Source organism: Tenrec ecaudatus, chromosome 4 (assembly GCF_050624435.1).
Source record: "Tenrec ecaudatus isolate mTenEca1 chromosome 4, mTenEca1.hap1, whole genome shotgun sequence".
Classification (NCBI taxonomy): domain Eukaryota; kingdom Metazoa; phylum Chordata; class Mammalia; order Afrosoricida; family Tenrecidae; genus Tenrec; species Tenrec ecaudatus.
The window spans coordinates 56055799-56116746 of record NC_134533.1 but is presented as its reverse complement, the minus strand read 5'-3'; the positions used below and the strand labels follow the sequence as shown (position 1 = coordinate 56116746).

Below are 60948 nucleotides of genomic sequence, written 5' to 3'. Positions count from 1 at the left end.
CAGTGGTTTCATACATATTTGTTCTTTGGTGATTGACTGATTTCACTCAGCATCATATTTTCCAGGCCCACCCATGCAATGAGGTGCTTCACGGTTTCATCATTATTCTGTAGCAATGCACAGTGTGTGCATTGTACACAGTGTGCGCAATGCCATTGTGTGCATGTACCCAAATTAATTTTCCATTCTTCCTCTGATGGATATGTAAGTTGTCTCCCTCGTCATACTATTGTGAACAGTCCTGTGACAAACATGGGTGAATGTATGTGCTATGTACTATGACTTTTATTTCTTTAGGGCCTATACCCAGCAAAGGAATTGCTAGATGGTATGGGATTTCTATTCCCAGTAATTTGTCTTACTGTAGTAGCTTGTGTGATGCTGTGATGCTGGAAGCTATGTCATTGGTATTTGAAATGCGAGCAGGGTCCTCCAAAGTGAACAGGTTCCAGTGGAGCTTCCAGACTAAGAACAGATAACTAAGAAGGACTTAGCTTCTCAATTCAGAGGAAGGAACTACTGAAAACCTTATGCATAACTTCGAAACACTGTCAGATCCTGAAGGCCTATTAGACAGAAGCAGAACATATTCAGAGATAGTGCCAGAGGATGGCTCATTTGGCACTCAACATGTGACTGAGGAGAAGCATATGTCTCAGAGTGGTGACATGAGTCAGGGAAAGCCTGTTAGAGCGGATCCTTCTGCATCTTTGCTGATGGGACACGATGCAAGATAAGGAGAAATAGCTGCAAAAATTATTTGCACTTGGAATTTGTGGAATACGAATCTCACAACTTGAAAGTCGTCCAAAATTAAATGGAAGCAGGAGCAGAGCCAACAGGGAGCGACCGAGCGGGCCGCCGCCATGAACCCCGAATATGACTACCTGTTTAAGCAGCTTTTGATCGGCGACTCGGGGCATAGGCAAGTCCTGCCTCCTGCTGCGCTTTGCTGATGACACCTATACGGAAAGCTACATCAGCACATCGGCGTGGACTTCAAGATCCGCACTATGGAGCTGGACGGCAAGACCATCAAACTGCAGATTTAGGACACAGCTGGCCAGGAACGGTTCCGGATGATCACTTCCAGCTACTACCGGGGAGCCCACGGCAGCATCGTGGTATATGACGTCACTGACCAGGAGTCTTATGCCAACGTGAAGCAGTGGCTACAGGAGATCGACCGCTATGCCAGCGAGAACGTCAACAAGCCCCTGGTGGGCAACAAGAGTGACCTCACCACCAAGAAGGTGGTGGACAACACCACAGCCAAGGAGTTCTCAGACTCTCTGGGAATCCCCTTCCTGGAGACCAGCGCCAAGAACGCCGCCAATGTGGAGCAGGCCTTCATGACCATGGCCGTGGAGATCAAAAAGCGGATGGGGCCTGGGGCTGCCTGGGGGTGGGCGGGGGGGGTGGGGGGGGAGGGGGTGGTGGTGAGCGGCCCAACCTCAAGATCGACAGCACCCCTGTGAAGCCTGCAGGCAGCGGCTGTTGTTAGGAAGGGCACGTGTGTGTGTGTGTGTGTGTGTGTGTGTGTGTGGGTGTGGGTGTGGGTGGGTGGTAGGGGCTCCTGGAGATGCCCTAGAGGGAACAGGACACGCAGTCTCCACCCTCCCTCCCTCTGGGGCATTTGAGTCTGTGTCTTTGGGGTATCCTGAGCTCCTCATCCTCCTCTGGCCTGTCTGCCCACTACCCACTTTCTGTCAGGGCCCCCAAGGGAGGGCCCAAAGGCCTGCAGCGGGGCTGAGGGCTTCTCTGCTGCTGCTGCCTCTTGGTCACTTTAAAAGACCCCCACACACACCTTTCTTTGGGATGAAGGCTCCTCTCTGCTCCCTGCCCCACCCCCATCTCTCTTACTCCCACCTGAGGACCTTCCCTGGCCTCTCCAGCTCCCACTCCTGTCATTGCCTGGGTAGGGCCAGGGGTCCTGAGATGCACAACCGGGGGCCAGACCTTAGAACAGGCATGAGGCCTAGGGGCCAGCAGCCCACCCTGTGGCCCCTGCCTCCTCCCCCTGCCCCCTACTTGCCTCTGCCGTCCAGCTGTGCACATAGCCTGGGCAAGTGGGCGGGCAGCCACCTGGGCCTATGTCTCGCTCCCTGAGGGAGCCAGCTCAGGCCGCCCCTGTCCTGCCAGAGCCAGGCCCACGTGCTACCTTCCCACCATGCCCCTTTGTCCCTGAGGCAGGCGGAGGCAGAGGGCCCAGCAGACTAGAGGCAGCACACCTGACTTACCCTCTCTCCCTTCCTGCTTTGGCTTCCTTGAGCTGGAGCTGAAAGGACAGGCCACTGCCCTGCCCTTCTCTAGGATGTGTGGGGGAAAAGGGGCCCAAAGGGACCCCTGACCCCTCTGCACCCTGGGTTCTGCCCCCACGCCTGCCCTCTGGCCCAGCTGCTTGCTGCAGAAAAACCAACCTTGGTCTGGACCTAAGAAGCCATGTCCCTGTGCTGTCTCTTGCCCTGCCACCCAGCTTGTATTTAAGTCCCTTGACTGCCCATGGGGGGTGGGGCATTGCCTCAGGCAGTTCCCCTCTGGTGTCATGCCAGGCATTTTGCAAGGAAAACCCACTTGGGTAACAATGGCACAGGACAAAATAAAATCCATTTCCACCGGCCCTCAGGTGACTGAGGGTTTTTGCAAGGAAAAAAAAATTAAATGGAAACAATAAAGATCAATATTCTAGACATTAGTGTGCTGAAATGGACTGGTATTGGCCTTTTTGAATCAAAATATTATATGATTTACAATGCTGGGAACAACACAATCAAGAGGAATGTCATGGCATTCCTGGGTAAAAAGGGCATTGCAGAATCCATCATGAAGTATAGTATTGTCTGTGATAGGATTACACACCTGCCTTCAAGAAGTCCAGTCAACATGATTATTATGCACCAGCCACAGAAGGTAGTGATGAAGAAAGTGAACAAATCTACCAATGACTTCAGTTGGAATCAATCAACTATATGGTCAAGATGCATTGCTAATTATCAGCTATTGGAATGCAAGTGTTGGAAACAAAGAGGAAGGAACAGTTGATAGAAAATGTGAACTTGGTGATAGAAACAAAATTGGAGATTACATGATAGAATGTCGCAAGACCAACAACTTGTTCACAGCAAATTCTTTTTTTCCCAGCAACACAAAAGGCAATTAAACACATGGGCTTCTCCAGATGGAACACACAGAAAGCAAATTGAATACATCTGTGAGAGGAGACCATGGAGAAAATAGCAGCTAAAACTAAGTTGGGAAAATCTAGGGAACAGGCCATCAATTTAAGTTCAGGTTACAGCTGAAGAGATTGAAAACAAGTCCACTAGACTCAAAATACAATCTTGAGTGTATCCTGCCTGAATTTTGAAAACATCTCAAGAACAGATTTGACACATTGAATGTTGATGACAGAAGCTCTAAGGAGCTATGGGAGGACATAAACAACCCCATTCAAGAGAAAAGCAAAAGTTCCCAGTGGATGCAAGAAGAGACTCTGAAACTTGCTCTTAACTACAGAGTAGCTAAAGTAAATGGAAGAAATAATGAAGTCAAAGTGCTGAATAGAAAATTTTAAAGGGAAGTTTGAGAAGACAAAGCCAAATATGGTAAGAAATACGCAAATACCTAGAATGAGAAAGCCAAAAGGGAAGAACACACTCATATCTTAAACGGGAAGAACTTTAGAAACTACTCAAGCCTCAAGTTCCAATGTTGGAAGATTCCATGGGGAAAATATTGAATGATGCAGGAAGCATCAAAAGAATATGCAGAGTCACTGTACCAAAAAGAATTTTTGATGCACAATTTCATATTGGCTTGATTTAAAATGAAGGGGTGGAGTCTGGCCTGTCAATCAGGTCACAGCCTGATAGTCCCTCCTTGTGGGCGTGGCTTCTCATGAAAAATCTGGGAACTTCCTCTCTCTTAGGTCTGCCATCAGAAGAGATGGGCCCTCTCTCTCTGATTCACATTCCTGTTGACAAGCCACATGGAGTCACGCTGATGGCAGCAGAGGCCTGGAGATGGGTCCACTGTCATTGGACCCACAGGATGTTCCACCCACCGGCCTGTGATCTTCCTCCGTTTGGTGTCAGTGCATGTGTTGCAGGATTCTGAAGAGGATTTCCTGGGCTGATATCAGACTTAGAGGCTAGTATTGAACTTATGGACTGGATCTAGACCAGGCTAGGATGTTTTATTGATACGTAGTTACTTCTTGATGTAAAGTTCTGTCTTACACATATGTGAGTGTCCCTGGATTTGTTTCTCTGCTCAACTGGCCTAACACAAAGAATTAGCCAACCTTTCACTATTTCAAGAGGTAGCAGCATATGAGCAAAGCCCAATGATTTTTGGAAGAATTTCAGACTGCATTGAAAATGTTAGCCAGACACCAGGCTCCAGAAATTGATGGAATACCATTTGAAGGATTTCCAGGAGCTGATGGAGCACTCTAGCACTTACTCGTCTCTGCCAGGAAATTTGGAAGACAGCTAATTGGCCAACTAGTAGAGATCCACATTTGTACCCCTTCCCAAGAAGGGCGACCCAACAGAATACTCAAATTATGGAACAATATTATTGCTATCACATGCAAGTAAGCTTTTGTTGAGGATCATCCAACAACAGTTGCATCGTACATTGATAAGAGCCTGCCAGAGATTCAGGCCACATCCAGAAGAGGACATGGAACAAGGACATCATTGCTGATATCAGAAGGCTCTTGGCTGAGAGCAGAGAACACTAGAAAGATGTTTACTTTTGTTTTACTGAATTTGACTGGGTGGATCATAACAAATTATGAATAATCTTGAGAAGAATGGGAATTCCAGAATACTTCCTTGTGCTCATTAAGGATCCAGAGGCAGCGGTGAGAACAGAAGAAGGGAACACTGCATGGTTTAAAATCAGGAAAGGCTTGCATCAGGGTCACATCTTCCCACAATACTTATTCAATCTGAACGCTGAGCAAATCATCAGAAAAGCTGGCTTATGTGATGAGGAAGATGGCATCAGGACTGGGGGGAGGTTTAGTAACAAACTGCAATATGCAGATAACACACCTACCTTGTTTGCTGAAAGCAAGGAGGACTTGAAGCACTTGCTGATGACGATCATCAATTCAGGATGGATTACAACTCAATGTGAAAAAGTCCAAAATCCTCACAACTGGACCACAGGTAACATCATAATAAATAGAGAAAAGATTGAAGCTGTCCAAAATTTTGTCTTACTTGTATCCACAGGAAATGCCCAGAGAAGCAGAGGTCTAGATAGTAAAAGAAACACCCCATTAGGTAAACCTGCTGCACAAGATCTTAGACTATAAGATACCCTAGGGTCAAGACCCCTTTAGGGGTCAAACAACCCTTCACAGGGGTCACCTGATTCATAACAGTAGCAAAATGACAGTGATGAAGTAGCAATGGAAATAATGTTATGGTTGGGGGTCCCCACAACATGAGGAACTGTATGAAAGGGTCGTGGCATTAGGAAGGTTGAGAATCCCTGTCTTGAAAAACAAGAATGTTAATTTGAGGACTAAGGTGCACCTGATCCAAGACATAATGTTTTCAATGGCCTCAAATGCATGTGAAAGTTGGACATTTTATAAGGAAGACAGAAAACGAGTCTATGCATTTGAATTATGGTGTTGGTGAAAAATATTGAAAGTGCTGTGGACTGCCAAAAAAACACACAGATCTGTCTTGGAAAAACTATATAGTTAGAATGCTCCTTGGAAAGAAAATATGGGGAGACTGCTCACGTATTTTCAACATGTTACCACCCAAGACCAGACCCTGGAGGACATCATGCTTCGTAGAAGGGCAGCCGGAAAGACCCTTGAAAAGATGGATTGACACAGTGGTTGCAACCATGGCGTGACCATAAGAACAATTGGGAGACTGGCACGGACCTGGTGGCGTTTCTCTCTCTTGTGTGCGGGGTCATTAGGAGTTGGAATGGACTTGATAGCACCTACCAAAATCCAAACACTGAAAGGGGTCCCTATTTGTAGTCATTCATACAAGTGATCCAATAGCATGTGGAAATCACTGAACAATGTTGTTTTGCTGAAATTAATGGAACCATAGGCTTGTAAACAGAAGTGTGACTGTGCTTACCCTGTACGTTTCTGAGACTGTAACTTTTACTGTCTTTTTTCAATCATTTTGTTGGGAGCTCTTACAGATGTGACAATCCATAAGTCAATTAGATCAAGCACGGTACAATTGGAGACTGTAACTCTTTAATGGAGTACAAAGCCCTTTCTCCCTTGGAGTGGATGGTGGTTTTTAACAGCTGACCTGCAGATTGCAGCAAATACATCACTATTATAAACTAGGGCTTTTTAAATTTTGAGTAACTTATATAAATAATTTAGTATTTTACAAATTTTAGTTCAAAAAATGTCTGCCCATAAATGTTCCAATCTAGTTTTCACAGTAATTCTCCAAAGTTTTCTTAAATTAGGGCTATGAACAGGAAAGGGAGAGAGGGACCAGACCTCAACCTGGTATGCCGAGCCTTGAGGGCAACAGACCAGCTTGAAGCAGCAAACTATCAGCGAGGTCTGCAGGGCTCCATGAACCCCGCTCCCCAGAAGAATGCATTAGAGGGCATCACGACAGACACAGCCCTGGGAGAGTGGCGGGTCTGCCCAGGCCACACAGGAGCAAACTGAGAGAGAAAGAGCGACAGGACCACATCAAATCCCAAGGATGACACTCCTGCTTGGAGAAGCCAAGGCACAGAGAGGACCCGAAAGCTGGCACAGAGAGGACCCGAAAGCTGGCCCCACCATGGGACATGACATCTCCTCATTGACCAACAGCACTGCAGGGGGCAGCACTGGAGACCCAGTTCTGGAATTGTGCCCCGTCTGTCCCTCACACACCAGCAAAACACAAAAGGAGTGCAACAGAGCAGCAAGGTGAGCAAAGCAACAAAATCCCCAAGGAATCCTGAAAAATGGCCTTCAGACTTGGAAGGCAGGGCTTGGCACCTCCTCAGAGTCAATTGGATGACATACATAAGGGTCAGCAGACAGACCTGGCACTATTTATAGCCCCCCCTTTTCTTTTCTTTTTTCCCCCATGTCTATCTATATGATAGCCAAGATAAAGAATCCCTAGGAGAAGACAACAGAACTGACAGTTCCTTGGGGGACAAAGGGGAGAGGGAAGTATGGAAAGGGAGGGGGAAGGTAACAACCCAGGGACAAGGGAACAAGAGATCTAAAATCAAGGAGGGTGGAGAATGACTCGTGGGGTGTGACCAAGTGCAATGTACTAAGAACTGAATGAAGGTCGAACGTGATAGTGGGACAGAAGGAAACAGAGGAAAGGAAAAGGAAGCAAAAGACATTTATAGAGGTATAAATACAGGCATGTATATATGTAAATATATTAATAGATAATGATAGGGATATAGGTCTATGTATACATATATTTATATGTTAAGCATCAAAATAGCAGATGGAAATTGGGCCTCTACTCAAGTCCTCCCTCAGTGCAAGAACACTTTGTTCTAATAACCTGAGATTCTGTGAAGCTCACCTGCCCAACAAGGTCGCTGAAATCAAAATGGGTGCATAAGCAAATGTGATGAAGAAAGCAGATGGTGCCCGGCTATTACAAGATATAGCATCTGGGGTCTTGTAGGCTTGAAGTTAAACAAGTGGCCAATTTAGCAGGGAAGCAACAAAGCCCACATAGAAGAAGCACACCAGCCTGTGTGATCACGAGGTGTCAACAGGATCAGCTATCAGAAGAACAAATTAGTCATATCAAGGGGAGTCGGAGTAGAGACCCAAAGCTCATCTGTAGACAATTTGACATCCCCTCAGAGAAGGGTCAAAAGGGATGAGCCAGCCACGGTGCAGTATAGCACTGGTGAAACGCACATTCCTCTAGTTCTTTAAGGCTTCCACCCCACACCCCTGCCATCATGACCCCAGTTCTATCTTACACATCGGCTAGATCAGAGCATGTACACTGGTACAGATAACAGTTCTGGGCACACAGAACCCAGCACAGAAAACCCCCTCATGAACAGTAATCAATAATGAGAGTAGTGATACCATGAGTAGGGGTAAGGTGGGGCAGAAAGGAGTAACCAATCATATTACCTTCACCCCATGCCTTTAGGAGGATGAACCATAGAATCATGGGTGAAGGGAGACAGTGGATGGTGTAATTTAGAGGGTGGGGTGGAAAGGGGGAACTGATTACAGGGATCTACATATAACCTCCTCCCTGGGAAATTGACAAAAGTGGGTGAAGGGAAACGCTGGAGAGTGTAAGATATGACAAAATAATAATTTATAAATTATCAAGGGTTCACGAGGGCAAGGGGGAAAGGAGGGGGAAAATGAGGAGCTGATGCCAAGGGCTTAAGTGGAGACCAAATGTTTTGAGAATGAGGGCAATGACTGTACATATGTGCTTTACAAAATTCATGTGTATTGTGATGAGTTTTAAGAGCCCCCAATAAAATGATTTGTATAAAAAAAAACGTAGGGCTCAGAGACTTACCCAAAGACAATAGAAGCTAATTGGCAGTATTAGGACGAAAATCCAGGTTCCTATCTCTAAACAAACTCTTCTTAAAATATATCGAAGAAACTAACTCTTCTGTCTTTTAGTACTGTTTGGATTGATTAAAAAACAATTTTGTCAATTTCATTACATGAACAAAGATACAAGTTATTCTGCAATATCCGAGTACAGAGCTCATCGGGCAAATGTTGAAAGCAGTCTGAATACTATGTGGGGTTGGGACTAGGAGGATAAAATGAGTTTTAGCCTAAAATCTGCCTTTTGTTATTACAGGGTGACTAAAAGACCTGGCGGCACTGTCAGGTAGACAATGAACTCTGTCCTTGAGGTCAGTGGGTTCCCTGGGGAAAATGATGAAGGCATTGGCTTCTGTACATATTTACAACTGGGAACTCTAGGTTGGTTGTTAGGATAGCAGTGGTTTTTTTCGGGGGAGTTGCTAGTATTTTACCACACTTCTCTACAATGATCTGTACTGCTGTCTGCTGACTTAACGATACTTCCAAGTGTTACAAGTTTTAGTCCATTTGTTAGGAAGTGATAGTTCCTTAGGTTTTTTATCAAGAATTTGTCTTCCCCCACATAAACGCTGAAGACGAATGTGTGTATAAATAAGTGTGGTGAAGAAGGCTGATGGTGCCCAGCTATCGAGAGATACAGCATCTTGGGACTTAAAGGCTTGAAAGTAAACAAGCGGCCATCTAGCCCAGAAGCTACAAAGCCCACATGGAAGCAGCACACCAGCCTGTGTGATCATGAAGGGCCGAGGGGACCAGGTTTCATGCAACAAAGGTGGGGGGAAAAAATCTTATCATTGTGAATGAGGGGAGCGCATAATGGGGACCCAATGCCCATCTGTGGACAACTGGACATCCCTTGCAGGGGGGTAGTGGGGAGATGAGTCACTCAGGATTCAGTGTAGCAATAATGAAACTCACAACCTTCCTCTAGTTCTTAAAACACTTCCTCCCCCAACTATCACAATCCTAATTCTACCTTGCAAACCTGGTTAGAGGATGCACAGTAACACAGATCGGATCTGTAAACAGGGAATCTAGGACAGATGAACCCCTCAGGACCAACAGTGAGTGGCGATACTGGGAGGGTAGGGGGGATAGAAACGGGGACCCGATCTCAGGGATCTACATATAACCTCCTGTCTGGGGGATGGGCAACAGAAATGGGTGAAGGGAGACGCCGGGCAGTGTAAGACAAGATAAAATAATTTATAAATTATTAAGGGTTCATGAGGGAGGGGAGACTGGGGAGGGGAAAAAGGAAAATGAGGAGCTGATTCCAGCAACCCAAGCGTAAGGTGAACTTTGAGGATGAGGACAACAAATGTCTAAGTGTGCTTTACACAATTGATGTATGTAGGGATTGTGATAAGAGTTGTATGGGCCCCAATAAAATGATTTAAAAATTAAAAGTTTTACAGTAGAAAAAAAAGAATTTGTCTTATGAACTATTCTCTCCAGAGAGTCTGATGCAGCCATACACTGGGAATTGTTAGAAGCCTCTGATGGATACGAAGTATAATTTTTACCCATCACTAAACAAGCCAACAATCAAACACTCAGTACACCAGATGGTGAAACAATTTTATTTCAGTTGTCTTTAAAAGCACAAAGACACTTGTTCTTTATATAAAAACAGTAGTATAGACACCCTATACTTCCTAGAAAATAATTATATAGACCTTTTCAAGAAAAAAACAAAAACCCATTATATGGTATCAATTAGGTTGGTTTGGGAAAAAAAAAAATCACATCTGGACTGATTCCTAAAACAAGTATTCTACCACTCGGCATCTTTTGGTTCTTAGAGTACAGGTTACTGTCGTTCAGCTCCTTGCTCCTGCATGCTTGCATATCTGACTCCGTGTACACAGATTCATGGATCACTAGTGCTCCATTGGCTCATCAGCCTTTTCTGCAGGCTCATCTGAAGGCTGAGCAGGCTTAAGTGGGAAGAAAAAGAAAATAAAGTTAAAAAACAGACAAAAACACTTATACAATCAAGAGATACTTTTAATCTAGCGGATCTCAACCTGTGGGTCATGACCCCGCCTTTGTGGGACAAATGACCCTTTCACAGGGATCCCTAAGACCATCGGAAAACACACAGTTCCAATGGTTTTAGGAATGAGACACCGCTCCTCCTCTATCCACCTCCAGGTGGGTCTCCCACATGCAGATACGCCCACAGACGAGTACCTGGAGGGAAGACTGTTACCCATGCTACACCATGCTTCAAGACAAATTTTATTGATTTGTCATTAGAGTAAGGCAGGGGGAAAAAAATCATATCACCATGAATGAGGGGGGTACATGATTGGGACCCAATGCCCATCTGTAGACAGCTGGACATCCCTTCCAGAGGGGTAGTGGGGAGGTGATGAGAGTCACTCAGGGTTCAGTGTAGCAACAATGAAACTCAAAACCTTCCGCTAGTTCTTGAACGCTTCCCCCCCACCCCCCCAATTATCATGATCCCTAATTCTGCCTTGCGGACCTGGTTAGACCAGAGGATGTACAGCAGTGCAGTAGGGATCTGGAAACACAGGGAATCTAAGATGGATGAACCCCTCAGGACCAGCGGTGAGAGTGGCGACACCAGGAGGGAAGAGGGTGTAGAAAGGGAGAACCAATCTCGGGGATCTACGTGTAACCTCCTCTCTGGGGGGTGGGCAACCGGAAGGTGGGTGAGGGGAGACACCGGGCAGTGTAATATAAGATAAAATAATAATTTATAAACTATTAAGGGTTCATGGGGGAGGGGAAGCAAGGAGGGAGAGGGAGGGGAAAAAAAGAAAATGAGCTGATTCCAGGAACCCAAGTGGAAGGCGAATTTTGAGAATGACGAGGGCAACGAATGTATAAGGGTGCTTTACTCAATTGATGTATGTATGGATTGTGATAAGAGTTGTATGAGCCCCAATAAAATAATTTATTAAATAAAAAAGAAATATTTCACAATATATAATTACATATCATTTTTGTGATAAATCCCTATGCTTTAATGATGCTCAATTTGTAACAATGAAAATATATCCTGCATATCAGATATTTATATTAAGATTCATAACAGAAGCAAAATTAGTTATGAAGTAGCAACAAAAATAATTTTAAGGTTGGGAGTCACCACAACAAGAGGAACTGTATTAGAACCACTGTTCTAATCCCAAAGAGTACATTATAAAAGTTATCTACTTTTAATTGGGGGTTGGGCCATATTTTAGATATTTGATTTTAATTCATTATCCTATAAAATTTCTGAACAAAAGTTTTAAAAAATAGATATAATTAGCTTTAGAAATGTAATTACAGCTCTGGAAATGTAAACATCAGTGAGCGATTCTGGCATATTCTCATATTCTTTTTTCTCGCTACCTCTGTTATGTTACTATTAGCCCCCAAACACAGCGCACACATCTAAGACGTCCAAGAAACATCACAAACACAAACAAACAAATCTACTCACAAAGCACTCAACTTTCTCCTAAATAGTGCTAGTTTGAGGAATCAACAGCTGTTTAAATAATTCTACAAATACCAAATGTGTATTCTAAATATCCAAGAGAAGACTTCTGTTTGAGTTGAGATTCACAAAAACTTCTTGAACATTTTCTGATTATTATGAAAAGCCAATTTAGTCTTCAAAGCTGGCTCCCAACTAACCACGCGAAGTCTCCAGACACACAGTGGGGACTAGCCCCGTGACTTGCTTTAACCGAGAGAATGCGCACCAAGAAGTGGTGCTGTGCTAGCCCTGAGCCTTACCTGAGGATGCCTGGCAGTGTCTTACTGTTCAAAGTCCTGACCTGTCAGATACAACTCGATCCCCTGGTGAAGGAGAGGCCCCGAGATGAGGCCCAGCCATCGCAGTAGAGGGCTGCCCTCCAAGGCACCTGTCATGTGAATAAAGCTATGCCGGACAGTCTAGTCCCACACCCCAACTTGACTGCCACGTTTAAGACTCAAGCAAGACCAGCCAAAAGTCCACTCATCTGAGCCCGGTCACGGCTACTGTACTGCAACAGATAATCCATCCACCAACTCCTTCTTTCACTTTGTATTTAGTGGATCACGGCACCCTCAATATTTCACTTCACTTAGCTCTTAATTTCCCTACTGCCTCCTGAATGATAAAATTATCTCAATCAATGAAGACAAAGATGGTAGATTTACACAGTTGCTACACAGTAGCTTTAGCTAGGAGGAAGGTCTCTTGTGCTTATGATCAGTTATTTTTTTATACCTGGGCCTTTCTCTGTGGTCTTTCTTCAAGACCTTCCAGGAATGGAGAAACATCATCATCATCATAGATTGTGAACTCCAAGTCTTTGCCAACAATTCCGATGGAAACATTCTGAGAGGATGGAATGGGGAGAAAAGGAAACAGACAAAAGAAATCAGGTTAACGTGGAAAAAACACTTGATAAAATTTTAAGAAAAAAAAAAAACCAATAAAAATTTACATAGCATTTGAATGAGACAAAAATATTTAAATGTAGGGGCTTTAAAAGCTAGAAGGAAAATTATAAACCCTTGCCATCTGCAGACTGAATACCCAATTGTGATGATCACGAATAACCTCTAGAAATTAGTAACATGGCTCACATGGAATTAGAGATCTGAGCGAGATAGCAAGTCATGTAGCTGGGAAGTAAGCCTTACTCATTAGAAATCATCAAATGTATTTCTTGTTTAAACTAAGAAATGAGTAATTCTTTTTAAAAAGAAACATCATTTCATTAGGGGCTCATACAACTCATATCACAATCCATACATATATCAGTTGTGTAAAGCACACTTGTACATTTATTGCCCTCATCATTCTCAAAACATTTGCTCTCCACTTAAGCCCCTGGCATCAGCTCCTCATTTTCCCTCCTCTCTTCCCCCCTCCCTCATGAACCCTTGATAATTTATGGCAATGACTGATTCTTAGCTAGGAGATAAGTTTTGAGTACTTATGGATTGTTGAATTTGGAACCACATTCCACAGTGAAACACTGAAGAACAATTTTTTAAATGGGCAGGGGATGCGAACCAGCACAGAAACAACTCCTGTGAGATGAACATTTTAGTGAAAACTCGAGGTACAAATATATTGGTCATTCACACTGACTCAGAAAAGACATGGAATGAGGAATATTAGAGCGAACATTTCCCAGCTGTGAATGTCAACAGTCACATGCATATCCCAATTTAAAACTGAGCTGCCCTGGGACATGGCATTATAGGTATTTTGAACAAAGAGAAACAATTCAATTTCCCCTTTTCTCAAAAGGCTAGTTTTCTCTCACATTCTCCACTGTTTTCCAGCTCAGAACCTTACTCATCTCACCGAGCACCGAGGAGCAAGTGGAAGAGAACGTCACCAGACTCCTAGTGTAGACCGTCTTTCCTCCATCTATGGCCCTAAACAACCTTCCTTTCTGTTACTGCGAATGAAAAGTCAAAGTAGCTTTTCTCATAGTTTCACTACATAAATACTTCCCTTTGCACTGGAGCATTCTCATAACCAGGCAGCAAATACAACGTGAGTCCTCCTTACAAAGAATATGCTCCATTCGCTCCTGATTCCATTTCTATTAGGCCTTGGCTTCATCATACCATTAAAACTGTCTTGTGAAATTCCCCAAATGACTACATCATTGTTAATCCAATGGCTAATTCTTAACCTGCAGTTTCCTTTTTTAAATCATTTTATTGGGGGCTCGTATAATTCTTATCACCATCCATCCATCCACCGTGTCAAGCACATCTGTACATTTGTTGACTAGCAGTGTTCTTACATAGTTTATCATTCTTTTCTCCCTGAAAATTTCTTACAAAGTCTAACTTTTCAGATTTTCCCCTAGTCTCTGGCCAACAGTCTCATTAACAGACACCTATCCACAGCCCAGTCTCAAACCCTGTCTTATCCTGTCAGGTCTCATGGCTCCAAAAGCCACTTGTACACAGGACTCCAAAATGCTTACCTTCAGGCTAGACTCCACTCTCCCCTGAACTCTACAGGGAACACATCCAACTGCCTGCCCTACAGTCTAACTAGACAAACACACTTTAATGCTGCATGCCCTAACTAAAGTGCTCAAAAATCCTCCATGAAACCCTAGTCCAAGATTTGTTCTACTCTCCTGTCCCTCTCAGTAAATCACAAATTTTCCCTCAGCTAATCAGTTAAAAACCTGGGCGCCCTCCAACAATTCCGATCACTCAGTAAGACCCAGTGGTCTACAGCTCTAGGTCACCTGGTTTCTGTGAGCTCTGACTCCTTCTCTCTTCCTTCCTTTGGCGCACTGCCCCCACGCTATTGCCCCTTAACTTGGAACGGGGGTCACTGCACTCACAGTTGACTGCCTCGCCCCCTTACTTTACCTTCCCCACTCGGCTCTCCCTGACCACCCTATTTAAATGACACCCTGCACACCACCTACCCACACGTCATACATCGTTTTTCCCTCTTCAACCCTGTCCCCTAAAGGGCATCTAGGGAAAATCTACAATGAAGGTTAGACTGAACCGTGCCACCTCCCATTTAGTATTTATTAAGTTTTAGTCTATCGCCCTTCTGCATGTAACAAAGACACATGTATACAACGCTCACTCAGTAAACTAACACCTTCGACTGGGAAATGTATTGTTTACCTTTGTTGTTAGGTCCTGCTCGGCAGGAAGTGTCTCTCTTAAGGCACGCAGACCATGCTTAACCAGTTCATTCAAATTGCCTACATGTAATAAATGAATAATTATTTATTAGTTTTATCTCCCATCAGAAATCTTGGTGTTTTCCCCATGCAATAAATCTAGCACAAAAAATAGCCACAAGTTTAATTTCCAATCATAAGATCTAAAAACCACTAGTAACATTGCTGTTATTTAATGTGAAGATACTTAACTTTTATTATTAAATCCGACCTTTTCTAGGTTAAATTAAAGTACTAATTTACAAATTATGCAGTTCAAATCAAACCCAGGAACGTGTGCAAAGGATTTTATGTTACCCCTCAGTGAGATAACTCTAGGAATGCAAGGCTGGTTTAATGCCTGAAAAATACATACATGAATAAAGGAAAACCCTAGGGCTGTTCTCAATAGACACACACACAATACATTATCTGATAATATCCAACGTGCTCACATAATAAAAATGTTCAACAAGTAATGGAAGGGGACTTTCTGAACCTAGGAAAAATTCACAACTAAGGTTAGATTTAACAGTGAATGACTGAATGCTTCCTTAAAAGATCACGATGAAGACAACTTCTATTCAACAATACAGTGGAGGTTCTAGTAACATTAGTGAAAATAATAAAAAGGCATCTAGATTAGAAAGAAGTAAAACTATCGTTTATAGATGATATGATCCTGGATCTAACTAATCGACAAAAACCTACCAGAACTAATAAATGAAATCAACGAGGTTGCAAAATACAAAATCAACACACAAAAATCACTTAAGTGGATACCTACACTTTATCCTGTATTATGGGCTAGAGTATAAAAGCTTTTAGTTGCCAGGGGGATGCTGAATAACTTTTCCCCGAAGAGCGGGCAGTAGGCCAGCTAAGCCTGGGAACTTATGGTGTAGATTCTGTCCTTTTCCTACGACCCAGGAGGATATCGGGATTGCACAGCTGTAACAAACCTTAATCACAAGCACAGCTCCATGCCAAGAAAACCTCCAAAGGTGGCACCATCTCAGGGGAGCCGGAACCCATTGCCATCATTAAAGACGTTTAGCTTTTGCCCAGCATCTCTCTCAAGCTTATCAGGGATTGACCATTTCCTTCAAAGTTAAATCTATTACTGTCCCACAGTAACAGTATTAAGATGATTATTTCCTTTAAATATACTAAAGAGCTGTGTCTATCACATTACGGTGCCTCCATGCTACCAGAAAACAGGTAGAAAGACAAAGAGAAGTTAAATGTGAAGCAAAAACTTGAAAACCTGTCTTATCAATGCATCTTACATCTTTTACCCACACTTACTCTGCCTTTCTAGGCTTATCTACTACAGAAACGTCTGTGAGGTCAGACTAACAGCAGAATGACAGTGCACCGTAAAGAGAACTTACAACGGTAACTTTTACTGTGGGTCTCAGCTCTGGTGGGGTAGTTACACTTCAAACTAACCTAGTCAACAATTTCCTTGGGTGAGGGATTTTGAAAGAGTTCAACTAGTGACAGAAACCACTGTGTCAGCTACAAGGGGAGAAAACTACTGTACAATAGAAACAATTAGCACTTTAGAAGCTCACCCCGCCCCGCCCCCCAAGATCTCTTTCTATTTAGTTAGGATTATACTGTTTCTTCACTACAAACATACCAGAGGGCAAAAACCAAAACAAGACACAAAAGATATTCACTTACATTCCATAAACTCAGACATATGTCTCTCCAGGTAAGTCCGCGCTGACTGAGAGCGAGCACCAATGGACATAGCTCTACAGTCAAAATAGTTGGCAGATGGACAAGTTTGGAAAATGTGAGGGCCCATATCCTACAAACAGGAGATACTTAATTCATAACTTTGGTTTGGATAAAAATTACAAAAATATAACATCATTTTAAAAATTGTAAAACATAATTAATTGCAAAGAACTTACATCATAACCAGCAATGAGCAGTCCCACACCATAAGGCCTCCGACCATATCGTTGAGTTGGTATCTGGGTTTCTTAACTAGTTAAAGAGCAATTCTAACATGGATAAAATTCTTTTTATTTACAATATAGTTCAAACTAATTAGTGAAGGCCTGTAACTTCTCTAATTGTTGCATATGCCACATGTTAAACAGGAAGACAATGATACAACACAGCAGTAATTTGTTGGGCTAATTTAAAAATACACCCAACCATTTACCAAAGCCAAGAATGAATGCTTGCAAAATGATATATTCCCATGTAACATCACAGCTGATTTGACCTAACATCACAGCTCAGGTCCAAGACACAGAGCCACCAATAAAAAACCTTAAATCTGATATAATTTTTTTAAAGTTTTCTTGAAACACGCCTACATATCTTTGGTAATTACCAATTGGTGATAAAGACTGGACCCAATCGCTTATTTCATACCCATTCTTCCAAGGGAAAACCTACTGAACCCTACACACATACATACCGCCCCCCTACAGCTAGTTTCTGCAATTCAGCTGGAAATTCATTTCTAAATTTAAATGAAAAATAACTAACTTTAACACTTTTATAAGCATAACTGTGTTATTTTCAATATAATTCAAACGGATTAAATATTACTAATGAAGGTCTCTTGCACAATCCACCGCATATTAGACAGAGGTCTTTCTCTGCAACGCAGTTCAAACTGATGACGCATCATTCATTGAGGCCCATAGCTTCACATCCTAATAACATAAGGGTGAAGCCCTGAAGTCCTGTCAGTTCCCATTCACAGCTGTTAGCATCAACAAGGATACTGCTTCCAATTAGAGACACAAGTCGAGACACAGGAAGAGGTCTGTCAAATACAAATCTCGAATCCAAACACTCCTGGCGCATGAAATTACTAAAAGAAAACAAATATTAGTCATTTCAAATCACATAGAGGCCATCCAGTCTAAATTAAAGTTTGATTTTATTTTGCTTCCAGTTATTACAAAGAATCTATCCACATAAGGAAACCAGAGAGGTAAGAAAGATCTGGTTTACTTACTCACTGCCATCAACTTCAAATCCTAGTGACCCTGTAGGACAGAACAGGGCTGCCCCTGCAGGCTTCTGAAGCTGTGAATCTTCACTGGAGCAGAGAGCCTCCGCTTTCTCCTGCCCAACACATAACCCGCTATACCAGCAGACTAAAGACTGAGATGTTTCTAAGATAAAGATATTCTTCAGCCTTGTAAAACCTTTGTTCCAGGGCACTTTACAGAAAGAGAAGGCTGAGCAAGGGAAGAGGAGCATCTCTCTTCTCCTCTCCACTGTCAGGAACAGTTTGCCTTAATTCCAGGTCTCGCACCACCAAGAGCACCCACTCTGCTTACAGCTGATTCCGACTCACAGCAGTGCTAAGCAGGGTTTCTAAGGCCGTGAATCCTTCCAGGAGCCGACAGCCGTATCTTTTTTCCAAGTAGTGGTTGGCGGTTTCGATCTACTGACTCTGTAATTCACAGCTCAGTGAGTAACCCACCATGCCACCAGAGCTCCTTGCTTGCACTTCACTAAAATCAAAACCCAAAACTCACTGTCTCAAGTGACAGCAGCCCTACACGACGGGATGGAACTGCCCCTATGAGTTTATGAGGCTGTAACTCTTAAAGGAGCGAAAGCTTTCTCCCCAGTCAGCTGGTGGCTTCCCACGACTGCCCTGGTGGACTGCAGCCCAGCACACAACCACTCTGTCACCTCGGCTTCCGTTTCGTACGACAGCAGGCTAAGGAAGAACCATGTGCCGCTCTTCGCGTATCTACAAACTCAATTTACAGAAAATCAGGAATAATTCTCACTCATTGCACTTAGAAGAAGTATGTTTTATTTCAAAAACTAACAATGCTGTCACTACAAAGTTGGCCTAAGAGAAAAAGGGTCAGGGGGGATAACTGGAAAAGTTCAACGGCAACATTAGTATGTGCTTATATTCTTTCCTTTTTAAGACAAGTACTGCCCAATCTTCCCCTTCCCCAGACAATGCACATTCGACCAGCGGGCACTATGTTTAGTGCTCTACGTGCCAAGATGATTTAACAACTTCAAGAGAAAGGGTCCACAGCAAGGAAGACTGCAATAACTACCTGTGCCTCAGATAAGAAGTAGTGAAGGTAAGAAATGAAGTCAACGATGTGGCTGTAGTACCCCAGCTTCTCATTTACATCCTGCCTCTCAACAAGAAATGATTTCCTCTAGACTGTCAAAGAAATCTCTGTGTTACTTTAAAAAACTCTCTGCTTTCTACCCTTATTACAGAAACTGGACTCATTAATACTTATACAACTAGATTTTTAAATTCCTTGAACGCATGATTCACTCTTGTGTAACTCACAGTATGAGGTTGAACTTTGCAAAAATATTAATGCCTAATACATGCTCATGAAAGAAAGGGTGGCTCAGCTCATTGTTAAAAACCAGATAGCAGTGTCACCTTCTTCTGAGACACAACATAGTTGCACGCAATAGACATTGAGTTAACAAGTATCAAGGAGCACTGGTGGTAGAGTGGTTAAGTTTGGGCTGCTAATGGCAAAGTCAGCAGTTCAAAACCATCAGACAGACACTCTGTGGGAGACAGGAGGCTTTCTACTCCCGCCAAAAGTCATGGTCTCGGAAACTCAGTTCTACCTTGTCCTACAGGGCCACTATCGGTCAGAACAGACTTGATGGCAGTGAGTTGCGAGATGCCATCCAGTGTTTTCTCAACTGTGTTAATATTAACGTAGGTAAGGAATATTAATGTGGACAGGAAATGTCATACTTAGGGAGCCCAAGCCCACTAAGTACACAATTTTAACTTAATAAACATTCTGGCAAGCAGCTTCCTAAAACATTTTGTCTGGATCTTTCCTAGCAAGGAGTTAAAAGGTCTTCATAAGCATACTCACCACAACAGTCTAGCATCAGCAGTCAGCCCCGCAATTGAAATACCAATATGGTTGTCAACATGGAGAATTTTTTTCTGGTGAGCTGCAAGCTCGGACTGTGCCCTCTAAGTGAAGACATTGTAAGACAGAAAAAACAAGTTTGTGATGAAATAATATACAGAAACAAAAGACTATTAATGGTTACCACGGTGGATGGGAGTGGGGAATGGGGTGCTTTCATTTGGAAGGCAATGAGTTGTCATTAACAACGATGGAACACTGCAGAAAAGCACAGTGATAATGGTGACACAAGTTGAGAAATGCCATTGAATTCTAAGTGCGTTAGTTCTATGGGCTAATGTCCTGGTGTGCATTTTTCACCGTAATAAAAGTAGAAGATTTCGACTTTAGCGTCTACACAGTGAAATTTATATTTGCCGATTCTGTTTCTGAAAGAGTGACAGACATATTGTTTTACTTACCTTCAATGCAACTAGCACTGCATGAGTTTTTGATTTCAGACCAACGGTGGCTGAACCTTGTTTAACAGCTTCCATTGCATATTCGATTTGATGAATCCTGCCCTAGAGAGAAAAGAGCAAACACATCTAGAGCCACAGACTATCAAGACATGATTACAAAGCACAGGTGTATTAAAGATCTCAAACTTGCTGGAGGCAAACTTGCTGGAGGATGATACCTTCAGGACCAGGGGTGTGAGGGGCGATACTGGGAGAGTGGAGGGTGAGTGGGTTGGAAAGGGGGAACTGATTACAAGGATCCACATGTGACCTCCTCCCTGGGAGACGGACGGCAGAGAAGGGGGGGGAAGGGAAACATCAGACAAAATAATAATTTATAAATTATCAAGGGCTCATGAGGAAGGAGGGAGCGGGGAGGGAGGGGGGGGGAAAGGGCCTGATGCAAAGGGTTTAAGTGGAGAGCAAATGCTTTGAAAATGATTAGGGCAAAGAATGTATGGATGTGCTTTATACAATTGATGTATGTATATGTATGGATTGTGAAAAGAGTTGTATGAGCCCGTAATAAAATGTAAAAAAAAAAATCTCAAACTTTTTTTTTTTAAATCAGAAAATACCTTGATGAGATTTTAAGTTCTGGGACCGCCTGAAATGATTATATTTCATTTTATCGGAGCAAACAATTTCATGCCTTCCTAAACATAATGTAACCACTTCCTAGAAATGGCCTAAGACGGATTTTACCTGAGGGCTCCAAACAGTGACATCATTGTCATACTGGTTTCGAAACTGAAAGTGAAAGAAAAAGAACATTACAAATCCCACTTTTTAGCTTGTTGTATTAAGAAATGTTCTAAGATGTGTTTCAATTCAACACAAACACAATTTTGTTCATGTACACGTACTGTAGAACGACTACTTTACTCAGTTGCAAGCCGATTCTACAAACATTTGCTAAGGCAAGTGTGCAAATCTGGATGGGTCCTACCTTGCCAATGTCTCTTCCACCTACCACTCTCCGTGGCACTGTCTTTCCCAACCCAACCCTTTACCATCAAGTCCCTTCCAATCCATGCCAACCCCGTAGGGTCACTCCATTCCCAAAAGTTCACACAGCTCTTTGAGGAGTCTCCAAGTCTGATCTAGATTTCCTCCTCCTCCTCCCCTACGTATCTTTGCTTGTGCTGATCCCTTATTTGGGGGCACTAAAAAACAGATAGATGGCTGAAACCCAGCTCAACTGTTTCCGTTTTCAAGTAGTCTCCATGTTTTTCTCCCCAAAGCAGCCCATCACTTCCTCCACAGTCCACAGTTCTGGATCTCCATTTCCCATTCTGCTTTCTCTGACGACTAGGGGCACGTCTGATATATATATATGTATATATATGTATATATATTTCCTCATGAGTAAACACAAAAATGTCCTCTTGAAGTTGCGGGCGGGCAAAAATAACTGCACCAGAATAATTACTGCTGTCACGACGATATGAAGACCGTCTAGTCACACGGTGCTCGAGGGAATAATTAAGGAGTGAACCGCGCATACAAGCCAGGAAGCCCTCTACTGCAGTAGCCTTGGTAACAGCACTCGCCCTCTGCCCTGCTGAACTAGGTGACTAGACGAAATGACTGAACGGAGCGTTTCCTGTTCGAATCCTCCGGCCTAGTACTATCCGACGGGCCCTCCAGGAAAACAGGCGCCGTCCTAGAGCCCAAACCTTGGGGGGCAGTCCTCACTTGGCGGTTCTGGGGCGTCTCATAGTCAAATATCTATTCTCTACTCCCTCTTCCCCAAACAGCACTCCAGTGCACTCTGAACTACTCGGAATCTACGTCACCGAAAGACCCCGAGGGCAGACTGGACTGATGGGCCAAGGAGAAAGGGTCCACGGGCCCGCGGGCAGCGAAGTAAGCCCCGGAGCCAAGGCCGCGACGACTGCCGATTCTCCCTCTCCCGGCCTGGTAGGAGGTGCTGAATCACTGCCTAGCTTCGCGTCGGCTCTTAGCCCATGCCTCGTGTGCCCCGGCCGCTTGAAACACAACAGAAACGGCGGCTCGCCATCCCCTAAGGTACCAGACCTCTGCCTAGACCCTGCCCGGGCTCGGCACCTAACGCACCATCGTTCCCGCTCAGGCTTCGCTGCGGCCTCCGGCAAAGGTGCGGACTGAGTAGCGAGGCCAACACTGCTGCTCGGCGATCGGCAGAGAAGCCTACGGGACCCTGACGGCAGCGACGCACGCTAGGGCAGAGCAGTCTACCCCAGAGATATCGATAGGCCTCCTACCCATGCCCGCCCCCAAAGGGTCAGCCTCTCCAGAATGGGCGGGAACGGAAGCCCTAACCCGGAAGGGTCCCTGGTGTTTAAAGGCCGCCCAGCGAAAACCCCTGAATTGCACACTCTCGCCAGGGAAATCTCTGTCAACGGCTTGTGCGGGGGCCTCTCACTGAGCATCCGTAATGATTTGGGCGTTGTGTGCGTGAGGAGGAGGCTACGATAAAAGCTGTATACTCGTGGTGTGTGTGTGTGTTCGTTCCACAGCCTCGTTCTTGTGATGTGTGTGTGTGTGTGTGTGTGTGTGTGTGTGTGTGTGTTTGGGGGGGAGGGGGAGGGCTCCACCGCCACCTCCTCGTGCCCTAGGTGCGTAAGCGCTTTTCTTCCCAATGCTCCGCACCGCTCCGTGGAGAACGCCTCTTTCCAGGCTCTCTGTTGCCATTTCCCACTTTTTATTAGAACGATTGGTTTTCCCACCAGACTGAGCCCGGAGGGCACTAAAGTCTCTGTCTCCCCAAACCCGGGCACCAGGCCTCTGAGGAAGCACGGATGGTTGTCTTCTGTTTTGAGAACATTTTTGATTCATCTCCAAATGAGATGGGTTAGAAGACCTCTGAAAATACCGAACATGTGCCCACTGCTAATGGAGACTCAGGAAAGGGGAGTTGAAAGGGGACAACATGGAGCAAAAAGGCCCCTCTGAAGTTTGCAGATGAAGAGCTGCACAGGTTCAGATCATTGGAGTGATTTGCTCAAGTTCACAGCCATGTTGGTGTCACAATCGAAGTCCCCTGTCCTTTCCTCTAGAAGGGTAATGCAGTTTTTCAAACCTTGGCCAGCAAGTTTGTCTTCATTTTATTTAGGTATTTTCAAGCGTCCCTTCGTTCTTGAAATCGTCTATGCGTTTTCTTACTTAAAAAGAAAAAAAAATCATTGTAGAAGATTGAACGAAAGTAAAACTGTAGGATTCTATTTCTTAAAGATACCCTCTGGTCAATCTCTGCGGTTTCTACTTTGTAGTCACTAAGCAGCCTCCCACATTGGACTACAATGTCTTTCTCATGTGCGAACAGTTGATTCCAAGCTGGGAGCTTTTGTCCAGCAGCTGAGTTATTTACCCACTGCTCCTGAAGGGCATCATAAGCAACGAAACCTCAAACTATTTTAGGATTTGTTTTTAGTTATTTTGTATATACATGTTTTACATTTCCCAGCATGTGATAATAATGAACACATTTTAAAAAATTGTTGGGGGCTCGTGCATCTCTTACCATAAGCCACACATACTGGACACATTCTTAAAACATTTTCCACTTAGACACTGAACATTTTTCGGTGCTAAACGTCACTCCCTAGTATTCTGCCTTGTTGACTAATTTTTCTCCTCACCCATTAACAACTGATCTACGAGTCACTTTATGCATACATAAACAAGAGTAAGTACAAAAAATATATTGCTACTTGGATTCCTGTTCATGCATGACCTTGTTTATTCCAAATACAACATGTTTAAACATCTGCACCCAGTGGGTATTTGCAGACAAGTTCTCTCAGTAGCCCACTTGTCTTAGTCTCATTTCGAATGCCTTCACAAAAAAAGGTCTACTCAGAAAAGTGATTTCCTAAGGGATCAGATGGGCCAGTTAAATTCAAGACAGAGGTCAGCTCAGAAGATAAGGGGTGATCCCAAAGGGATCATATGGATACATTTCCCTCCGTGGACACAAAATAACTATTGGGGCAAATTATGAAGAAGTTTGAAGGAAATTGAGCAAGAGCAGTGCTCTGGGGAGAAAAGGGCCAGGAAAGTTGTGCAGAGGAATTGGTTTCCACCACGATAATCTACCTGCTCATTCTTGAGCGGTGGCAAGAGTTGTCCTACAGAAAGTTTCATTGGGGATACCTGTCGCCGTTTACTCTACAGTCCTGATCTTGCCCCCAAATCAAAGAATGTTTCAAAAGAAACACCATCTGAGTCCCTCAGGAAAGCCAGAACTAGAGTGTTTCCATGATTTAAAATGGAAGAGCTCCGAGTTTTGGGGGGAAGGGTAGAAAGATGGAAGCACCCCCTGAAGGGAGGCCATGTTTGGAAATAATGACCACATTTTTATATTTTTGTTTAGATGTTTTATACTTTTATGCTCATACTTTTTGACTTAACCCTTGCATGTAGTGTGTGTACATCCGTATATCCATCTGTGTGTGTGTGTGTGTATGTGTGTGTGTGAAGGAGCCTTGGGGTGTAATGGTATATATGTTGGGCTTCTAACCATGAGGTCAGCAGTTTGAGCCCTCCAGCCACTTCTCAGAAGAAAGATGAGGATTTCTGCTCCAGGAAGATTTGCAACCTTGGACACCCACAGGGGCCGCTCTCCTCTGTCCTCTGATGTCACTAGGACTTGGTAGCAGTGGAAGGTGTGTGTGTGTGTGTGTGTGTGTGTGTGTGTGTGTGTGTGTACAGATATGTATATATCCATATTTCCATGCTTTTTTCGTTAGAATAAGTTACTACAAATGGAACCAAAGGATTACTTATCATGGATATTTTAAATAAACTTGTAATAAAATGTTCTAACTTGACCTGCAAAAATGCTTTACTAGTGAAGACTATCAACACAATGTGTAAGATTGCTTTCCTCTGGATAATTTTTAGTTGTTGTCATTTTTTAAAGTTACTGTAAATTCAGTTTAAAAAAGGACTTTAATAATTATTTGATTTGTAGTGAGATTAACCCTTTATTTCCTGCTCATTTGTAATTTGTGTGGGTGACGTTCTCATCATTGTTGCCTACTTTTTAGCTGATGGTCGTTTTCTTTTGATTAGATGACTGCTACATCTTCCTTCTAGGGAGCAACCAGTGGGTTTGAACCACCAGCCTTTTAGTTAGTAGCTGAGTGCTTAAGTAATGCACCACCAGGGTTCCTTGCTGAGCACATAGAAAGTGCTTAAAAATATTCGCTGAGTGAATGGATAATGCTGAATGCATGAATAACTAAAAGCAAATTTAAAAATACAGTTCAAAACATTTTGAAAATCACGTTGCACATCTCTGTCTATGAATCTGTGCATACCCATGCCTCTCACTGCCATTGAGGGGATTCTGACTCATACTGACCCTCACAGACAGAGTAACATTGTCCCTGTGGGTTTCTAAGACTTAACTCTTTACGGGTCCAAGCCACTGACCTTGTGTTTAGATGGTCAATGTATACCCTACTACACCACACATGTGGATGATAAATATATATATTTTTCACACTGAGAACATATTACACTCTTATACACTTAAAAAGTAATGGCCACTTCTTTATGTCTATAAGCAAGGATCTGTTTATTTTCAACAGTTACATAGAATTCCATTGTTTAAAAATGGAATAATTTACCTAATAGTGATGTCTAAATTTTTGTTATAAAAATGCTATGATTGACATTCCTGTACATTCATACATTCTGAGTACTTGCCTGAGTATTCTATGAACAGGTAGTACTACATATATATGTGTATACAAATTTATATTCTCTGTGTGAGTCTACTCACCAACGGTGAACACTTTATTTTTTAATTTATTATATCAATAGTGGGAAAGAAAATCCACTTAATTTCTATTTTTTTAACCAGTAAAATATCTTTTGAGGTATATTTTAACCATTTGTATTACTTCAATGAGTTTCCACTTTATTCCTTTTAGCAATTAAAAAAAGTCCCCTCACACTTATGGGGTTTGCTAGAGAAGTTAGTCACTGCCGGTCGAGTCAATTCTGACTCCATTATACCACTAGGGAAGCTGACAGGTTACAATTCAGGATCAGAAATGCTCAGAATATAGTCCTTTTGTCAGGACAGCTTCGTCTCAGCCTTACCTGCAAGCACACCTGTCTCTCATCTTTGGCCTCCCCTGGCCTTGCACAAATATTACCAAGCTCTTTTAGCGTCCACTTCCCAGCCTCATCGTCCCTTGGCGTCTGCTCTGCTTGAACAAGCATCACTGCTGATAACCCCACTCCACCAGTACATCTCAGCTCTAGCTCCAGGGCTGGCAAACCTAGCTTCCCCTGCCAATGCCTAGCAGGCACCCCACTGGTAAGCAAGGCTCTTGCCTGAAGGCCCTCACTTGGTGAGCCAGGAGACATACATTTCTGTCTATTGGTTCTGTAGCCTCTGCAGCTTCCAATTCTCTGCTGCTAATTGTCCGCTCTGATGTCATAGCTCTCTGACTCCTAGAGTAAGGGCTTTCAGCGTGCAGGCACCTCAGAGTCAAAGGCTGTACTCCACGCCCGACTTCTTTCTTGATAGTAGTTGAGATCTCCTCAATTTTTAAGTTTTGTGTCAATAATTTTCTCTTTGCTTTGTAAGCGCTTCCTGCCATTAGAGATACCAAACCCAAACCAAACTCACTGCCATCGAGTCAATGTTGACTCATAGTAACCATGCAGGACAGGGTATAACTGCCCCTGTGAGTTTTTCTGAGAATACAATCCCTGAGTAGAAACCCCTGCATAGTAACCCTGCAGGACCAGATAGAACTGCCCCTGTGAGTTTCTGAGGATTCAATCCCTGAGTAGAAATCCCTGTCTTTCTCCTACAGAGAAAGTGCCCACAGAGCACCTGGTGGGTTTGAACTGCTTTCCTGTGGATTGAAGCCCAACATGTAACCACCATGCCACCAGGGCTCCTTTATTCCACCAGAAGAGATTTTGGGAGGCTTAAAACTAACCCACCCAAGGGGAAGGTATTGCTTAGATCTCCACAAGGAAAGAGGGACCAGACTTGAATCCAGTGCTCCAAGATGTGAATACAACATGCCAGCATGTTGGGAACAAATGGAGAAGTCTGAGGGGCCGGCCCCAGTCCCAACTACATAGACGCCTGCCCCTCCCCCTACAAGAATTTATTTCAGATGACAGCACTGAATCTGCATCTCCGGGAAAGGGCCATGTCTGATCAGAGCACACGGGAGCAAATGAAGGGGAGGAAGAGAGTGGAGCATATCCTGGCCCACCAAGCTTTGACAACGATATTCCTGCTCAGAGCAGCCAATCCACAGAGAAGACCATATGGCCGGCCCTACTATGAGACACGACATCCCTCACTGACCCATCGCTCTACAGGGGATAACACTGGAGACACAGTGTTGGAATTGCACCTGATCTGATCCCACCACACCGAGGCAAAACACTAAGGGCGTGCAACAGAACAGCAAGGGGAGCAGAGCAATGAAGTGCCCAGAGAATACCAAAAATAGACTTTGGGACCAGGTCCTGGCACCCCATCAGACTCAACCAGAAAATACCCCTAAAGGCCAACAAACAGTCCTTTTCTTTTTTGTTGTGTTTTTTGTTTTGTTTTGTCATTGACTTTTTGTTGTTGTTTTGTTTTCTTTTGTTGCTTGTTTTTGTTCTGTCTTGTTTTTGTGTATGTTATTATCTCCGCAGGTCTGTCTAAATAAGATAGGTTGGATGAACAATCTGGAGGAGAAAACAATAGAACCAACAGTTCTGGGGGGACATGGGAGAGGGGGAGGTGGGGGAAAGGAAGTGGTGTTAACAAACCCAGGGACAAGGGAGCAAAAAGTGATCCAAATCGGTGGTGAGGAGGGTGTAGGAGGCCTGGTAGGTAGGGTGTGACCAAGGGTAATGCAAGTAAGAGAAATTACTGTAACCCAAATGAAGGCTGAGCATGATAGCAGGACAAGGGGAAAATAAAAGAAAATAGAGGAGGCAAAGGGCATTTATAGAGGTCTGAATAAAGGCATGTACATATGTAAATATATTTTTATATGAGGATGGGGAAATAGATTTATGTGCATATACTTATAGGTTTAGTATTAAGGTCACAGATGAACATTGGGCCTCCACTCAGGTACTCTTTCAATACAAGAATACTTTGTTCTATTAAACTGGCATTCCATGATACTCACCTTCCTGATACGATCGCTGAAGGCAAAGCGGGTGCATAAACAAATGTGGTGAAGAAAGCTGATGGTGCCAGGCTATCAAAAGATATAGTGTCTGGGGTCTTAAAGTCTTGAAGGTAAACAAGTGGCCATCTAGCTCAGAAGCAACAAAGCTCACATGGGAGAAGCACACCAGCCTGTGTGATCACGAGGTGTCAAAGAGATGAGGTATCCAGCATCAAAGAACAAAAAATCATATCATTGTGAATGAGGGGGAGTGTGGAGTGGGGACTCAAAGCCCATCTGTAGGCAACTGGACATCCCCTTACAGAAGGGTCGCAGGGAGGAGACGAGCCAGTCAGGGTGCAGTGTAACAATAATGAAACATACAACTTTCCTCTAGTTCCTAAATGCTTCCTCCTACCCCATACTATCAAGATCTCAATTCTACCTTATAAATCTGGCTAGACCAGAGGATGTACACTGGTAAAGAAAGGAACTGGAAACACAGGGAATCCAGGGTGGATGATCCCTCCAGGATCAGTGATAAGAGTGGCGATACCGGGAGGGTAGAGGGAGGGTAGGGTGGAAAGGGGGAACCGATTACAAGGATCTACATATAATCTCTTCCCTGGGGGACGGACAACAGAAAAGTGGGTGAAGAGAGATGTTGGACAGTGTAATATATGACAAAATAACAATTTATAAATTATTAGGGGCTCATGAGGGAGGGGGGAGCGGGAAGGAAGGGGGGAAATGAGGACTTGATGCCAGGGGCTTAAGTGGAGAGCAAATATTTTGAGACTGATGAGGGCAATGAATGTACAAATGTGCTTTATACAATTGGAGTATGTATGGATTGTGATAAGAGTTGTATGAGCCCCTAATAAAATGATTTTTTAATTAAAAAAAGAATTGTATGAGCCCCTAATGATTAAAAAACAAACAATCCTGAAGGTGTTAGGCACTTGCTCATGTTTAATCTGACTTTTAGCTGCTCTGCCAAATTGGGAGGTTTGGCTATGGGTACGTCTTGATACTTAACCCGGAGCTGAAAACATGGCCAGCAAAGATATTTTGTAGGAAGACTAGGTCAGTAAAAGTAGCACTACTTCTGTAATTTAAATGCCATTGCTAAGTTTTAGAATCAAATGAAACAGTTTTTCAAATACAAGCCAAGTTGAAACTTTCCCCTTTGGCTCTGTAAAGGTCACGGTGTCATTTTGTTTAGCAACTATAACCAAAAGACTGAATAATGAGATGTACAGAGCAACTTATTCCCCTCCACAAATCCAAACATTCCTTCTTCCTTCTTCTTGAATGAAATATAGCACCGGTCTCCTGATTCTTCTGGTCACTCGTGAAAAAAACAGCTCACTAGGTAAGCAGGCAGCCTCAAATCAGTATGAATATGTTCGGTGGAATAGTAAAAAGTTTAAAGATGAAGCTATTTCCCTAGCCCAGTTTCAGCTTACCGAGGCCAAGTGGCACAGGGTTGACTTCCGCTCTTAGTTGCCAGGGAGTCGATTTCAACTCCTGGTGGCACCTTGTGCAGAGTAGAATTGTTCCATTGGGATTCAAGGCTGTGACCCTTCAGAGGCAGCTGACAAGGCCTGTCTTTGGAGGTGCCACTGGGTGGCTTTGAACTTTGCCTGAGTCAAGTGCTTAACAGTCTCCACCTGGAGACTCCTTCCTCTAGAGAGCCCTTCCTAAAATTTCTCTTTTAGAGTTCACGACCATCCCATAAGCAGGGTGTCTTACTTTTCCAAGTGGAAACAAAGGAAGGGGAAGAAAGGTTTGAACTTGGATACTATAGATCTGGGATTAAGCGTGTACTCTCTGAGCATGGCAGGTGCTTCACGCTGACACCTGTTATTTCATGGGTTCTTTGGAAATACTTACGATAGCTCCTTATCTCAGTGGACAAATCCTGGCAATCTCTGTACTTGGGTAAATACATCTTATCTGACTACCAGCTTATGTTAGGCAGGGTTCTCTAGAGAAACAAAACCAACACTAATAATTTTATATATATTTATATATAGATAGATAACATAATAAATAATTAAGCTATAAAGCAGTAAAAACGGCTCAGTGCAACTCATTCCCCGTGAGACAGCTAGTACACTGGCAGTCCTTCAAGTCTTGAGGGCCACAGGTAGTCCTCCATGGAGCAATTCAGGCTATCCAGGCACAGGCAGCAAACAGCAAGGCAGGTCACCAACAGTCAGCAAGATGACAGGGTCTGACAGTCCCCAGCTCAAGAGATGTAAATTCCAATAGTGTGGCGAAGCTGGTCTTGAAGGAACCTCAAATTACAGCGACACAGTCCACGGGTTAGGTGTCCCACAGGTAGTGTCGCTTGCAAATGGAGGCACAGAACAAGCAAGGCAGCTGCACACTGGTCCGCTGATCAAAGAGCAAAAGACAAGAAAGGAGAGGCTCACTGAGCCATTTATCTCTCCGCCCTTCAACTAATCCCACATGTGTTCATTGGCCATGTTGGCACAATAAACATGAACTATCTCACAGCTCAATGTTTTCTCTGTTAGTTATCACCATCTGTGGGGACACCTTTAACTTCTTTCTCTGGTGGTCTTCTTGCCCTCGTAGGGAGTCCGTGTTTGAACCATAGAAAATCCCACAGACTGGCTTTGCCTCGCCAACCAAAACCCAGTTCTGCAGCTAGCCAGGCACATTTTCTTGCTCTCAAGATGCCACAAGGCTACTACCTGCAAGAAGGTAGGGGGTTTTGACCCATTTGGTTCACTGTATTCATCTCGGCCTCAGACAGCAACTGTGAAACTTCTCTCCGAAGGCATGGCACGAAGGAAAATAAGGTCCACTCCTCACACACCACCAAACCCCAAACCCAACTCACCCCCATTGACTCCTTGCTGACTCAGGGCAACCCCACAGGACAGGGTAGAACTGCCCCTGTGGGTTTCTGAGACTGCAACTCTCTATGGGAGTAGAAAGCCCGTCTTTCTCCCACCAACCCCGTCAGTATTTTCCAAACTCCTTTTTCTTTTTCCTGAATTATAAGTGGGTAGCCAGTTAAGGGTTGCAGAATCTCTCTCTCTCTCTCTCTCTCTCTCTCTCTCTCTCTCTCTCTCTCTCTCTTTACGCTGGTAGTCTTTCATCATACTGTGGAATGTGGGGCAGTTGACACTTGACTTTTTTGTAGCCTCAGCCAAAATAGAGACAGAAAGAGCGCCATTTTACGATCCCGCTGCACATGTATAACGTTTAGTTGCACTTATTTCTTTGTTTGCTGTCTCTATTTATTAAATCATAAGCATCTGTCATATTTACCTTTGTATAAACCTAATGTGCCGTGCAATCTAGACACTCAATACCATGTATTTAAAAGGGTTATGAATGAATAAAAGTACTTCATTGTAGTGAAAATTTCAGATACATTATCTAGTACCAAAGATTGATTTCAGCAGAAACAGCCCAACACTCATCCGAGTGTCCATCTAAAGATGAATGAATGAAATGTAGTATATAGGCACAATGGAACAGCAAAGCCCTGCTACATGCCACATGAACAAACCTTGAACACAGTATGTTAAGTGAAATAAGTCAGCTATAAAAGGACAGTTATTACATGATCTTGCTTCTTTGACGACATCTAGAATAGGCAGGAAGCCCTGGCGGTGCAGTGGTTTCGCACTGGGCTGTGAGCCCCATGGTCAGCAGTTGGAAACCCCCAGCAGCTCAGAGGAGAAAGCGTGGGCTTTCGACTCCGAAACCAGCGAGAGTCCCGAATCCCACAGGGGTCGCTGTGAGTCCGCCACACTGACTTGATGGCAGTGAGTTTGTTTTGAGAGCAGGCAGATGCAAAGAGAAAAATGCTTATTAGAGTTACCAGGAGCTGGGGGAAGGGAGGCACGGGAGCGATTGCTTAAGTTACTGAGCTGCTGTTGAGGATGATGAAAAGCTTTTGGAAATGGACAGAGGTGACGGTGGCACAACCCGGTGCATGTCATTCATGTCACTGCTTTGGGCGCTTTTGGTTATTCTCAAATACGCTTTTCCACAAGGAAGCCTACGTTTCTAGGACCGTTCTAGTAGAACCTTTACAGGTGAAAGCAATTACAGCAAAATTGTGGAAGTGCTTGCTCTGGACGTTCACTGTGCTAGATGCTCTACGCTGCCCCTCCTGGTCGGCTTCACCTTTACAAACTGCAGGAGGAGAGAGTGCGGAGTGTTTATTAGGCTGCGCCCCTTTCTCCCTAAGGAACCCTGGTGGTGCAATGGAGTAGGTGTTGGGCTGCAAACCACAAGGTCAGTAGTTCCAAACCACCAGCTGCTTTCTACTCCCTCAAAAAGTTAAGGAACCTCACAGGGGCAGCTCTACATCATCCCAAGGTGTCACTTATGAGTTGGAACCAGCTGGACGGCATCAGTTGTAGAGTTTCTCCTTCCTCCATGCTTGCCTCCCTTTGGCGGTGGTACTGAATTGTCCTGGGCAATTGTCCTGGACGATATCTTGAATAAACTCTCTTCCATTGCCATCTGTGCCTGTCTGGTACTCAGATGGACACATCATACTTATAATTTTTACTGGCTGGAGAAGGTATAAGAGCCGTAGCAGTGCAGTGGTTGAAGTCCTCACTTGCGAAATGAAAGGTTGTTGGTTCAAATCCACCAGCTACACTGTGAAAGAAAGGTGACAGTCGGTTTCCCTAGAGATGGACAGCCTGGGAAACCTGATGGAGTCCCTGCACTGTGTACTGTGAGGTCACTGGAAATCAGAGTCAGCAGCAGTGATTTGGTTTGAGTGGGTAAGATATATAATATCTTTTCTTTTAATGTGAGAAAAACGTATCTTTTTTATAGTCTAGCTTTTATGATGTGTACTTCCAGGGATGTTACTACAGTTTAGAAATTGCTGGAAGACTGGAACCCAGGGTTATGACCTTCCGGCTTTGTTTTATTATTATTTTCTCAAATATACCAGAAAAACCAACTTATGGTTAGATTTAGAATACTTTTTTTCCAATTATCAAAGGAATATGGTTAGTTTAATTTTTCCCCCAATTCCAAAATTATGAAAAATAATCCATTATAATCCCTTACACAGAAAAAGTCACTATTAAAATTTTGATGTTCTTCCCCGGCCCCTAATAGCATCTGTCTAGAGAAGGGAGAGACATGACCCGGGAATATGCTTTCTGATGTTATACTACATTTGTGCCGAGATAATAGGAAAGTTGGTAAGGAAGACTGAAGCAGAATCGATGCATTTGAATGAAGGTGCAGGCGAAGAATATTGAAAGTACCAAAGTACATGGGCTGCCAGGATGCTCTTAGAAGAGGATGGCGAGACTTCATCTCACGGACTTTGCACATGCCATCAGGATACGGACAGTATGCTTGCTAAGGTAGAAGGCCAGTGAAAAAGAGGACGACTCTCACTGAGATGGCCCGCCACAGTGGCGGCCACAATGGGCTCACCATAACAGCGATTGTGAGGACGATGCGGGGCCGGTTGTGCTTTGTTCGGTTGTACTGAGTTGGTGGCACCCAGCAACTATGGCATGACTCACTGATCTGGGTCCGATAGTTACCCGAAAGCTAGCTTTGTCTACACCCACCCCCACTTCATTCATTTCTTCAGAAGCTAAGATTTTCTTTTGGTAATAGCTAGGAAATTGGAATCGATTGACAAAGAATTGGTTTACAAAATTGATTCCAAAGAGTAGCAATTATTTGTTTTGTTTAGTTGTGTCTAAAGAGTGTCATATTCATTTCCTCCCTGGTGCATGTGTGACCAAATGTGAGGCATGTACAAAAGCCATTGGCTTACTCAGGAATAGTTTAGAAATTTTCTTCCCAGAAATTAAGCAAGTATTACAGAATGTCACCTAGTTAGTTGAGTAACACAATGAATATTACATGTCCATGGGAACATTTTAACTTGGCTCTCACTAGAATTTCTTTTTACTCAACTCTAAATATTCCCGAACTAACTAATACTAGCCTTTAAATTAGGCAAGCAACGCTGCTTTTCTGGCCTATTCTTAATTTAGAATACTCTTCAGTGTTCAATTTTTCAACTCCTGGTTAAGAATCAGTGTGTATCCTGAGCCAAATCCCCAAATCATTCTGAGAGGAGCTGAAAGCTATGAAAACATCACGAGACCAATGTCTCTAGGAGGCTCTACAATGGGGCTTTGATATCAGCCACTCCAGAGTCTAGTTAGTCAGCCACCTTCTACTCATTGTTGGTGGTGGTGGTGCTGTCAAGTCATAAATAAAAGCACAAAAGGTAGTAGGCACATGGGTAGATTTGGGATTAATTTGACAAATATTTATTGATAAACTTAATATATTTCAGGCGTTGTTACTAAGATTTTGGGAATACCTCATTGAACAAAACAGACCAAAATGTCTGAGAGAAAGCATGACATGACGCGGGCGGAACCAGAAAAGTGGGAAGGAGTTCAGAGAGCATCAGAGAGGGTCTTTGACTCTGAAAAAAGTAGAAAGTTACGAGAGGATTTCGATCGGAGGATTATCACGCCTCGTATTTTTAAAGGATAAGCCTGACTCTTGTATTACGAGTGCATCATAAGGGAGCAAGAGTAGAAGAATGACCAAGAGATCAACTTTATTACAACAGCACAAGTGGCCATGATGATGGCGTGGACAACAGTTGTAGTGCAGAGTTGGCGATGGTTGGTTTGGCATTTATTTTGCGGGCAGAGCCAACAGGACTTGCTTATACATTGGAAATGGGGTATAATAGAAAGAGAGGATTCAAGCTGATTCTAACCCTATGGGCCTGAAGAACTGGAAGGACGGAATTGAAATGAATGGAAATGACTGGAAGAGATTGGAGATGTGAGTCTTGTTGGGTAAGCAGATCTTGGGGAAAAGATCAGGAATTGGTTTTGTACATTTCAAGGTAGAGATGGTGATTAGAAGTCAAGTGGCGAGATGAAGAGTAATTGGTTGGCACGTGAATTTGGAATTCAATGGAGAGGTCCAGGCCCCCTCACTCAACGCACAGTGACCCTGAGAGCAGAGTGGAACTACCCCTGTGGGTTTCCAAGACTAACTCTCTGGGAGTAGAAAGCCTTGCTTTCTTCTGAGGCATGGCTAGTGGTTTCAAACGGCTGACCTTGTAGCACGGAGCCAATTGCAACACCACTACGCCGCTTGGGAAATGGGAATGAGTGCAGGGGGGCGGAGGGGCTGGGGGATAGAAAAGTGTTACAAGGATTGACCAGTAGGGCCCTTGTTAAGCTTCAATGTTAAGGCGTTGGAACTTACTTACTTATAGTTTCTGGGATGAATTATCACCTAGTCAGGCCTTTGTACTTTTCATCTTGCCTCTTGGTTTAATATTGGTTAGTACTTTCTGAGATTATCGTGAGGGTTAAGCGAGTTGCTTTATTAAAAGTGCTTAGCACACGGTAAGTGTTCGATAAGTATTAGCTATTATTATTACGCTTAGAACCAGCCTCGATCTTCTAAAATATTTGCTTTCTGCTTTAATCTCCTTTTGGTAAATTTTAATGTTTCTTTCCTTTTTTTTAAAGCTTCCAAGATCCATAAAACATCGTTAAAGGACTCATGCTTTAAGCTTTGACATTCAGAATGGAAGAGACTGCTGTGAAATTTTAAAATGGTTGATGAAGTTTGAAATAAGGATATACTTCTTTCACATATTGGAATAATTTGCCATGAAAATTATCTCACCCTGGAGGCCTGGTGGGTTATGCATTGAGCTGCATAACCACTAAATCATCAGTTCGCAGCCCCAGGTCACTGCGATGGAGAAAGAGGAGGCTTTCTGCTCCTGTACAAATGTACAGCCTGGAAAACCCACAGGAGCAGTTCTACCCTGTCCTAGAAGGTTGCTGCGAGCCAGAACCAGCCTGATGGCTGTGTATTTGCAGTTTATAAAGAGGTCTCTAATGGTGAAAATAAACTTTCTCTTTCTGTTTTAGCATAATCACGTCTATTCTGATCGTGTTTGTATAGCAATTTATCCTGAGATTTTCGGAAAGCCCCTTTCAGTATTAAATCAGACATTTCTTCCTGTAATGGGGGCAATGGCAGCGTTTTTAAGCATAGTGTCAGAATGACCTCAGAATTTCTTCTCTTTTGGCCGATTGTTGAGATGTTATTAAGAGGGACCATTGAGAAACAGAAGACCAGAATCATTTTGATGGAAGAGAGTATTCTTATAAATAAACCAAGATTAGCTAATGGTTCACTTATTTTTCTTTCCTTCATGTCAAAACAAAAAAAAATCAGTCCATCTACACATGGGCTAAAAATTCCTCAGGTGTTGGTTACAATTAAAGTAATGGTGCTCATTAAAACCAATGCTTTCTAGAATGAATTCGAGTTTAGTGTGCAATCCCCTTCTCTGCAGCTAGGTGGCAAGTAATGACTTGGAAAAAAGAAAAAGGAAAAATACATCCTCCCTTACCCTCATCCACCCCTCCTGTCCAAGTGGAAAGATACGTGCATTTTCTCTTCCTTAAGGTAAGAATTCTTTTAAGCATAATACTTTACCCTCCCCTGCTTTGTTTTGTCCCAGTGAATTTACATTCACCTTTTCCTTTAATTGTTAAGACTAACCCATACAAATCTAACATAGATTGCTATAACTAAAGAAAAATAGATCATATCTTTTTAAAGAGGGTGGTTTCCAAACAGAGTATATGTCATGGGTGATATAGATGGGGAAGTTGCTATAATTTTCCTGTACATTAAAAAAAATTACTACAGAGAAATTTCTTGTAAAAGGCATTAAAAGTGCCCTACATTAACACATTAATTACAATATAACTTCAGATATAACAAAATAGCAACAGATAACAAATGATGCATATAATACAATGATACTGCAAAATAAGCGAAGAAAAATAATTTGAAAGACCGAAAAGCAAACTGAATGTAATAGAAGGGCATTTTCAAGTGAACTAGGAGAACAGCAAAATAATTCTTCGTAAGAGTGACAGAAGCCCACAATACAAACAATAAATGAAAGTTTTAACTTTCTGGTTTTCACAGATAGCCTATCTGGATTGATCTATTCCTAGTTGAATTGAGGACTGCACATATTTCTGTGTATTCCTGAGTCTGGCGAAGCCAGGCCACCTTTTTTCTGAGATGAATAATGTATACATTCCTCTTGGTCATCTTCTTTAGCAAAATAATTTCGTTCGTGGGCACTTTTGTTTTATTGAACATCCAAAATATCAAATTCCCATTCAAGGGAGACTCGGGTTGGGTCTTATACCCGCGCTTTCCCCAGGCTGAACTTCCTGAGGCTCAACACCAACACGAATAGCTGCTTCTGGCCTTCCAGGGCTCCCTGCATCCCGATGGCCGGCTGGCCGGTGGCCTCGCCAGAACCAAGCCCTTTCCTGCTCGCTGCCGGTTCAAGCTGCCCTTGGATGACAGCCTCAGGGTACACCAGTCTCACCCCCACTTAACTCTTCCAAGCTCAAGAGTCTCAAGAAGAGAGAGGAACTCTAGTGTGAATGAGCTTGGAAGGGTAAACCAATTTTGGAGTTATAGCTTATAAAATATTTATCCACCTCACCACGCCCCTCCCATCGGCTTCTTCCCAAAGTAGCTCAGTCAGCCAATTGGCAACAGAGGAGCGCTTTTTGGACAGGAGTGTGTGTGGGCAGCTTGCAGGTGAGGATGGAGCTGCCAAGGCAGACCATGCGGTTTGTCCTGTGCCGACACCCAAGACCTGACGAGCATTTTCAGAACTTTTGGATACACACAGCAGTTCTGCTGTTTGGGGTGTGGGTAATTTCCAAAATTAAAAAAAAGTATTTTTTAAATAACGTGTCGTCAGAATGTACGTCCAACCAACAAGAGCGTGTATGTAACAGGAGAGATAAAAACGACCGTGCATGGATTTTACCTTCTAGGATTAGTCGAGCCAGAAAAACTAGCCGTTGGAAGTCTTCTTGTGGCAGCCATTGTTTCCCTGTTGAGTTTTAAAGGTTGGTGTGCCTGTGGGAATTTCACCAGCAGGCTCGCCACCTGAGAGTGAAATGTCCCTCAGGTGTGGCTTTTCCTCCTGCAGAGAAATATTATTCACTGATTTGTAAGGGTGCGTCTCAGTTGGCCAAAATGGATATTTTCGGATGAGAGCCTGTGAGTCCATGTCCCTTTCCACCTTACTTCTGAATCCTGCTTCTCAGTTCTGCGTTCACGGGTATTCTTCATTACTATTATGCTTGTGCCAGTTGCCAAGCCAGTCCATTTTCCACAGAGCTGATTCGAGTCCTGGCAAATTAAGGCCAGCATCGAGTCCTGGTTTCCCGATCAGGCGGCATGAACAAAGACAAGGAAAACTTGTAAAAGTGCTAGTTTTTATGGGGCTCTTAAAGAAGAAGAAAAAAAACCACAACAAAATCCATAAAGGAGCCCAGTGTGGTAGAGGAGAGTTGAGAAACAGGATCCAGGGGAGGGACGCAGAGCCCCAGAGGACAGCGGCGCGAGGAGACAGGGTCTATAGAGAAGAAGAGTTGGGAGGACACAGGTACAGAGACACAGAGTCCGGTGCATGCACAGGAGCCCCTGTCAGCAGCAGAAGCACCTCAGCAGCCAACTTAAAAGGGTCACGCTGGCAAGAGCTTCCTGTTTGTGGCTTCAGTACTGGACGCTTCCCTTGACCCTCTTTCCACAGGCCTAGCTCGGCTCAGCTCTTCATGCCACGCATGCTTCTCTGCTTTTGCCTGGCCCACAGATGTACAAAGTTGCCTTCCGTGTCTTGACCTTGTCCCCGTACCACTAAGATGATGAAAATTGGAACTCTTCATCCAGTTATGTTGCCTCTGTCCACCCTGGGTAACACTTCTCCCACTTGGCCTCGGTCCCTGGGACTCGGCCCCTCCTCAGCCCTCCACCCCAAGAAACGCAGGAAACTAGACTCGGGCCTACAGGGAATGCTGTGTCTTCAGAAGAGGGATGATGTCCATGTATGAGTTCAATGGACACTTCCAGATGGTCAGCTGGGGTCGCCCGGATGCAGAAAGAACAAAAAGACCCATTCTTTCGAGACAGCAATGTCTGCGTTTCCATTTTATAACCGATGGGTTAGAGTTGATTCAACACCAAAAGGGAACCATTAACCTTGCTAACTGACACCAAACAGACTGCAGTTAGGTTTTCAATAAAGTGTTGTACCCACCAAAACATAAAAGGAAAAAGTTTATGAAAGCAAAAAAGAACTAAGGTGGAGGTAGAGGCCAACTTTTTCTCTTAGAAAATCTGAAGAAAACCCCAATAAATGAGGTAAGTAGTTTTGTAATAAGTTATTTAATGTAATTTAGTCATCTAATGTGTGTTGTAATAAGTCATCTAATGTAAATTAATGTAATTTAATTTTATAATAAGTCAGTTAGTGCTCTTAAAATTCTTTTTTCAATTTTGTGAAGTTAATTTTACTTCCCCTTTCATTTCTGGGGGGAAAATGTCAGAGTGCCATTCCTATGTTCTATTGAAAAGAAAAAAATTTACTGGATGAGAAATATTAGGACTTAATGGAAAACAGTAGTCTCTTCCCTAATTAAAATAAAATTCCCTCTACATGTTCCCATCACCACGAGTATACATATATATATATATCTGCATATACGTACATTCATATATATAGTATAGGCATAACTGTACCTTACAATCACCCTTTAACCAGATTTCACCAATACAGCTCTATGATAGAACGAAATCCTTGTTTAGTTTCACTCCTTCCACATGAGCCTGTAAGTTTCTGATACAGCAAACACCACTTTGGTCTCCTCTGCCTTCTGCCTCTTGACCCCTGCGGAAACCTGGCTCTGTCTGTCTGCTCATCTCCAGGGGCGAAACTGGACTTCATTTCCACAGAGCTTTTTTGTTTGTATGGCGGGGGCCACAGAACTGTGGGCAGCTCAGCGCTAGCCCAGGCAGGAGATAGAGACTGGCTGCTCTCCAGGTCAGTTGGCTCCAGAAAAGTACAGCTTCCTTGTCCTCTCCCCGGCAGGCCCTGCCGTGCTGACCTTTAGTTCAAGTTAGCTGGCAGGGTCCTCGACTTTAGACCCTCCTTCTTCATGCTCGGACTTCCTTGTTTCCTGCATTTCCAGTACTTCTCAGGAGAGGAGCAAAGACTGGAAAGAGGAGAAGACTGAAGCCCTGACTTTAGACTCTGTACGGATCTCCCCCTCTTCCTGAATGAGGGGGTTCTTGTGCGCCACCAAGGCCAAGTCCGACTTATCGCAACCGTATAGCATGGCCACTGACCCAGAGCGTTGGCTGGGCTGACATTTTTACGGGAGCACGTCTCCTGCAGAGCCCCTGGGTTAGTCGATTTAGCTTAGCAGCTGAGCTCCATCACCGCCGCACTGCCGGGATCTGGATAAGAGAGTGGTGCTGCTCATTCAAAAGGCTGGCCGCACTCCGCAGGGAGCGGCTGCCAAACCACGGCGAATTTAGAATTGTCTGTGCATCTGAGCCGAGAGCTTACTGCTCTAGCACAGGGAGAGGATGGCTCCCCTTTGGCAAATGACCTATGTCCTTTGTAGCTACCACAGCTAATGAACCTTATGTACACTCCTCTCTGAGGACCCACACGCTGGTATTTTAAGTCTCACGTGCACGCGAGAGCTGGACAGTGAACAAGGAAGATGGCCGGATCGATGCCTTCGGAGGATGGTGCTGGTGAGGAACATCGGAAGTGCCTTGGACTGCCAGAAGGACAAACAAACCTGACTTGAAATAAGTGCAACCGAGTGCTCCTTAGGAGTGAGGACGGCAAGACTGCATCTCACGTGCTTTGGACATGTTCTCAGGGCAGACCCGTCCCTGGAGAAGGACATCATGCTTGGTTAAATAGAGGGGCAGAGGAGGACTCTCAGTGAGATGGACTGACACAGTGGCCGTCGGAATGGGCTCACGCTTAACAACCATTTTGAAGATGGTGCAGGACCAGGCAGTGCGTCGTCGGGTGATATATAGGTGCTCCATGAGTTGGAACCGATTGGACAGCTTCTAACATGGACACACTTTGCTTTCTTTCCATGATAATTCTCATCAGCATTTACACTCCACACAAGTAAGCAGACTTCAGGAGAAATTATGACGCATACAGATAGTGAGCAAATGGCCCCGAAACCATTCGCGGCGCATGGTGACTCCGGGCACCACAGAAGAGAACACTCCTCGTCCCTCTGTCCTTCTCCAAACGGTTGGCATGTGTGAGCCTACTGTTCCCCACCACGGTGTCAATCATGCTCCTCAAGGAGCGCCTTCTTTTTTGTTCCCCTTCTACATCCACGAGAGCATCAGGGCCTCTCTGGGGACCGAGCCCCCAGGATAGCATGAGTAGGTGGAAGCGTCGGGCCCTTCCCGCGTACTTCTTCCCCAACACAGCTGCTGGGGCTTCTGTCTCCCAGCGCACAGTCAGCATCCCTCATCACCCCCAATTCAAAGGCAGAGGTCCTTTCGGGCCCTCTTTACTCATCGTCCAGGTTTCAAACGCATTTGAGGTGTTTCAAACGCCGCAGCTGGGTCAGGTGCTCCTTAGTGCTCACAGGAACCTGTCTGCTTTTCAGTGCAGGGAAAAGGTCTTCTGCAGCAGAGCTGCCAATGCGATATGTCACCTGGTTTCGCGACGGCTGCTTTCGTGGGCACTAATTATAGATCCAAGTAAAGTGCACTCCTTGACAATGCTAATGTTTTCTCCATTTATCACAGTGTTGCTTTCGGACCGCTTGATAGGATGTTTGTTTTCTGTATGTGGAGATGTAATCCAAAATGAAGACTTAGTAGTTGATCGTAATCAGCAAGAGCTTCAAGTCTTCTTTGATTTCAGCATGCAAGGTTGTGTCGTTGCTGCATCGCAGGTTGTCAATGAGGTTTCCTCCAATCCCGATGCCACGCTCTTCTTCATATGGTCCTGCTTCTTGGATGATTTTCTGAGTACCTCGATTGAAGAAGCATGGCGAGGATACATCCCTGATGCACCCCACCTTTGCCGATTTAAACCACGCAGTGTCCCCTTGTTCTGTTTGAATGACTGCCTCTTGGTCTGTGTTCCTCATGAGCACAGGTATGTGTTCTGTATGACCGTTCTTCCCAACGCTATGATCCACACAGCAGAACGCCTTTGTATAGTCAATAAAACACAGGTAAACATCTTTCTGGTATTCTCTGCTTTTAGCCAAGATCCATATGACATCAGCAATGATAGTCTGCATTGTCCATCCTTTTCCGAATCCCGCCTGAAGTTCTGGCACCTCGCCATCAGTGTACTGATGCAACCATGTTTAATAAATTTCTTTCAGCGTGTCCACATAAAACAAATATACTCCAAAAGTATCATGCATACAGTGATCAAATAGGCTATAAAATTTGATGCAAAAGCTTTATAGAAATTGAAAATATTCATCTTATAGTTATTCGATTAATTTTAAAGAGACCTAACCACTTTCTACTTAACACCTGTATACCATGCTTACACATTAAATATATACATTTAACTTATAGGGTAAAATTGCAAAAGCAATTTTGAAATTGTTAAAGTGAAGATTTGGTTAGCTTTCTCTGCTTCGTGCTTGCCTTCGGTTACTTTAGGGATGTGGCTCAGCTGCCTGCTGTCTGCCTCTCCTTTGTGGTAACTGCCCACACAGCCTTTTCCGCAGGTGGGGTGTCTGGGACTCATCATTTATCTAGTTCAGCCAGTTGACACTTTGAAAGTTGACACAGAGCTGAAACCAGCGGTGGGAGTGGGGGTGGGGATCCAGGTTGTTGGCAACTTGTGGAAGGCAATTGACTGCTTTTCAATAAGGAACTTTTCCTTCCGCTACTGTGTCTCCTCTACCCACTTGAACATTTGACCAAGCCCTGGCTGAGTCTTCCAGTGATTTCCAGACCCTGGTTTCCTTTGGAAAACGAACTTAGAGGCAGCTGATGTCATAGACCTGAGCTGGTTTCTTCAAATTCATAGCTCTCCACCCACAATGTCCGCAGAGTCACAGAGCAGGAGGGGGCTTGGAAGTCATTGAACCTTTATGGGGAGAACTGAGGCCCCAAGAAGTAAGTTCTGCAGCAGTTCTTTTACTTGTCGGGGCCAGGGACCACCTTGGCAAACTGCTGAGGCTTATGGGTTCCTTTTAAAGAGTGTAAAACAAATTACACAAAGAGGGACTTGGCCTTTACGCTTGCTCTTTCTACAAACAAATCCAAACTAGATCATAGGCCTAAATGGAAGAGCTAAATCTGTAAAACTCTTAGAAGCCAACAGAAGTCAATCTCTATGACTATAGCTTAGACAAGGGTTTCCTTTTAAAAAACAGCATGATTGAGATCTAATTAATATATACCAATTCAAAAATCACACTGCCACTGAGCTGACTTTGACTTACAGTGACCCTGCAGAAAGGTAGAATTGCCTCTGTGGGTTTCTGAGACTGGACATCTTTATGGGTGGGAGGAGCACGTCTCATCTTTCTCCATAGGAACAGCAGGTAGTTTTGAACGGCAGGCCTTGTGGTTAGCAGCCCACCCTGTAACCCGTATACTACAAAACCCATTCATTTGAAGTGCGTACAATCTAATAGTTACTGATGCAAATCACCAAGATCTAATTTTAGGACCTGATTTTTTTGTGTTTTGCTTTGTGATTTTCAGCAATAGGGAGAATTTAAAGGCCCGTGTACTGAGAGTACACGAGTATACTCGTTACTGCTATCCTAGTTCTGACTTTTTCTGAGTCTGATGTTCCTCTGTGCTGTTGAATGTCTGCTTGTAAAAGCTTAGTTGAGACATAATCCACGTGCCATACCAATGCCCCACTTTACGGACACACAGTTCAAGAGTCTTTATACAACCATCGCTTCAGCAATGAGCTCTTAGGTATGACATCCAACGTTGAGGTGACAAAAAGAAAAACATAGATAACGTAGACTCTACCCACATGAAACCTTCTGCCCTGCAAATGACACCACGGAGAGAGTGAAACAGCCCGCCGAGTGGGAGAAGACCTTGCAAGCCAGGAACTAGAATCCAAAGTTTCCTCGAAGAACTCTTACACTTCAACAATAAAAAGACAGACAGCCCAATTAAAAAGACTCCAAAGGAACTTCCCCCCAGGGGGTCCCAGGCTGCAGAGCTTTATCGAGGTGGACTGGCCCAGCTTTCTCTCACGCAGTCCAATAGCCCTGCAGTGAACAGCGCAGCCGTGCCTACTGTGCCAGCAGGGCCCCTGACTAGCCTTTCGGGCAATGCCAGTCAAACGCGTACTAAGCCATCACTCTACGCCCACTAGGATGGCTGTCATGAAAAAAAGAAGTGGTATCAAATCCTAGCAAAAATATTGAGAAAGAGCTCAAAAACACTGCTCGGGGCATGTAAGATGGTGCAGCTGCTTTGTAAAAGAGGCTGGTAGTTTCTCACAAGGCTAATCATAGAGTTACCGTGTGACGCAGCAATTCCACTCCTAGGTATGTATCCAAAGAGGTGAAGAACACACGCACATAAAAATGTATCCATGTATATTCAAAGCTAGATCATTCATAACCATCCCAGTGTGAAACCCCAAACACCCATCAACGCATGAGTCCCTCACTCACTCTCGCTGCCAATTTCGACTTTTAGCAACCCTGCAGGATGGGGAAGAAGAGTTTCCAAGACTGTCACTCTCTATGGGGACAGCAAGTCCCCTCTTTCTCCTGAGGAGTGGCTGCTGGTTTCGAACAGCTGGCCTGTGGTTAGCAGCCCAATGTGTAAAGAAAGAAAGAATGAAATACCGATCCATGCCCCAACAAGGATGGATCTTGAAAGCATTATGTTAAGTGAAAGACGTCTGAAAAGATCACGAAATGTTTGATTCCATTTTTATGACATGTCCAGAATAAGGAACACATGGGGACAGATTAGAGGTTGTCTAGAGCCCGTGGCGTCGTGGTTAAGGGTTGGGCTGCTGCTTACAAGGTCAGCCTTGAAACAGATGAGGCAGTTCTCCCCTGTCCTAGAGGGTCTCTTATGAGTCCAGTTGACTTCAATGCAGTAGGAGGGCTGGGTGGGGAAGGCCAATGTGGAGTGACTGCAACGGACGCGAGACTTCTTTGGGGCGATGGGAATGTTATAACCTGAGACCGGAGAGACGGTTGCACCGTTCTATGACTATATGAAAATCGTTGAATTGTACATTTTAAATGGGTGAACTTTGTGTTATAAACGAAATCTCAATAAAAGCAAACCTGTAGCCATGGAGTTGATTCAGACTCATAGCAATCCTGTAAAGCAGAGTAGAACTTCCCTGTAAAGTTTCCAAGGTAGTAAATCTTTCCAGGAGCAGACTGACATCCTCCCCGCCCCATGGAACAGCACGTAGGTTCAAATCACTGAGCTTTGGTTAGCAGCCAAGCATCAACTAGTCAACTATCAGAGTTCCTTAGAAGCTCAATAAAGCTGCATATAAAAATAAAGGTAATAATTGCCTAAAGGGAAAAATTCTATTGAAATCCATTGATCAAAATATGTATTAAAATTTTGTGATAGAGTAATAGATGAGCTTCGTTATTAACACATTAAGCCATGAGATGTAGCAGCGGGTCCATTAACTACAATAATTTAAAAGCAGTGATGAGTGTTTATGATCTTTTCAAGTATCTTCAGCAAACACAAAAGCAAGAAGAAAGTATCTGTGAAGAAAAAGGGGAAAAAAAAGAAAATATCTGTTATATCGATTGGTAACAAAGCACTGCTGGCAAATACGCCGTGGTTTCTCGTTTACACATGGCCCATGGAAGCCTGGGAGCACAGTGAAGGTGAATGATAGACAGAGGTGGAGGTGCTCGCAGATGAAATGTAAATTTGGATTCGGGGTCAGTGAAAATAATGATGTCATTTTTTTCCCTTCCAAGTTCATGAGCACCCAAAATTCTGTCTATTTACACTCTTTAAACCCTCTCTAGAGAGGGAGGTGGCTCTGTAAGACATGTACTGATGGGAGGGGCAGCACGGAAGTGGGGAGCGGGATTGGTCAAGTATGGAGGGAACATAGGTGTGTGTCTGTAGAGGGGACAGGAGAGAGGGCTGGCCACCAGGAGTGGGGAGAAGAGACTGAGGATGCTCTTGGGAACATAAGGCGGAGAGGGTCTTTAGTGGCGTGCAGTGGGTGGGCAGATCTGACCTAGGCCCTCCGGAGGTATCCCGGGAACCCAGACGGGGTGCCGTACCATAGAGCACTGGGACACTGAACTCTGCATTTTCGGGGCTCACAGCCTGCTTCAGAGGCTGTATCCGTGAGACCCCATACGGGAACACCACTGGGTGAACTGGACGCTACCTCAGATGACTTTGTAACCTTAGGACTTAAGCTGGAAAACACACCATCTGAGAAAACGGAGAAGCTCTACAAGAGTGATGCTCTGCTGGGTGGTGACAGGCAAGATCTTGCTACATCAATGCCCTGTAGGCTCTACTGAGAGATGCATTCTTCCAGCAGTCCTGTGGCAGCCGTTCTGTTATATTTTGCTTGTGTACATTAGGGTATATCTTAGAAGTGCCCTGCCATTGGGGGTCACCCTCTCCTAGCTTTGTTTTTCGGTATATGAACCTAGGGACATTGAGCCAATAGGGAAAGAAAACATAACAAGGGTTTGAGGGGAGGGATGATATAGACGGGTGGGAGAGAGAAGAGAGAGATGACTTCAAGAAGCCCAGGAAGGAAAAGTATGTTTGGAGACTCATTCAGGAAGCAATTATACAAATAAGTTTGACATGATTAAACTACAGGATGATATGGCATATGTATTAATTCCCAAGTTCCAGCACATAAAAAAATCATAGATCCAGGAATGAGTTCTGGGCTCACACTGAATCCTAGCTCCAACTTAAGAACAATTAGCTCTTACATCATGGCTCTGCTCACTACTCACCTTCACGAAAAGATGACTGAAGTTAATTAAGAGTGCTACAGCAAAGTGTGGTGAAGAAAGCAGATGGTGCCCAGCTATCAGTGGGAATAGTGTCTGGATCTTAAAGGTTTGTATTCAAACAAGCTGCCCTCAAAGCAAAGAGTCGACTAAATTCACGTGGAAGAAGCACACCAGCTTGTGTGATCCAACGATAACAATTACTTAATCCAGATATGGTGAAAGAGAAAAGTATCAGAGCCAAAATTATAAACACCCAATTTGTAGAAGGCTATGGAGGACAGTGGGAGCCCCCAAACTCACCTGCAGAGTATTCTAGTCAGACACAGGAGTTGGCAGTTCCACTCTAGCCAAGGGCGAGAGTCACAAACAGCCTTACTGTCAGGCAGAGACCATGGTCATCTGATTAAGCTGCATCGAACTTGATACTTGGCCAGTCGGCCTCCCTGCAGATACTGACTGAATCCGTTCTGGGGGCAAGCATCTCTTAGTTGTCCCATGACAGCAATTTTTTCTCTGGCTTCTTGAATGTTGATGGGGGTCTTCTCCCTCTCACACATGATTTGTACCTTTGTCTCTCTACGAATAGGCGCTCATCCTTACCACCTTAGTATGACTTGTTTTTCACGGTCTTCGGTTGGGTTTCCCAGCTGTGACGCACAGGAGCCATGGATGCAAAATGATACCTGATGCAAGGTGTGATCGGGAATGCAGGGCGGGGGCGGGGCCGTGGGGGAGGGAAGGGGGATTTCAGCAGTAAAGAAGGAAGGCAGGAGGGGGAGGGGGCACGAGAATGATCAACGTAATCACACAGTTCATTTTAAAGGCAATTTAACCATGTGGTGTGTGGGAGGGATGCTCTAGGATGGACGTGGGGCTAATTGTCCATTTCCCCTTGATATGACTGAAGGGTTGAAATATTTAATTGTATCATATATAAATTGTGTTCCCATAAAAATATTGGGAAAAAAAGAAAATATATGCAAATTTAACAAATTGTTTCCATTGTTGGGCATAATATAAGGTTGTCATGAGTCAACTGACTCAATTGCAGTATATGCTTGTTTTCTTTACTATTATCTTTAAATGTAATTTCATTGTAAAAAAAAAAACCCAAACCAAAAAGGGCAACTCTAGCGACTTGCTTTTGTTGTTAAGTAATATAAAGTCAATGGAGCACTAGTCGTGTGATAGGTTACTCTTTGGGCTGATAACCACAAGGTCAGCGGTTTGAAACCCCCATCTGCTCCACAAGGGAAAGTGAGGCTTTCTACCCCTACAAAGAATTCCAGTCCCTGCACTGGTACAGATAAGAGCTCTCAACACACGGAATTCAGGGCAGGTAAACCTCACAAGAACAATAATGGGAGTAGATATATCATGAGGGTAGAGGGAAAGTCGGGAGAGAAGAGGGAGAAAAGGGGAACTGATCACAATAATTAACGTATAACCCCACCCCACCCCATCCCTCCGAGGGGGACTAACAATAGTAACGTGGGTGAAGGGAGACAGTGGACAGTGTAAGATATGGAAATACTACTAATTTATGATTTATCAAGGGGTGTGGAGGGAGGGGAAAAAAGAGGAGCTGATACCAAGGGCTCAAGTAGAAAGAAAATGCTTTGAAAAAGATGATGGTTGCCAACATATGTACAAACGTGCTTGATGCATTGGTATATGGATTGTTATAAGAGCTGTAAGAGCACCTAATAAGATAAGTCATAAAAATAATTACAGTCCCAGAAACCCAGATTTGAGGGAGAATCCTGTGATGGCAGGGAGTTCTGACTGGAGAATGAGGAGTGGTTCAATTTGTAGCAGTCCTTTGCCCAATGCAGCGGACCGCTGCCAGGCCTGCGCCAGCGTCACCACTGCTGTGTTTGAGTCCATGGCTGCAGCCACTGGGTTAAATCACTTTGTTGAGAGCCTTGTTGTGGTTGATCTTTTGTTTTTACCAAGCATGCTGTCCTTTTCCAGGGACTGGCCTCTCCTGACCATGTGTCCAGAGTGTGTGAGAAGACATCTCGAGAGTCTCACTTTTAGAGAGCAGTCTGTCGGTAATTCTTCAAAGACAGATTTGTTTGTTCTTCCGGCAGTTCACAGAATTTTCGATATTCCAGTTAAAATCAATATTCCAGTTAAAAGAACCCAGTTAAAATCAGTCTCCTGACTTTGGCTCCTGGGAACTTTCTGCCCTATTTTACCTTTTCCTCCTTCCTTCCTTTTCTTTCACAAAGAAGACTTGATGGAGGAGAACACGTTTTATTTAAATGACAAGATTGATTGACTTCTTTACAAAGAGGGGCAAGAGGATCCCTTGGGTGAGAGTTTGAAAACACAGGGGATGTCGGTTGTGATGCACCCCTTCCTCCTCCACCGCATCCCTACCACTGACTGATGAGCTCATGCTCATCCCTGCTTTCGCAGAAAATGTCAATTTACTGAAACAGCTGTTACCTAGCACTCTCGTGGAAATGTGGGTTTTGAAGATTGCAGAGGGGCCGATTCCCAGAGCTTGCCCTTTGATGTCCCGCTGAGGCACGGAAACTGGCCAGAGAGGTCAAGTCCATTGGAAACAGGGCAGGGTAGCAAAGCTCAAACCATTGACTTAGGAATTGGTAGATATTTAGTCACTTGCTAATTTAGAGAGGACTTTACCGGGGCATGCTGTCTGATAGATTTAAAACAGACAACTGCTAGTCTCCACAGTAGGAGGTGAGACAAAGGAGACCGAGGCAGTCCGATTATTTGACTCCATTATTTTCAAATGGTAACACACAGAAGATGATTAAAATAGGCAAAGAAATAGAGAAAATATTTTTTAAAAATTTTAATCATTTTATTGGGACTCATACTCTTATCACAATCCATACAGACATCAATTGTATAAAGCACATTTGTTATCTCATCATTCTCAAAACATCTGCTCTCCACGTCATCCCCTGGCATCAGCTCATTTCTGCCCTTCTCTCAGTTTTAGGAAATGAGAATGGAGCAAGTGTCGTTACTGCCATCGTTTGAAAGCTGAGGCAAAAGGGTTCAGATCCTTCCTCTGAATGACGCCTTCTTTCCACTCAATTCCACCATGTGCTACGTACAGTAGTGCTTGTTAGCCCTCCAACTTGAACTGCAGTTTGGAATTGGGATTGGGCATTAGGTAGGATCTGTGGGCACTTCAGTACAGGAATTTAAATGTTAATTGTTAGAAAACCATGGTCTTATTCTCTGAATAATAATAATAATGGGCATATTTGACAATTGGATATCACAGTTCTTTAAACATTGTCAGATATTTTGTATGCCAAAACATCAGAGTCAAAAGACAACCCACTTAGAATGAGCACTTATCTGGAAAGCTCAGATTAAATGGTCATCAAAATGATACATCTCAGGGTGGGTATCTCAGATCAGGAGAATTCGGGAGTAGTCAGCTTGGTTAATGGCTGAGATGGGTGGAAAACAAGGTTATCAGTTAGGATTCCAAGCAGATGGGTTGGAGCAAAAAATATATCAGATATTGCATGTGTATAGACAAATATGCTTATCCCTAATGGTTCCAGTCCCTCCAAGTTCTAGATAAAAACAAAAACCAGCTGCCACTTAGTTTATCCAAACTTGTGTGTGGTGGGGTGACATTTCCTAATATGGCTCTTCTACCCAAGTCTGTGACTCCTACCAAATTTTTGGGCAGGACTCAGCAAGCAGGCCATGTGGGTGGCACTGATGGCGGGGATTGGTCACTTTTGTGACACCTCCCTGGCTATTAGGATGGATCATCTTTGAAGCAAGAAGAGAGTGAAATCCCAGGACCATTGGATGAGCCTGTTCTAGATCTCTGTCTGAAGTGGTGGAGGCTGAGACTGGAGGCACCAGAGACTGGCATGCAGACTGCGGGGCAGAGCAAGAGGAACAGTGCTAAGACTTTGAGACTCTGGGAGACGGAAAGACAGGTGGGCTTCTTGGTCCACAGAGGCAGAGGCTAAGGGACCACGTGGCTGAGAGGCTGAGGACCAGAGAGAGATTTGGTTGCTGACTGAGGAGAGGCGTTGCTTTGGACCAATGATTTTATCCTCACTGTTTACTGATCCTGATTTGTAGAAACTTATTAACTTCCTTAATAAACCCCCATAATGGTGAGTATTACTAGGACTTATGTGTGGCAATTGCAATGAATTATTGAAGCCAGCATGTAAGTAAAATGCCTTGGGGGGAATGACTGGTGTCAGAGTAGGTAAAGACGAATGGAACATGGCTTTGTGTCTGATCCTTGCCTCTTGGCAATAGGGCTGACAGAGAAGGCAAGAGATGGCCGCCACTCCGTTCACTCGTGAGGCGATCCCATATGTGTCAGAGTTGACCTGCACTCCCAACATTTTTCACTGGTTGATTGTTTTGGAAGGAGCTCTCGCGGGCTTTCTCCTAAGGCACCTTTTAGGAGGGCCCTGAGGACCTTTACAATTAGCCTACTAAATGGTACTGTTTTTATTCCTGCTATGCAGCTGAGGAAACCAATGCACAGAAAAGTCAGGTGATTTGCCCAAGGTCATTTAACTGAGTGAGTGGTACACTTGAAATGTGAAGGTAGGCCCTGCCTTCACTGTTCCTTATTAACAGAACTCTTGGTGTACTTGTCACATGTATACATGTGTGTGTTTTCCCATGTGTGTGTATAACCTTTTATATACATATTTATAGATATGTATAGATATGTAGACGCAACGGTGGGCTGGAGCCTGTTCATACTGGTTCACAAAAGCCAGAGGTGTACCTCTACTGTGCAGTGAATGATGTAATATGGCTCTTCTAGCCAAAGTCTTTGAACCCCCCACCAAACAACTTTTCCTGATGGGTCTGGGTAAGAGAAGGTGGGGGAAGATGCTGACGGTGGTAGATGGTTTCTTTGTGAGTGATTGCTAACAGAGTCAGGAATGGAGCACATGCTTTGAATACTTACCTCTTCAACCGAGAGACAGAGAACCCGTGACACCACAGAAATGTCACACACACACACACACACACACACACACACACACACACACTGTACACAAGCAGAACCAAGAGCCAGAGCACAAGTCACAGTGCTGGACTTCCTGGCCCACAGAGCAAGTACAGCCGAATGCGCTCTTGGAGGAGATTTTCAACATAGGGTGCCTCCAGGCACTTAATTGGGACGTGGCTTGTGGGTCCATTCATCCTTGGGTTGAAGTTATGGAGGGATGGGGTGCTCTCTGGGAATTTACTGGCAGCACTAGAAGGTCTTGTAGCCTTGCCTGAGCAGGACAGAGGCCAGGCTAAAGGGCCAGAGAGAGCCCTGCCTCGGAGAATAAGTTGCCTTGATCAAAGAATTATATCCTGAGCATTTCTGATATTAGATTGCAATCTGCTAATTTCCCTAAAAAATCTCATAATTGTGAGTCTTATCTATGAGTCTGGTGTGGCCATTGTAAAGGATAATTGGACCAAGCAGAGGTGTAGAGAATGCCACAGGAGGGATAGCGGTGAGAATTGGTAAGACGTTTGGAGAGTGGAGGCGTGTTTGACTCTGGTCTTATAGGAATCACCTTTGGGCTAACTGAGTTTGATTCTCCTAATTTCCAGTGAAGACAAACGTGGTCTGATGCTATCTCTATACCCTCTTACAACTCCTCCCAGATTCACATCCAGTTGTGTCATATTGGTAACTTGAAATCTGTCATGATGGGACTATGTACACTATGGAAATAAGCCAAGGCAATGAAGTAGGGCTGTACTAAAAGCTGACTTACTAGCATGCCGCTGGATCTAGGTATCACAGAGATACACATGATATGTGTTCATATATGTATATATATAGAAATGAAAATGTAATAAGGCAGATTCATGCTGTAAGCTACAAGTAAAATCTTAACCCCCAATTCACATCTGAGTTGAAAAGAGTAAGTAGAAGAAATATATTGGAGGTTGTGTTCTTTTTTTTTTAAAAATCATTTTATTAAGGGCTCATATAACTCTCATCACAATCCATACATATATCAATTGCATAAAGCACATTTGTGCATTCATTGCCCTCATCATTCTCAAAACATTTGCTCTCCACTTAAGCCCCTGGCATCAGTTCCTCATTTTTCCCCCTCCCTCCCTACTGCTCCTTCCCCATGAATCCCTGATAATTTATAAATTATTACCTTGACATATCTTACAGTATCCGACATCTCCCTTCACCCACTTTCTGTTGTCCATTCCCCAGGGAGGTTATATGTAGATTCCTATAATCTGTTCCCGCTTTACATCCCACCCTCCCGCCACCCTCCCGGTATCGCCAATCTCAGCACAGGACCTGAAGGGATCATCCGCCCTGGATTCCCTGTGTTTCCAGTTCCTATCTGTACCAGTGCACATCCTCTGGTCTCACCAGATTTGTGAGGTAGAATTGGGATCATGCTAGTGGTTTTTTTCCCCCTGTCTGTGAAATAACTTTACAACCTTGTCACTTATCAACATAGGTAGGTCCCAAAGTCCAGGCCATTATGTAAAAATTGGATTTATGTGAAAATGGAGAATGACCACATCCGATTACAAAAATGGAGGGTGACTACATTATCACATAATTGCCAAATCCCACTGCATAGCTGCCATTCACACCATTGCACAACTGCCAGATGACAGTATTACATAAGTGTCTACCCACTCAGAATCATGGCCAGGTCACGTTGACACATAACCTTAACCTTTACAGACAGCATTGGTCTTGACTTGCACCTTGGCATCTGTTACTGCCAGACAAATGTCTTTATTATGCAAAATAGTAGATATTTGAAATTATTGCTGTAATGTGAAATGTTGGATAACAACTTGTTAGGTTGAAAAGTGAGGAGTAGTTGTGTTTTGATCTACTTCCTCACACTCAACCAGTTTAAAGATCAAATTAAGAGATTTGTTTAAAAGATACTTGGTATGAAGTGATAAATTAAACATCATTATAGGCAAACAAAATATGCCTTAATACTGCTCTATGGACAACAGTATGTCCTAGGTCCCTGCAAATCCTAGACTTCTATGTTGCTAGAAGAAAAATACTGATGAATACATGGTGGTTATGACGGTTTTATCTTTAGTTAGACTCATGATAGAACCAGTAATGGAAAAGATACATTACAATATCCCTTTTTGGCTTTTGATAAAATATGCCTATAGTTTGCTATGAATTTTAATATGAAACTGATTGCCTAGGATCTGCATAACTTTTACTGTTTAGCTTAATAAAATCCTCCGGATATGGATTTACTTCCTTTGCTCGATATTTGTTATTGTTTAATCTGTAGTGAAATGGGAGCTGTAAGCATTCTGACAAGTGAGCTGAAAGGCGTCTACATCTCCCTCTGGCCTCTCAGAGTGAGCACTGTGCAGCAATCTGATTTAGTAATTTCCTGCAGTGAAAAACAAACCAAAGGAGACACTCTCGCCACCTCGTATAGCCTGGCACCAGTTGGCAGCTCCTTCACGCACCCTGTCCTGCCCTTGGATCTCCCTGGCAATAGGAATGTCACAAAGTGCACAAGGCCAGCGCTCTGGCCTGAACAGTGAGAAAGTGAACAGAGTCTGTCCTGATACTCCAACCGCAAGAGGATGAAGTCAATAGTTAACAATATGCAAAGGTGGCTCTGTCTTATTAACCCTTCTCTGTCCCATCTTCTCCAAAGTCCAGTGCTCTGCACTTAACAACACTGCCTCTTGGGTGAAATGGTCAAGCACCTTGATTCTCAGCACAGCCTTTACTTGTACTCACGCTGCGAGGCAATGGAGACTGTGGGACTGCCCTCTGGGGCTATGACTGCGTCCGTTCATCTCAAAGGACAGAGCTGAACACAACTAGCTTATTATTATTATTATTTCAAGTTTACATAAATAAAAAAGGGGTCATTATGCATGAGGTGGAGGAAAGCAACACTCAGAGTAAATATATTCATGTATTTCATAAACATGCATGTGTTTCATTAATAGTCAAAGAATCAAATCAAAATAAAACAGCACAACTTGATAGAAACATTATGCTAACTTTTACCCCCAAACCAGTAGAAATAAGCACAACAACAACAAATCCTTCATTTTCTTAGATATTTCATTCAGGATCCGAAAATTGTACTGACATTACCTCAGAAGTTCTAAGATATGATAGCAAATCCATTTATCATGGCAGATAAAGCTGTGTTACAAAATCATATGTGAAACAATTGCTCAGTGGTTTTTTTTTCTGGCTATATGGATATAATGAATTGATTAAGATTGGCAAGATCTCATTTATAATGAGTATCCTGATCGTGCCACTTTATAAAACTAGAGAAGGAGAAAAACTTAAAGAGAAATAAAGCAAAATGCTACTAGTATATATGTAGGAACTAAACAGAGTTTGAAGGAGGGTGCGTCTGAATTTAATTTTTTTCTCCATAGTTTAACATTTTTATGGGAAAATATTTTATAGTAGTTATCTTATTTAGTCTCCATCTATAAAATAGAATGTAGGATAATTGATATCCACAGAGATATATGCACCTGCAAATGTACTTTCATAATTACTGTCAAAATTATTTTTAAACACTGAAAATTTGAACTATGTGAAGGTTAGGGTTGTGTGAAACTCGACTAGGCCATGATTATTGGCAATCATCCTCCATTTTGTGATCTGATGCAATCAGTTAAAGGGGGGATTTGCTTGGGGGTGTGGCCTACATCTAATATTTCAGCAAAGTTTACTTTTTTCTTTCTTTTTTTTAATCAACTGTATAAAGCACATTTGTACATTCATTATCCTCCTCATTCTCAAGACATCTGCTCTCCACATAAGCCCCTGACATTAGCTTCTCATTTTTCCCCCTCCCTCCCCATTCTCCCTCCCTCAGGAACCCTTGATAATTTATAAATAATTATTTTTTCATATCTTGTCCTGTACGACGTCTCCCTTCACCCACTTTTCTGTTGTCCGTCCCCCAGGGACATGTAGATCCTTATCATTGGTTCCACTTTTCCAGCCCACTCACCCTCTACCCTCCCAGTATCGCCACTCACACCCCGATCCTGAAGGGATCATCTGCCCTGGATTCCCTGTGTTTCCAGTTCCTATTTGTACCAGTGTACATCCTCTGGTCTAGCCAGAGTTGTAAGGTAGAATTGGGATCATGATAGTTGGGGGGAGGGGGAACAGGAAGCATTTAGGAACTAGAGGAAAGTTGTATGTTTCATCATTGCTACACTGCACCCTGACTGGCTTGTCTCCTCCCCACGACCCCTCTGAAAGGGGATGTCCAGTTGCCCACAGATGGGCTTTGAGTCCCCACTCCACACTCGGCCTCCCCACTTCACAATGATATGATTTTTTGTTCTTTGATGGCTGATAACTGATCCCTTCGACACCTCATGATCACACAGGCTGGTGTGCTTCTTCCATGTGGGCTTTGTTTCTTCTCAGCTAGATGGCTGCTTGTTTACCTTCAAGCCTTTAAGACCCTAGACACTATATCTTTTGATAGCTGGGCACCATCAGCTTTCTTTACCACATTTGCTTATGCACCCACTTTGTCTTCAGTGACCGTGTCTGCAGGTGAGCATCATGGAATGCCAGTTCAATAGAACAAAGTATTCTAGCATTGAGGGAGTACTTGAATGGAGACTCAATGTCCACCTGCTACCTTAATACTAAACTTATAAATACATGCACATAAATCTATTTCCCCATCCTCATATATAAATATACTTACATATGTACATGCCTGTAATTAGACCTCTATAAATGCCCTTTGCCTCCTAGTTCTTTCCTCTATTTCCTTTTACTTTCCTCTTGTCCCACTATCATGCTCAGCCTTCATTTGGGTTACAGTAATTCCTCTGTTACATTACCCTTGATCACGCCCTACCAGGCCTCCTACACCCTCCTCACCACCGATTTGGATCACTTGTTGTTCCCTTGTCCCTGGATTTATTAACACCAGTTCCTTTCCCCCCACCTCCCCCTCTCCCATGCCCCCCGGAACTGTCAGTCCAGCTATTTTCTCCTCCAGATTGTTCATCCAGCCTATCTTATTTAGACAGACCAGCTTACTTTTTCTAGATCCTGCATATAACTCATCATCCTCTAACCCCAGATTCTTGGACATGAACCAATAACCTGCATTCTGACCTACTGATTTTTGGTTTATTAGCCTCTGAAACCACGTGAATCAGGAGAAGCCTCCAGCCTGATGCCTGACCCACAGCTTTGAAACTTTCAAGCCTCCCAAACTGCATGAGGCATTTCCTTGAACTCCCTATAGATAGCTAGAAAATGAAATCACATAAAAAGATAGACTCCAATGCCTATCTATGCTTCACTAGTTTTGCATCTCTAGAGAAACCAGCCGAAGGTATCTGGTACCAGGAGTAGGGCTCTTTCAGAATAATATCATAAGAATGAGTTTTCTGGATTGGAACTCAAGCCTGATTCGCTTTAAAGGCACTGACGAGTCTGCTCCATTAGTAAAGAGGGAGCTGCTCGTCCATGGTATGAAGCTGCAAGAGTACGCTACAGAATATCATCATCAAGGAATCAACTATTTGTGAGATAGAAGGCTTTATGTGATTGCATATTTGATACTTTTCTATAATTTTATCAGGCTGAAAGAAAAGCGTAAGAAAACTGGTTGCTTGGCACTTTTGTGCCATGAAGTGATGAGCAAAGACTTTCCGTCGCACATTAAGTACCACACCAGACTTGAAAGTTGCCACTTGTGTCCTGAAAACAAGCTTTATATGTTATGGTAACAAAGCTGATTTGCTGAAGAGCAAACCCATACTCTTCATGTACATGTGGCTGAATTACAATGCCAAGTAAATTCCCAACCTTAAATGGTGTATGACGTTTAAGTGAAGGCACTGATTAGGAAGAAATTGGGTGTTGAAACGAAAGTTGGGGACAATAGACAGTTAATCAGGAAGCTGGGAATCGTGAGCCCTTAAGTCCTGTCAAATCGTTTTTGCCTAGACAACCACCCTGATATTCACTCCTACCTGAAGAGAGTCCTCCATCTTTTTCTGCTAGGCTGCTCTCCCTGGGAAAACCGTTATTCTCTTTACCTCTATCTGATGGGATTAACTAAAGAAACTTCGATATATTACCTGGGCTGGTCCCTGGGACTTTTCCTGGAGCTTCACCTGAGGAAGGTTCATCACCAGAAATTTCTTTTAAACCTTAAATCCTAGCGAGCTCCCCGGGAGGTGAAGTACAAAGTTGTAACGCAGGAGGAGGTATGATACACATCAAAATAAATGTTTGACTCTTCTGGGATGTTCAAATATAAACCTAGGAAATACATTCAGGAATGGTCATTATGTGTGTGGTCTAATGTTACTAAGAAAATGAAGTTGGGATAAAAAATACAACTTTCCTTTAGTTCCTAAATGCTTCCTCTCCCCCCTCCCCCCGTTATGATCCGAATCCTACCTTGCAAGCCTGACTAGACCAGAAGATGTACACTGGTACAGATGAGAACTGGCAAAACAGGGAAGCTGGGGCAGATGATCCCTTTAAGACCAGTGGAGTGAGTGGCGATACTGGGAGGGCACAGGAAGGGTGGGTTGGCAAGGAGGAACCTACTTCAAGGACCTGCATTTGACCTCCTCCCTGGGGGACATACAACAGAAAAGTGGGGAAAGGAGACGTGGGACAGAGCCAGATATGACAAAATAACAATTTATAAATTATCAGGGGTTCATGAGGGAGTGGGGAGTGGGGAGGGAGGGGCAAAAATGAGGACATGATTCCAGGAGCTTTGGTGGAGAGCAAAAGTTTTGAGAATGATGAGGGCAAGGAATGTACAAATGTGCCTTACACAATTGATGTATGTATGGATTGAGATGGGTGGTGTATGAGTCCCTAATAAAATGATTTTTAAAAAAAGAAGTGGGGGAAAGTGGGAAGATGCCATTATATTTTAATTCATTTTTCTACACTTAAAAAAAATCCCCTCATATTATACCTAACCTTAAATAATACATTGTTCAATGGTATTTTTATAATATTATATGCCATCTATGAAAAAAAAGAAAGACAATATTTTGAAACTGACTGTGGTAGCAATTGTACAATACTGTTTTATGTGATGGAATGTTATGATATATGTAAAAGCGCCCAATCAAATATTTTTAAAAAGAAGATGAAGTTGGATATGTCTGAGTTTATCTACTGTGCCCAGGTTTTTCATTATGTTTCAATTCAGGAGGTTAGAAAAGGATTTAATAGTTTATTTGATCGGTTGGAAAAAGTATAGATTACACAGCGGTCTACTCTAAAACAAGTTGAAGTACCAGCTTCTCATTTAACCTGCTGACTTATCTGGAAGTTCTAAGGAGATGAAATGGAATGCTTGCAGATCAAACACCTAGGCATTAAGGAGTTGACATGGACTGCTATTGGCCATTTGGAACCAAAAAATCACATGGCTAGCTATGCTGGGAATGACAAATGGAAAGGGAATCACACTATTCACATAATCAGAAATAATATTTCAAAATTTATCCTGAAGTACATGCTGTCAGTGTTTGGATAATATCCATATGCCTAAAAGGAAGATTAGTTAGACTAGTATTTAAATTTATGCACTTACCACTAGTAGCAAATATAAAGAAAATGAAGATTTTTTTTTATCAGCATCTCTAGTCTGAAATTGATCCAACATACAATCAAGATGCCCTGATAATTACTAGTAATTGGAAAGCAAAAGTTGGACACAAAGGAGAAAGATAAGTAGTTGGAACATATGGCCTTGGTGATAAATGATGCTGAATACGGCATATTAAAATTTTACAAGACCAATGATCTACTCATTAGAAATACCTTATTTCAGCAACATAGATGGACTATTCAGGAATCAAATTGAGTACACTTGTAGAAAGAAACAAAGGAAAAACTCAATATTAATAGTCAGAACAAGGTCAGAGACTGAGGGCAGAACAGATGACCAAGGGTTCAGATACAAGTTCAAATTGAAGTTGAAGAAAATGGAAACAACTCCACACGAGTCTGTTTGACCCTGAATGCATACACCTGAATTCAGATATAATTTCAAAAGCAGACCTGATGCACTAAGCACCAACGCCCAGCGACCAGCTGTCTTACGGGATGACATCAAAGCAAGCAGCTACTAGAAAGAGTGGCGGCTGGGGGGTGGGGGGGCAATCACAATGGTTGGCAAAAACAACGGAAAGTTCTCTTGCACAGAGTTGCTAAAGCAGATGGAAGAAATGATGAAGTAAAAGAGCTGTGCAGAACATT

The 60948-nt window shown here is 43.5% G+C and overlaps 1 protein-coding gene and 1 pseudogene across 1 annotated transcript; one reads left to right on the top strand and one right to left on the bottom strand.

The window, feature by feature from the left end:
• Nucleotides 1-866: 866 nt before the first annotated feature.
• LOC142446680 (ras-related protein Rab-1B-like) lies at nucleotides 867-1504 on the top strand (annotated as a pseudogene).
• An 8641-nt stretch (nucleotides 1505-10145) lies between these two features.
• PSMA1 (proteasome 20S subunit alpha 1) lies at nucleotides 10146-22848 on the bottom strand. The gene is made up of 10 exons (XM_075546018.1): nucleotides 22709-22848; nucleotides 21335-21379; nucleotides 20591-20692; nucleotides 20130-20233; nucleotides 18015-18103; nucleotides 17184-17254; nucleotides 16948-17077; nucleotides 15221-15300; nucleotides 12822-12932; nucleotides 10146-10521 (listed from the first exon to the last, which is right to left on the bottom strand). The coding sequence occupies exons 1-10, from the start codon at nucleotides 22709-22711 to the stop codon at nucleotides 10465-10467; spliced, it is 792 nt and encodes a 263-aa protein (XP_075402133.1). The 5' UTR covers nucleotides 22712-22848; the 3' UTR covers nucleotides 10146-10464.
• Nucleotides 22849-60948: the final 38100 nt, after the last annotated feature.

Coding starts and splice junctions, on each gene's coding strand:
- PSMA1 (XM_075546018.1), bottom strand. Junction 15,301..16,947: donor TATGTCTGAGTTTATGGAAT/GTAAGTGAATAT, acceptor TATTACATGTAG/GCAATTTGAATGAACTGGTT. Junction 12,933..15,220: donor AGCAGGACCTAACAACAAAG/GTAAACAATACA, acceptor CCATCCTCTCAG/AATGTTTCCATCGGAATTGT.